Genomic DNA, 72089 nt, shown 5'->3' with positions numbered 1-72089 from the left:
ACTTCCCTTCCTCTCCAAGACTCTCAAGCGGGCGGTCCACCGTCAGCTCTCGGACTTTCTGTCCCAACACTCACTCCTTGACCCTCTGCAATCCGGCTTCCGCACAGCTCACTCCTCTGAGACGGCTCTCCTGGCTTTCACTGACTCCCTCAGCTATGCTCGGGCGGCCTCCCTCTCCTCAGTCCTCATCCTCCTTGACCTCTCTGCAGCATTTGACACCTTTGATCACTCCATCCTCCTATCCTGCCTCGCTGACCTTGGATCTCTGGGATTGCTCTCACCTGGTTCTCCTCCTACCTCAGCGACAGGTCCTACCAAGTGACATGGCGAGGCTCCTCATCCACCCCCCAACCTCTCCTCACAGGTGTTCCCCAAGGCTCCATCCTGGGCCCGCTCCTGTTCTCTCTCTACACTCGCTCCCTGGGCCCCCTCATTGCTTCCCATGGTTTCTCCTACCACTTCTACGCTGATGATGCCCAGATCTTCCTGTCTTTTCCCTCTTCTGACCCTCTCATCCCCTCTCGCATCTCTTCCTGCTTGTCTGCTATTTCTGCCTGGATGCACTTGCACCACCTCAAGCTCAACCTCTCCAAATCAGATCTCCTCTTTTTCCCTCACCTTCTGCTGACCTCCCCATCTCGATCCCCTTGGAATCCACCACAATCTCTCCTTCTTCTTTCGCTAAAAATCTAGGAGTCACCCTCGATCCTGCGCTCTCCTACTCCCAGCACATCACCACGCTGATGCACACCTGCAGATTCTTCCTGAGCAACATACGCTGGATCCGTCCCTTCCTCACCGACTACTCAACTCAGCTCCTCATCCAGTCACTGGTCCTCTCCCGCCTGGACTACTGCAACTCCCTCCTGGCCGGCCTGCCTGCATCCACTACCCGCCCACTCCAGCTCATCCGGAACTCTGCGGCTCGTCTGTTATTCTCTCTGCCACGATTCGCACACGCTACTCCACTGCTCCGCTCCCTCCACTGGCTCCCGATAGCAGCACGCATTCAGTTCAAGACTTTGACCCTCACCTACCGCTGTCTTGACCACACTGCACCAAGCTACCTTCAGTCACTCGTCTCTCCATACATCCCCTCCAGACCACTGCGCTCCTCCAGTGCCAGAAGGCTAACTCTGCCTCCTCTCCACTCTCCTTCCTCCAGAGCCCGCTCCTTCTCATCCCTGGCCCCTAAGTGGTGGAACGACCTGCCTATCGAAGTCAAAACAGCAGAGTCCTTGACCTCATTCCGGTGCTTACTCAAGACGCATCTCTTCCGACAGCACTTGTAATATTAGTCCTCTATCCCTGCTAGATAGCACTTCAGCTTATTATGCTCCTCGCGTTCTTGATTGTTTTCCTCCTTGCTCCCTTTCCCGTAGCCCTCGTCTGTAACCCTACATCTTGACAGCACTTAGCTTTCACTGTCCAGGATGTAGGAAGTCTCTTACTGTACTTGTTTAAATTGTAAACTGGAATTTGTAAATTGTATTATTTTGAATTGCTATGTTTTAGCTAAGTTGAATTTGTAATGATTGATGCCTTGTACTTCTCTGTATTTTTGCACTTATGTTGTAAGTCGCCCTGGATAAGAAATAAAAATAATAATAATAATAAGAAGAAGAAACACAGCTGTGAACCTGATGTTGTGGGTTAGATTCTAATACAGTGGTGGTGTTATTTCTTATGTATAGACTTTTTTCAATATAAGTAATAATTATTATATATAAAAATGAATATCAAATGTTGTCTGTACTACTATATGAGTTTTAGATGAACTTGGTTGTGGTGAAGAAAGACATTTGCTGTATGTACCAAAAGGAATGTGTGAAAACTGTAAATGCATACTCAGACCAACTAGCCAGGAAATAAATACATTTACCAGCTGAATTTCCATATAGTCTACAGACTTATCTGATCAAATGCAGATCACCAAACTGCAGTTGCGTGTGAATTATATAGTTGTTGGCAATGATACAAGTAGAATAAAAACAGAATCGGACTACATAGGCTAACACTACACACAACAAAAATACAACATTATCCAGAAGACTAGTTCACTTTGTAATCTAAATAACAGAAATAAGACATCACTCCATAAACTTATATGAATATCATGTATTGCAAATCACAAAGTGGAGATGTTTATATTTTCATATAAATACATTTGACAAGTGTAAAACTATATTATTATTATTTCTGTCATTTAGCTGACACTCTTATCCAGGACAACTTACATTTGTACCCATTTATACAGCTGGGCGTTTTACTAGAGCAATTTAAGTGAAATACATTGCTTAAGGGTACAACAGCACTACCTCACCCAGGATTTGAACCCACAACCTTCCAGTCACAAATCCAGAGCCCTAACCAATACTTCACAGTGCTGCCTGTAACCAATGAGGACAGTGCACACCTGTGTTGTGTTGAATCACACAAGGCTGGTCAGGATGGCCCTCCCTCCCACGCAGGACTGCTAATAGCACAATTACTGGCCGCTTAATATCTGAATACAGACAAAGACAGTGCCATGATGAAACGCATAGGCTGCTTTAACACATTTTAATGAACATCACTGTTATCACTGTTTGAATGTGTTGTTGTTTTTTTAGGATAAATGGAACAACAAATGAAGTTGTTGATCTGAAAACAAGAAGCTTTTATAATGGTATGGAAAAAAAACAGTTATATTGATGCCATACTATTGGAAGCATGAGGATTAACACAGTGACTTAATACCATATGTACATATTAATTTACACTTTACATCTCATTAGATAACTGATACAACTTGTGATAAGAAATTACACAACATATTATAAAACATATACTTACCTTTAATTTAAATTTGAGTTTACACAAAATACAATTTTGATGGACATTTGCCTTACAGTAGGTTAATGCACTACAGCCATTTCTTCTTAAAGTTAAAACTTCTTAAGAGTTAAAACTAATAGTTTTATGTAAGATTTTCCTTACCATTTGTTGATGATTTTCTGGCTCCTATGTCATTGACTGTTAACAGGGAATTAATAGTAGATCCAGGAAGTTGCTCCTCCTGACATACACACACCACACACATACTGTGAACATCATAGTGCACTGTTATTGCATTTTACACTTCAAGGGAGAGTTTGTACATGTCAAAAAAATACATGTGTTGTGTATTTCTGAGCATTGTCAAATGTATATTATAATCAAATTAGCCAAGGGAGTTGTTTGTATGTGTTATTGATCTAAATACACAAGCTAGTGCTCACCAATATGCAAATTCCTTGGATACTAATAATATGATTGTAGTTCTCTTGTCAGCGACAGGATGGTTGTAATGGTAACTGCACAATCCCATGGGGGAGAACTTGCTTTGTCCCCTGGAAAGGTGCAGAAACTCGGGTGGTATGGTTGATTGATTTTGATACGGACATTTATTTGGTATCAATTCATGTGAAGGTTGTACTTAATGATAATTTATGAATATGATATTAATATTTCATAGATGCTTTAGAAATTCTTTAGCTATCCACTGATGATGTTACAGATAAGCCTGCCTATTTTCAACATTTATCTCTGCTGTCACTAACTGCCTTTAGAACTGTAATTAGCATTAAGTTTCAGGAAGTGGCAACAGAAATTAATGTTAAGTAGTTCGTCCTAGTTACAGGAGAATTCCTGATAGGTTGTCACACAACAATATCAATATCAATTTTTTAGAAACACATATTTTGTTGGGACTATCTATTGACAATGTCCTATTATTAATGAATACTGTAAGTATTACAAGTATGTTTGAAACATTCATATTCCTCTACTAACTACCTCTTAAATATAAAATGTTGCTTTCATTTCACAGGTGAAGAACTGAGGAATTACTTCCCAGTAAAACTACACCCAACCCATTTTTTTCAAGGGCAATGCACTGGAACCCTGGCTCTGTTTAACAGGGCTCTGCACTCTTAAATGACCCAAGGTAATCTGGGCCTTGTCAGAAAAACACAGCCTCTTACAGCTCCAGTGTTATTTGTCTGAATTCTGGTGCCTTGGTATAGTTGTCTTGGTCCAGGGAACGCAGTGCCACCAATTCCCCCACCAACACCACTTTCTGGAACATCCTGAGTTTTCCGAGTTCTCTTTCAAAAGCTTTTAACTTAAGAAACATATGACACCTCATTTTTTAATTTAAATATATATGATTATCCGTTCATTTTCCAAAAACACTTAATTGAGTACAGGACCATAGCAAGCCGGATCCTTAACTTGGTCGCATCCTATAGGATCATTCCACCTTAAATTAAATTTTAGCTCTTGAAAAAGAAAATACTTATTAGTCTATTATGAATTTGACTATCAGTTTCATTTTAAAAAATGCAAATGTATTACACTGCAACTAGCAACCTACACTCCCTCCAGACCTCTGTGCTCCTCCTGTGCCAGAAGACTAACTTTGACCCCTCTGTGCTCCCCTTCCTCCAACCCTGGCCCCTAAGTGGTGGAAAGACCTTACACCTGAGGTCAGGACAGCACAGTCCCTGAGCACTTTCAGGTGATTACTCAGGACACACCTGTTCACAGTGTACCTGTAATTTAGCCACTTATTCTCCTGTGTTCTTCAGCACTCCTGTAATGTTGCACTTTATGTAACTATGCTTCATGATGCTCCTGCTTACTTATACATTGTTAGATCTTTTTTTAGGTTTTCCTGTTTTCCTTTTAGTATATACCTAGGAATTCACTGAATCTTGTCTGCACTTCTTATCTCTTTGATAATAATAAAAATAATACAGATAAGATAGGTCATAGATGACTGTCACGGTCTCCCCTGTTTCTACCTTAGTTCACCACCAGAGGTCTCCCTCTCCCGAATACTAGTTTAGTGCTTCTCCTTTACTTTATCCAGTCAAACCAGTCTTTCCACATTCTTCCCTACCAGGTGCACCTGTTCTGTCCTCCTCTCCTATCATTGGTCAATCCTTCATTCACCTCGTTCAATCCCTCTCTCCTTCACAGTACTTAAACCCCTCTGTTTCCTAGATTCATCGTGAAGTCTTGCATTCTCTCCTGGATCATTTCTAAGCCTTGTTTCTTGAGTGCCTTCCTGTGTACTTTTGACCTCTTGCATCCTTCTCTTGTTTACCCCTTTCAGATCTCCCTACTAGCTTGATCGTTTGACCTGGACTGTCCCTGTTTATGCTCTCTAATTTTGCCCTTATTGGATTATCTGCTTCAACTCTAAAAGCCTGCACTTGGATCCTTTCCTTTGGTCCTAGAGGACATCACAATGACGATAACAGTATCCTGTGTTTCTGTTTTCAACAGTATACTATATTGCAACTTCACCAGTTTATATGGATTCAAATTAGCGCCATAAGTATCGCATTCAAAAAAAATTATATTGTAAACAAAAGAAAACTTGATGTTGAGATCAAAAATTAAAAAATCAAATGCAAAATGTATAGAATTGTAAACAAAAAAAATGTATCGAAAGGGAAAAATAACAACTTGAAAACAAAAAATGTTAAATCGAGAGCAAAACTCGCCTGAAGTTCCTGTCTTTGCTTGCGATGCTGCAATTTTTGCTTTCGCCGAGAGTTTCTCTGCTTTCGTTTTTTTTTTTTTTTCATTTACGAGTTTTGGCACTGTTTTGCTGTGAGGGTGAGATTTACAGGGAGGCGTGGATCATGGGTGTCCCTTGGTCCAGCAGGTTTGAGTGACAGTTCTTCCTAACCCAATCAGTGAGCAGGTGGGCTGGTCTGACAGTCAGCACTGACTGACCCATAGACTGAGTGGTGCAACTACATGGCCTCGGAATTTAATTATAAACAAAGCATGCTCACTGATTGGGTTAGGAAGGAAGAACCGTCACTCAAACCTGCTGTTTGTGATCATATTGTGATCACAATATGGTTAGGTTTGAGGCATTCTTTTAAAAAACAAGGCCCAAGTCTAAAACAATGGTCTACAATTTCAGAAAAGCAAAACGTGAAGGTATGAGGCAGCACTTAGAAGAGGTAGACTGGAGCACACTGGATACAAATTCAGTTGAAAATGGATGGTTATATTTTAAGAATATACTACATGAGGCTCAGGAGAAATCTGTACCAAAACTTAGCAAATTGAGGACCAAAAAACACTGGCCAAAATGGTTTAATAGAGGTATGCAAAAAAATATCAAGAGGAAGAAAATGTTGTATAGTGCATACAAAAGGGATGGAGATGAAACAAAATACATAGAATATGTTGAGCTGCAAAGAGATCTTAAGAAAGGGATCAGGAAAGCAAAGAGGGAAATACAAAGAAAAATTGCTCTTGGAGCTAAAACTAATGCAAAAAGCTTTTTTTCAATATTACAACAGCAAGAGGACAATAAGGGAGGAAGTGAAACAGATAAAGGGCACAAATTGAAGTATCTTGGAAAACGAACAAGATGTAGCAAATGTTCTAAATGAGTATTTCACAGAGGTTTTTACAAAAGAAAAGACAGATAACATGCCACAGGTTAACAGTCAGTCCAGTCAAATCCTAAGGGAGATCAGGATAAATGCGGAGGAGGTACTAAAGGGACTAGCAGAATTAAAAACAAACAAATCACCTGGGACAGATGGGATATTTCCAACAGTACTTAAAGAAATGAGGGAAATTATTTAAAGGCCGCTAAGTCAAATATTCCAAATGACACTTAGAACAGGGGATGTGCCGACTGACTGGAAGACCGCAAATGTCATACCAATCCACAAGAAAGGGGACAAAACTGAGCCAGGAAATTACAGACCAATCAGTCTCACCTGCATCACCTGTAAAATGTTGGAAAAAATGATTAGACAGAAAATAGAGGAACATCTTAATGAAAACCATATTCTTGGAGATAATCAAAATGGGTCTAGATGAGGCAGATCATGTCTTACTAATTTATTAGAATTTTTTAACTGCAGCTGTAGATCATGTGAAAGCATATGATATGATATACTTAGATTTTCAGAAAGCTTTTGATAAGGTTCCACACCAAAGACTGATCCTCAAATTGGAAGCTGTAGGCATTCAGGGTAATGTAAGTAGATGGATTATGAAATGGTTGAAGTATATGAAACAGAGGGTGTCGATTAGAGGAGTTGCTTCTAACTGGAGTGAGGTTGTTAGTGGAGTTCCACAGGGATCAGTACTAGGGCCTTTGCTTTTTCTAATCTATATTAATGATCTGGATAGTAAGCAAACTTGTAAAATTTGCAGATGATACTAAAATAGGTGGCTCAGCAGATACAATCTCGGCAGCACAGGCTATTCAAAGGGACTTAGATAACATTCAGTTGTGGGCTGACACCTGGCAGATGAAATTCAATGTGGACAAGTGCAAGGTAATACATGCAGGTAACAAAAATGTCCACTGTAATACACTATGGGAGGAATAGAACTGGAAGAGGTAATTCATGAGAAAGACCTAGGAGCCATTTAAATAATGTGGGAAAGCAATACAAAAGGCTAACAAAATGCAAAAAGAGAATACTATGTGGGAACTTGTGTACAGTTCTGGCTCCACACGTCAAGAAAGATATTGCTGCTCTAGAGGCAGTTCTGAGGAGAGCAACCAGACTTATTCCAGGTTGGAAGGGAATGTACTACTTGGAGAGACTGAGAGAACTGAACATTTTCACCCTGGAACAGAGGAGACTACGTGGGGGCTTGATTCAAGTCTTCAAAATCATGAAAGGCATTGACCACATCAAACCAGAGGAGCTTTTCCAGATCTGCAGGGACACACGGACCCAGGGACACAAATGGAAATTGGGCTTGAAGGCATTCAAGACAGAAAACAGGAGACACTTCTTTACCCAAAGAGTTGCCACAATCTGGAACAAACTCCCCAGCAATGTGGTTGAAGCGACAATTTGGGAACATTAAAAAATAGACTGGATAGGGAGAACTGCCAGTGTCTTCCACCCAAGATTGCGGCTTAGTTTGAGAGCTCCCACACTCATTGCCCGATTTATTAAAAATATGCTTATTATTTCAGTGAAGGGCATGTTTTGCTACCAACAATGGAGACACCAGAGAAAAGGGATTCATCAGCCATGGACTTGAATACACCTTCCCCAACTATGAAAGCCAAGAGTAAAAAAGCCAGAAAACAGCTACTTACCTTTGAGTTCCCAGCACAGAATGTGACTGAGCCCAGCTGGAAGGATCCACGGGATCAGACGCTGCCAGTGTCCCAGCTTCATTCGCTGAGAGATTTTATTGTGGAATGCATCATGGAGTGTTTAAAAAGCAAAATCATTGCTGAGATTAAAACTATGATGGATCTAGTGCTCACAGAGATAGGCCTCACACCTTCATTTTTAAATTACTTCGCTACACTGATCGGCAGCTCATTCTTAGGGCTACCAGAAATGTAGCTACACCACCCCGGATAGACGGAAGCTCTCTACTTTTTATTCCTGATTACTCCGCCTTTACTGCCCAGCGAAGAAAATGTTTCGCCCCAGTTCAGAAATCTCTCAGGCAGCTTGGAGTCCAGAACTTCTTGTTATACCAGGCAAAACTGAAGATCATTCACAACGGCCAACACAATATGTTTGACTCAGCAAAGGAAGCGAAAAGATTCGTTTTGGGATTATCTAATACTTAATCTATGGACTAAATCTGCTGCATAATCTGCTGCTACACCAGAAATGTGTGTTTTTTTGTTTTGTTTTTTTCTCGCATTTGGAAAACACTACTGCTCTAATATGGTTAACTGAACCCTATAGCATGGGATCTGCTTAATCGGGACTGTATGTAAGTTACATCCACATGGTAGTATATGTATACAGTATACAGTACATCCATATATTGGGATGGGATTAGTTATGCACTATCATTTAATGTAATTGTTTTGCAATACAGACATCCTGTTTCTCTTTTCTACATTGTATTATCATTTTATATATTTCTACCTTCCTGAAGTGCATTATGTTTTGGGTTTTTGGGTGTGGGTTTTGCATCTATCTAATATTTTTTGTTTTTGTTCTGGCAATGAGGGTCACAGCGTCGCTTATGAGCTGCTGCTTCTCTGAGCTAGTCAGTTTTGTTACAATAGTTCTGTGTTTATTTTTGTATATCAGATTACATTTATTAGGCAATCGCTTGGGAGCACATTGTTATACCAGTGTAGGGCTATTTAAAACATTTTTTATTTTAGTTTTATTTGATCTGGCTGATGCTAATTCCAGGATATGTTTACTTCTTTCATTGCTGTCTTTTAACTATGCAATCTCTGTTACACACACTCAGTACACATGGGAGGAGTGGCCCCGTAGTGCCTATTTTAAACCTCCATAATGGCTAACTATAATTGTATGTCATGGAACATGCGTGGTCTTAACTCACCCATTAAAAGAGCAAAATGTTTAGATTTTTTACATCATAAAAACGTTACAATTGCATTAATTCAGGTGACACATCTCAAATCTGCTGATGTTAATAGATTTCAAAATAAACACTATAAAGTAATTGCTCACTCCTGAGTCTTGAATGAAACAAAAGGGGTTAACAGAAAGTTAAATATTACCATTAACAGTTCAAAAAATGATAGTGTTTCTGTCAAGTAATAGCAACACTTAACAGTGTGAAACTGTGCTTAGCACCCTGAGAACATCAGGGTTAAGCTATCAGCAATCCCAGATTGTGCACTTATTGTTGGGGGCACTGCCAGGTCTCTTACCTCTGCCTCGAAATACTATCAAAACTTTGCACAAGATTTAAATGTACATGATGCTTGGAGTCTGAGAAACAATGGTGTTAAAGATTTCACATTCTTTTCGCATAGACACAAAATATACTCTCGCATCGACTACATTTTTATCTCCCCATTTATTATGCATAATATTATTCCACAGATATATTGCCATTCTTATTTCTGATCATGCTCTGGTTTTGTATTCATTTGACTTGGTCCCAGGAATTAAGCTTGCTAAACGCTGGCATTTTAACTCATTTTTACTTCAGAATGAAGCTCTATAACAGCTCACAGAGAGTTTGAGAGATTTCCTAGAAATCAACCGTAATACTGCAACCAACCCACTTTCATTATGGGAGGTGAACAGGCGGAGCACTTGGATGCTCCTTTAATGTTGCAAGAATTAGAGGCAGCAGCTCAATCCATGCAGAAGCGAATATCACCTGGGTTGGATGGCATTATTCAATTATTATTGCTGGCAATATGGGATCAAGTTGGTTCATTAATACTCCATTCTATAATTTTTTCACTGCAAACTGTCTCTTTCCATAGAGATCAGAAATCGGCTTTGATTTCATTACTTGTTAAGAAAGGAAAAGACCCTTTAGACTGTGCCAGCTACAGGCCCCTTTCACTTTTAAATTCAGATCTAAATTGTTTGCTATAGTTTTTTCTAGGTGGTTGGAAAAATATGTGTGTAACCTAATACATCATGATCAGACCGGGTTTTTAAAGAGCCGCCTTGCTTCAGACAACGTATGGCGTCTTTTTCATATTATAGACCAAGCCCCCCCATCAACCCGACTCTTGTGCTGTATTTTCTCTGGATGCTGAGAAGGCAGTTGATCGCCTGGCATGAAACTATCTGTTGGCAGTTCTAGGATGCTTTGGCTTTGGCCATTCTTTTATAAATATGATCCGCACTTTATACAGCAATCCTACTGCATTTGTGCAGACTGGGTCAATGTTCCCCTCAGTTTGCACTCAGCAGAGGTACCTGGGCTGCCCATTGTCACCATTATTATTTGTCCTGTCCTTAGAACCATTGGTGCATGCTATTGGACGAAGTAACAATATAGCTCCCATTACTGTACAGAGCTCCAAACACCATATACCACTTTATGCTGATGACATTTTATTGTTTCTATCTGATATCTCTGATTCAGTCCCTAACACACTGCATTTAATTGATCATTTTGGTAAACTCTAGGGATACAAAATAAACTGGTTTAAGTCTGTTTATATGCCTTTGAATCATATTGCCACAACAACCCCTCTTCCACTTCAAAAATAAATATAATCATTGTTTTAAAAAGGTGCCGATTAGCCCATGTATACATTTTGAATCCCTTATTTACCATTAGCACCCTTAGCACTTAGCAACATACATATATTTTACAAACCATATTTTGGGTACAGTCAAAAAAGGTTAGCCATCCCTGTCCTAGAACTCATGTTGTGCAACAATAACTTGACATTGCCTTTGGAAAACATGGAATAGACACATTTCACTAACACGTTTATAATTAATAATGAAAAATATGGATGATTCATATTGAACATTTAATTAATAATATAGTCGTCTACCCATAAACATAATATCTACATTCTCTACAAAATGTAGAATGGTGTCCCCTGAAAGTAAAAGCAAAACTGTAGAAGCAACATGTTTCATTCTACATTTTCTAGCAAAATGTAGACTGGTGTCCCCTCCACTTTAGTGTCCAACAATAGCTGTGATGCAGCTCGATGCTGGTATTAGGGGCTGATGTGTGAACGTGTGTGCGTCGGTGGGTCGGGGGCAGTGGAGTATTGGTAGGCCAGTTGTGGTGGGCCTGTCTGGGTCAAAGTCCAGGGTCTTATGTTAGTCCCTGGTTCTGATATATAGAATAGACATGTACACACACTGTCCCAAACATGTTTTTTTCAAGAATACAAGACTATTGCTCCATCTAGTGGCCAAAAAACTATTTATTGAAACCCTTTAACAATAATAATAGTCATTGTATAAGTAATATACTATAGTATTTATATTTTAAGATATATATACACTTCCGGTCAAAAGTTTTCAATTTTTCAATTTTCATTTTTTGATGTTCTATCGGAAAGGCTGTGTACTTAGTGCGGTTTTAACGGATCCAATGTGTAATAATAATAATAATAATAATAATAATAATAATAATAATAATAATATTATTATTATTATTATTATTATTATTATTATTATTATTATTATTAATAATAATAATAATAATAATAATAATAATAATAATAATAAGTGAAATGTCATTGACGGACACCTTTTCGGATATTAGACTATAAATGACGTGTCGGATCCAGTGCCACTGCCTGTACCAGCTGATTGTCTTCCTCCTCTGTCATCACGGCTCCGTGTGTTTTCTCTTCAGGTGCTCATGCGTCATTGTCGCGCTCCCGCGCCATGTGAGTTCAGCTTTGCACATGTTGCAGCAAACTGTCTTCTTTGCAGTATTCAGTGTTTAGAAGACTTTAGAATACTTTCACGACTTTTCACGGGTGTAGTTGCAGCTGGCGCCGTCTTTAAATTATAATTTTTTATAGTAGTTGTGCCGGTAGACCCAACTAATCGACAATGAAATTCGTTGCCAGCGATTTATTTATAATGGATGTAATCGATTTCATCGTAAATGCGGGGGGTATAATGCGGGGGGGTTTCACATTAGAGAATGCTTCACATCGTTGAAGAGAGTGTCAGCTTTCATGATATACCAAACACTTGGCAGACAACACAACAGTGAAGAGTACACGTGGGATTAAAGAGAAGCACACGGATTTGGTGCCCTTTTAAGGGTACCAGAGGAGTTTGTTACCTTAAAGGGTTAAATTCTGTTAAACAAAGTAATTCCATGATTTCTTTTTTATCTCCAATTGTTTATTTGTTCTATGCTTTAATTTCAGAGTACATTGAGACATTAAACTGTGTAAATTTCAATACAATCTGGAAAAATGTAGGTGTTCTAAACCTTTTGACTATACATACACACATACATACATATATGCATACAGTATGTAGAAAGTGTAATCTTCTTGAGAGGCTTTCATTCAACAGTGGTTTAATATGGGCTGTTACTGCTGATATAAACACAATACCTATGAAAAATATCAAAGGGTACAATGGTTTTTGAAACCTCAAATACCAAAGCAAACATATAGACAACATCAGTTAACTACATTATGATTTAATACTGTCATATGTCTGTTGCGTTGACAGTTGATTTAGAACCATAGAACTGAAGTACATTTTCAGGTTATACGCAGCTGAGCTTCTGTATTGCATAGCTGTAACCTTAAGTGTTGTACATTTCTCAGTCTCCAGCTCTTAATGAGTGGCAATTAAAAACAAATGCAGAAAAACATACTTTGGGTATACCAGAATAATGCACTCTACCTTCCACCTCCTTTATAAATTAAATCAAAAAGTCACTGTACATACTGAAAGACCTGCCATATCTCCTAAACACTGGACATAAAATAAATAAATAACCAAAGGACATCATTATCATTGTTCAACTTGTGCACTTTCAAAAATAACATCCACAATTACACATTGTTGAGGCATACATTTTACTTGTAAACTACTTGGAACATTTTGTATAATACTCACAATCAGAATTTGCTTCTTTAGTCAATGGAATTGGTTTTGAGCTCTACTTACCTTACACTATTTGACACTATCCATAGTTTCTGTTGATGAAAGGAACATTACATTTATTCAATAAGACTGGAAGTGGTGAGTGTCAAATGCTGAATTAATCCGTCAACTGCAGTTTAGCACTTTCTAGCAGGCTTTTTTTTTCTCATTTGTGAATTTTGGAGCTCACTGCCATTGTTACATATCATGTTACTTATTAGCCTACTTCAGCATGTTTTGAAACATGTTGAAATAGATTCTGTTTTGGGGAAACTTTGCCAGCAGTTTGAACATTATTAGCTCAATCACAAAACTACAGGTTCAAATAAAAACAAGTAGGCCTAAAGGAAATGTCTCAATAATTTGTTAAATTGGTGTCCCCCAGTTTTTATTTGCTCTGAGGTTCACAACCCCATCATGCATGCACAAGAATCCCATAGTCCAGTCACACCACTTGTGGCACTATCAGTCCACATTTCGAGATGATGAGTACCTTGTCAGTGTGCACCACAGAACATCAGGCTGTTGTGAGATTTGTTGTGGGCAGCAGGTACAAAAAAGTACATCACTGGCATTGTCATCAGTGGTCTGTGTCCTGGGAGGTCCTGATTGCGTTTGATCACTATCGCTTGTTCAGCTGTTTAAACACGTTTAAACAAAATAATGATGAAATTGAAAAAGCATCTATTTCTCAGTGTGTAGATTCCTATTGTGAACCATGTGTGCATTGCTGAGCTTCTCTGTGATGTAGTACCTTTCTGGAAATTAACTTCTTACCAAAGCTGTAAAGAAAGAAATAGAATACTGAAGATTGAATATAGCAATATGCAACTAAATAAATTTTACATGCACACAATTATTTGTTGATCATGCATCCCCAACTTGTAATGTAAATCGCCACATTAACTAATGTCTACTGAGCTGCATTAATTATGCCTACTGCTTCTTTTGTCCAACAAATCCACTTGCAGTAATGTTTGGTTTTCAGCAACAACATATTGCACTCTTATCTTAAGGAAATGCCTTAAAATTTGAGCCCTGAGTTTCTCTCCTTCCCATTGAAAGAATAGTTCAAGTAGTGCAGGTAAGTGATGACTACTCTACTTACAATACTAGTCTAGTGTCTACAACAAAAATGTAGATACAATAAAACAGGGTTTCCCAACCATGTTTGTGGGGACTCCATGTCTTGCTGGGTTTTTTGTGGGGTTTTTTTTGGTTGTTGTTCAAAATGATCTATTGATAATGATTGAATTGATCTTGCAACTAAGGATTCAATTAAGCAACTTACCTCTGCTGATACATGCCAGATTTGTGGAGTGCTCGGGATATTGTTGTCACATGTACACTTTGACCAGTTTTGGCCATAAAAGCCTGTAGCTCCTGCAAAGTTGCAATTGGCCTTTTGGTAGCCTCTCTGACCAGTCTCCTTTTTCCTCGGTCATCCAGTTTGGAGGGTCGACCTGATCTAGGCAGGGTCTTGGTGGTGCCATTCACCTTCCACTTCTTAATAATTGATTTGACCGTGCTCCAAGGGATATCCAAGGCCTTTGATATATTTTTATAACCATGCCCTGATCTGTGCCTTTCAACAACTTTGTCCCGGAGTTCTTCTGAAAGCTCTCTGGTCTTCAGTTTAGTTTTTGCTCGGTCATCCACTTTGGAGGGACGGCCTGACCTAGGCAAGGTGTTGGTGGTGCCATACACCTTCCACTTCTTAATAATCACTTCGACTGTGCTCCAAGGGATATCCAAGGCCTTTGATATTTTTTTATACCCAGCCCCTGATCTGTGCCTTTCAACAACTTTGTCCCGGAGTTCTGTAGAAAGCTCCCTGGTTCTCATGGTTGAGTTTTTGCTTTGAAATGCACCCAGCAGAGGGAACCTACAGAAGCTGATGAATTTATCCTGAAATCTTGTGAATCACTACAATTTAACATAGGTGGAGGCCATTTAACTTGGTGTGTGATTTTGAATTTGATTGTTTACACCTGAGCTAGGGTGGCGGACACTTACCCAACCCAGTTATTTCAGTTTTTATTTTTATTTTATTTTTTCTACAAATTTTTTGAATATTTTTTTCACTTGGAAGTTGTGGGATACGATGTGTAGATAAGTGAAAAAATATTTGAATGCATTTTAATTCCAGACTATAAGGCAACAAAAGGTGAATATTTTGAAAGGGAGAGGCATTGTCTCCCAAGTTCACAAATCCTGTAATTCATTGCAACTATCCAACCATCCAACATCAGGCATTCATTTCCATAGGTCCCTGGATCGTCCACTACCCCTCAGCATACACTGAACAAACCCAGTTTGGAGTCATCTGAAAAAAAAAACACAAGCACAATATTATATATATATATATATATATATAGATGTTAATAGTAGGGCCAGACAGATATATCAGAGCACTGATATTATCGGCCGATAATTACTTACCCAACCCAACCCAACCCAACCCTTTCACAGAAATATCGGTATTGTCACACATTCCACCACTAATCAGTGGCGATTCTAGAGTATGTGGGGGCCCCAGGCAAAATAATTCCTGACGGTGTTGGTATTTTCTCCCGTGAGAACGGGGAGGGGAAGGGGCGGACGGAGTTTTCTCCCGTGAGAGCGGGGGGGGGGGATGTTTTCCCATTTGGGCACCCCCCCAGCCCGGGGCCCCAGGCAATTGCCTGGGATGCCTTGCGACGCCCGTGCCAATAATGTACCGATACATTTTCTCAAACTATTGTCTAAATATTGTTTTTTAAATATTACCATAAAATCCTTTGTCAGACTTCAGACAATAAATACATAAATACATGTTTATTTTGTTTTACAGCTTTTATTATAATTTACAATTGTTTTTAACATAGTTATGGTGCTTTAGTTTTCTGTTGGAAGCTTCTAACTACAGTGATTCTCAGCACAGCAGCGCTGCACGCACACTACTGAGCGCCGTGGTGAAACAAAAACACACCCATTGAAAACATAAGGCTTATATGGTGTGGGGGATGTTTTCTTGGCACACTTTAGGCCCCTTAGTGCCAATTGGGCATCGTTTAAATGCCACGGCCTACCTGAGCATTGTTTCTGACCATGTCCATCCCTTTATGACCACCATGTACCCATCCTCTGATGGCTACTTCCAGCAGGATAATGCACCATGTCACAAAGGTCGAATCATTTCAAATTGGTTTCTTGAACATGACAATGAGTTCACTGTACTAAACTGGCCCCCACAGTCACCAGATCTCAACCCAATAGAGCATCTTTGGGATGTGGTGGAACGGGAGCTTCGTGCCCTGGATGTGCATCCCACAAATCTCCATCAACTGCAAGATGCTATCCTATCAATATGGGCCAACATTTCTAAAGAATGCTTTCAGCACCTTGTTGAATCAATGCCACGTAGAATTAAGGCAGTTCTGAAGGCGAAAGGGGGTCAAACACAGTATTAGTATGGTGTTCCTAATAATCCTTTAGGTGAGTGTGTATATATATATATATATATATATATATATATATATAGTCTATCCATCGGTTCAATATTTTTGTTGAAAAAAAACTGGGGAATTGACATCCCTTCTCAAATGTCTATCTTCGGTTTTGCAAGTCTAAAAATGTTTTCACCCGAAAGCGAAGCACATTTATTAGGACATCTACATTAAATCACAACAATTCAAATGCATTACTTATCAATAGCCTATTGAGATTTATAATCTGAAAATGTGTATTACATACACACACACATACAGTACATATATTACAATAGTAATACTTCAAAAGTGTCTGTCTCTTCGGTGCTGTTTGCTGCAGGTCAATCTGTCCCATGCAATCCAAGCTGCTACTCAGCAGTTCCTCGGAAAAACGTGAAACCTTTTCTCTGTACTCCACTGCGTTTGTTGTCATTTTTAAAGTCTGATCTTTGCATTTTTATTTTCCTTTTAACTTTGTGATTGATATCACTCGAAAGAAGCCTTCTGTGATCGCTTCTATGGTTATATCCTCATAGACAGCAGTGCTCATACATTCCATCCACATTGTAAACAGTGCTTTAATTTCTGCATCATCCCAGTTGTTAACTCCAAAGGGGGAGTCACCAAATTTTCCAGTGTCTGTAAGAAACTGTGCCCCTTGGAAAAAATGGTGACCCCTTCCTTATTGAGAGCAAATACACACCAGAGTCACAAACATGGTTGTGTATGCAGGTTGGAGGGGGACACACTAGCAGTAAAAGTTTGGGCATTTTTGAAGAACTCCTGCTTGATTTACAGGACGGTCACCAAATTTTCCATTGACTGTAAGAAACTGTGCCCCTTGGAAAAAATGGTGACCTCTTCCTTATTGAGAGCAAATACACACTAGTCACAAAAGTGTGAATGTGCATTCAGATGGCAAATAATTGACCATTATAATCTCCTTTCAAGTTCTAAATTTCTGTTATTGCTTCACCTGTGTGTGTGATCATTGTGAAAAGCTGTCAGGAAGTGCAACTTTAACTATGTATATAAAGTTCGATAACCTACAGTAAGAGTACATATACTTACATCGTATAGCAAGTGTAACTAATGTATACACATCTCAATAAACAATCTGTATAGCTGCTGTTGTTTTTAAACAATCCATTCAACATGTACAATTGCACAGAGATATGCGCTGTGCGCTATGGACAATGACGCGCTTTGCGCCGCGAGCGTGTGATCGTGCGCTCCCGTAGGCAGACAACGGGGATTGCATCCACCTGGTCACAAGAATCCTAGTGGTCACTGAATTCGTCGTAACTCCTGTTTCTGTAATTGTACTGCACAGCTCAATATAATTGCATTTCGGATTGCATAGTAAACAGCTGGTCTCATTTTAAAATGCATTGATTTGAATTGAAACCTTCTTCGGTTAAATTTATATCATTTTAATGCAAAATTCGAATAAAAGTGAATAAAGTTACCTGGTCCCGTTCACAATTTCACAATGCATTTTACACCTGAAAATTGCATACTGTTAAATTTCACACTTCAGTCATACTTAGTAGAAGAAGAAAAAACAATAGCAAGTTTACCAGCTACACCTACTTGACACCTTTCATTGACCGAGTAGTTTTAACTGTTTACATTATAACTCATTACTTAGCCTATACTTTTTATATATATATATATATATATATATATATATATATATATATATATATATATATATATATATATATAAAGATGTGAGCTCGCGAAATGTATCCGTACATGTAAGGCTATAGATCGTATAGAGAAAATACTGTTTTGGTGCCTGTATTTACTTGTGCAAGAAGCGGCGTCTCCTCTGAATCAGACACGCGAGTATCTGGGGGCGTGGTTTGAGTTGCGTCATGCACTGACGCTTTCCATCCGGCCCAGGGCCCGGAACGTTCATATTCACATTTAGGTGGCCTTTAACCTGGGTCAAAACAGTTAGGCCAGGTCAAAAAGCTGGACTAGTTTTCACCAGGCCCAGGGCCTGGCCTAAATCTCATATGTGAACAGGGTCTTATTTACCCAAAAAATGTTATGAAAATTAGTAATATATCAAATAATAGATAATACAAATGTTTTAGAGTTATATACAGCATAATATGCATTTAACATTTGTGGAATAATCCACTTTAAGTTTAACAATGAAGTTAACATCTGTTAAACGTCTAAATCCGGATATTTTAAATATGTAAATAACATGAATGAATACAGAAATAATACATTCAAAAACACTAAATATGTTATACATCCAATGTTGGTAAGTATAACAGCCCCACATACAGACTCAAGTTCAGTAATATCTTGTCATTCCTGGCGAAGATGACGCTGCTGGGCTCTGCTGCTCAGATGACCAGTGAGATCAGATGAGACTCAATGCGATTCACAGACGTCCCTGTAGTTTCCGTGTGGAGAGGAGACGTCTACTACTACAGCAGGCCTATGGACAGGTCGAAAGTGAAGTAACATGATAATGTATCAATTTCTATATTTAATTAAATGATGAATTATTATTTAAACCTCACTATATAAATTACAGTCCCCCTGAGACACAATACCAAAACACATTTTAACGCACTGGGGGCGTCACTGAGGACTGGCTTATAATAATAATCTTCTACATCTAATATATCTAATATACGGAAGAGCCCTGGGGCCATGTCAAAGAAAAAACAAAACAAGAATTTATCATGTTAAACCCGAATTTTAGAAATTACAATTTGAAATTTCGAGTTTTAAATTCGAAATTCTGAGGGGTTTTGTTTCACATGGTCCCAGCTCTAATGTACTAATACGGCAATTAATTACTTTTGTTACAATTTTAAAATTAAGTCAAACAGAACACAAACTAAGGATTAAAATAAATGAATGATACTCACCTCCCGTAATTTAGTGGCCACAGAACACGTTTTGTAAAAAGTTCAAACACTCAGCGCTGTCCTCATGTAAAGGGTATGTGGAAGGCGACTCGTTGAAATACATTTCGCAGAGGATTATGGTTATAAATAAATAACACACTTCGATTGTATTAGAAGAAAGACCGTACCCTGCACATATTGTGTAGAAAACAACACAAAATGTGTCATAGTACTATCAACACATTTTTTATTTAGAATTTCAACACTTTACTTTTAAGAGTGTATAGAACTCTCGTGTGTTTCAGTTTTGTAACATTTGTAAACGGTCATAAATACACTGTCATATTAGATGGATACAGTTTTTTTACGCAAATAACAAAAATGCCAGGTTTAAAATTGATAGGTTTAATTATCCATTATCCTGTGACATTTTGAAAATCGGAAATACATTGGTCTAAAGCATTTCATTTGTTTATAATATGATAGTAGAAATTGTGCCCTGATAATTGTGCCACTAGTATTAACACTTATCAATATGTTTATTCATATCTCTGAGGACGTCATTTGAACTGACAGGATTAGAATACATCTGAAAACATATATTTCATATGCATGTGTCAATATTAGCGAGTTGTCTCTAATTGCTCTGAATATGAGAGACGGTGCAGCAGCTTCGCAGGCAGGAAACGGCCACTCACTGACACGATAAAGACCAACAACAAAGATCAAAACAAACACACAGAGCAAAGACAGCTATGTGAGATGCCCTGGTCTAGCAGATCAACATACAAGACAGCTATAGTGAGATGCCCTTGTAAAGCAGATTAACATGAACACAAAGACAGCTATAGTGAGATGTCCTGGTCTATGATATCAACATAAAGTCAGCTATAGTGAGATGCCCATCCAGATCAACATAAAGACAGCTAATGAGATGCCCTGGTCTAGCAGATCAACAGTGTGATCACGGGCTTTCTTCAGGACAAAAGAGTAACGCACCCTTCTCCTCGCTAATGTACAACATACAACACTAAAGTACAGGATCGTGGAATAAGGCGCAAACTGTAAATAATATTCAATGGACAGTATCTGTTTTTTCCATCGCAATATAGCAAATGCATGCATCCTGCCGTGCGTAACAATATGAACCTTCACTGTTGTTTTTATTTTCTTTAAATAAAATTAATAAAAAACGAGGAAGATTACATAGCATTTTCAAAGTAAATTATTCATATATATATATACATATATGACAGTGACTCTTATTCATTGCTATCATGTACTATTCGTGACTCGAATCTCTGGTTTCCTTCAGTAACACCGCATCAGCGCGCTTACAATTCATTACATTTCCAATTTTTCATTAAGAAACGTGGAAAATACATACCACTCACAGTAAGAAAAAGAAGAACAGTACTTGCACAGGTGGAGGATACAATAGTTCAATAGCGAGAAGCTAGCAACATTCATGACTATGAACATTCATGACTAGACGGAAGTGGAAGTGGTTTGGGAACATCCCCGGATGTACAGTTCTATATCTAAAATGGCTTCTTCGTACACTGAATGGTATGTAGTTCCCACCGTTCCTGAATCAAAAGTTAGAAATGTAGTTTTACACTTTGGTAAGTGTTCAGAAATGTGCATATATCGACTGATAAACATCTTAATAATTTGTCCGGGCAATTGTTGTGATTTATGAATGGAGTTAAATAAAACCACACTGCTCTTCCGTCAGTCAGCATGGGAAGCCCACTGATCCGGTGTTACTGAAGAAAACCAACGGGTTCGAGTCACGAATAGTAATTGATAAACAGTGAATACTTATCAGTGAAGTCACTTATATATTATTCTGGCGGTTCGTATTGTTACGCACTCCAGGATGCATGCATTTAATATATTGTGATGGAAAAAAATAACAAATACTGTCCATTATTGAATATAATTTACACTTTGCTCCTTATTCGACGATCCTGTATTTTTGTGTTTTATGTTGCACATTAGCGAGGGGAAGGGTGCGATACTCTTGTTTTTGCGACTTTCAGTGTGTACATGGGATATTTTGGTGTGTGGATGAGAAACCGTGTGCTTCGCCTGTAAACGCATTGGCTATTCTTGAAGAAAGAGGCAGTGATTACAGTGTTGTTCTACTAGACCAGGGCATCTCACTATAGCTGTCTTTGTGGCCGGTCACCAGCTCTTGACTTTTTTCCATCCAAAACTGTATTAACATAAGGAAAAAGCAAATGCACATTTAAATCCCTGTAATTTATTTATTTAGGTCCCACCATTTTTTCCTCGTAATCTTTGCAGACTTAATACAAAAATTAAAATCTCAATAAAATAATGAAAAAAACAACTGCAAGTAAGTCTAAATGTCCATTCTTTAATAAACATACATAGACAAAGTATAAATCCCATAGTATGTGTGAACATTAGTGATGTGCATGACATTTTGACTTTATAATACCACAGCTGTTGGTCTATGGTGGTCTATGGTGGCTGACATCTGCACAAAGAATGATTTTGCAAAACACAGGTGAGCTCAGCTGCAGCACTTTTGTTCATGCCAAAGTTGTGTTTGTTCTTTGAACAATTAGCCTAAGTTTAATAGTGTTTGCATCTTGAGGACAGGCACATTCACACTGCCATTTCTGTAGCATTTGATCAGGATCAGTAATGGCAGTGTAAATACTTGGCAATCGGATCAAAGGTGCCACTCAGGAAGATGGTACAGATCTGGATCAAATGTATGGGTAGCATTTGATCCTGGCAGTGTAAACGCTCGACTGGCTCAAGTTCCAGCATGCACTGCGGCAGCGTTTGTTCTAGAGACGGGGGCAGACAAACACCTTCACATCATTGGAACAGACTGAACACTTCCCTATCACCTCCCTACCTATTGTTAAATATATTGTTAAATCTACCACTAAATGGCTTGTTATTTTGTGTTAGTAAAAATATAGAACATGTTATAATAATTTGTAATGAGATAAACACAATTTTCAATACAGCCCTGTGTCATAAAACTAATTTAATATATACATATAATTAAGTTTGGTCTGACATGCTAATGCAGTGGTGTTTTAAAGGCAGGTCATGGTGACAGACATCAGTGGAGCAGATCCCAACTTCCCTTATTACAAATAAAATATTCTTAAAATTATCACTAAATGGCTTGTTACTTTATCTTAGCAAAAAATATAGAATTATATTCTCATTTAAAATGCTTCAGCTGTGAAATTTAACTTTATTTTGTTTGCAAAAAATGCAAAAATGTTTCAGAAAAATATGCAAGTGCATTGGTTTTACTTATTAGAATAATTTGCAACGAGATAAAATTACATTTTGATATAGCTGTGTTATAAATGAATAATTTAATATAGGCCCTTATGCATATGATGCAGTTTGCACTCGTGTGCTAGTGCATAGGTGACACCCCCTGTGTGATCCTGATCAAATGACAGTGTAAACGCAACACCACTGATCATGATAAAATGTTCTGATGCATTTGATACGGATCTGAAATGTGCCTAGTGTGTTAACAGTGTTGAGTTTCAGTGATTAGAGTTTGGTATATTGAATGGCAGTGCTTTCCACATAAACACATGAGGTGTCACTGGTGTCACTGGTGAAGGATGTGAAGGATTATATAGAGAACTGTATGCTGGGTTTAACAAAAACAGTTTAATGAATCTGACATTTTTTGAATAATGCTGATAGTTTTGTTGAAATCATCTGTTGAAATTCTGTGTTCACAGAATCAATTTCAGTGTGTAAATGATTGTGATAAACTGTAAGCTGCTCTTTCTAACTGTTAAACACACACAGTAAAATAAGTTTCCCAAATTACATTACCTGCAGTATGAACATAAAATTTGACATGTTAAGTTTTGGCACTGGCACTATTAATTATATAATGTGTATTGATCAAAATTGATTTTTTATATAGCCTACATACATGTATATATTTAGAAAACCAAGCCATCACCATCAGCCTCGGATTTTGTATTTCAGTCTTTCTGGAGCTCCAATGAACTGCAAAACTGAAAATAACAATCTTACCAAATGCTGAGTTTGCTGTGATAGTGTTTATTTTCAGTTGTAGAATGTCCAACAAACCTATTTGCTAACCCAAACACAACAATGGTCTCAAACTAGTTTCAGGAGGCACAGTTTCGTACATTGTACAAGCTGAGTCCCACACTGGTCAGGGGCATGTATGTCCTTTACATAGAAGGAAACGTGAAATAGAAACTGCATTTTGAAATTTTAAATACAGTAAAGGCGACCACTCTCAATGTGAGAGATGCGGTAGAAACTTTTCACGAGAAGGAATCAATTCAATCAATCAATTTTTATTTGTATAGCGCCCTTCGCAGGGCAGCCACAGAGCGCTTTACAGATTGGTAAACATACAACAAATATACATAAAAATAAAATAATACAATAAAGTAAAATAAATATAGACCTGTAAACCGTTTATATGATCTAAAATAAAGTAAGTGAACATTTAAATAAATAAACCATTTAGGCACGGAGGAGAGAAAAACAATAAACTCCTATGGATGGCATGTAGGAGAAAATGAATCTCTGGGGGTCCACGGCTTAGGGCCTAGGCCTAATGGTTGCCTCCCCTCCAGGCAGTATAGTTATTACAGAAAAAAGGAGATCAGAAAGTTCTTGATCCGTGCTGCTAGCTGTGGTCCTCCCTCTGGAGGAGGCCTTTTGCCGGCCATCGGGGGTGAGGGGGTTGGGCCATCAACAGCCTTTGGGTGGTGATGGCTTGTCAGACCTTGGGAGTGGATGCCCCGTTGGCCCTCCGTGGTGGGGTGCCCCGGAGGATGGTTGTGCCACGTTAGACTTCCATGGTGGGGGATGAGGTGCCTCATCGGACTCTCAGAAGGGGCTGTTCCAGGAAGACAAGAAGTCAGTTGTGCTCAGATACTGGTCATGCAATGCAGGACATTTCCAAAGACAGTTGTGTACCATGTCCATGGTACACTTGGCGGCACTATGGGCTAGAAAAACAGATACTAAACAGATGAGTCTTCAACCATGATTTAAAGGCTAAGACAGATTCCACAGTTTCGGGGCCCTATAACTGAATGCTCTACCACCTGCGGTTTTCTTGTTTATTTTAGAAAGGGCTATGTAACTGGCTTCCTGGGATCTCAATGGCCGACCTGGAGTGTATTCAATAAGGAGATCATTTAAGTAGGGAGGTGCCAGTCCCTTTAGTGCTTTAAATGTTAATAAGATAACTTTAAGTCTATCCTGTAGCGCACGGGCAGCCAGTGAAGAGAAGCCAATACTGAAGTGATGTGTTCATGTTTTTTGATTTAGTTAATTCTTGCAGCAGCATTTTGGACTAACTGAAGTGCAGAAACAGCTCCGTTTGTGCTACCTGACAGAATGGCATTACAGTAATCCAATCTAGATGTAACAAATGCATGTGTCAATTTCTCAGTGTGATGTAACGAGAGGAATTGTCTTGGTCTAGCAATGTTTCTAAGCTGGAGGAAGGAAGATCTCGACACATTCTGAATGTGTGATTCAAAGGATAGATTATGATCACAGATGACACCCAGGTTTCGTGCCATCTCCTTAGGGAAAATTTTAAGTTATCATTACTCAGTTTTGTCACTGCATCATGAACAGTTAGATTTTTGTCTCCAAAAATTAGGACTTCTGTTTTGTCAGAATTAAGCATAAGACATTTTTTTGTCATCCATGTTTTAATCTCAGACAGACAGCAGATTCGTTTTTCTAGGTCAATGGTATTTTTAGGATTTACTGACAGATATAATTGTTTGTAGTCTGCGCAACTTTGAAAGTTAATATTATGTCTTCTAATGATATCACTTAAAGGGAGCATGTACAATGAAAAAAGTATAGGTCTGAGGACAGTCCTGTGGGACTCCGTACTTAACCTCAGTTACATTTGAGTGGTTTTCGTTAATCTGTACATATTGGAGTCTGTTTGACAGATTTGATTTAAACCATGACAAAACATTGTGATACAGGCCAACAAGGTTTTCTAAGTGGTGTATAAAGATTTTGTGGTCGATTGTGTCAAAAGCTGCACTGAAGTCTAATCAAATAATAACAGTGGCGTGCCCTAAGTCGGAGGACTGAAACACGTCATTTAATACTTTTAACAGGGCCATTTAAAGAGACATTAATGATATTGTGTATTATGTGAATAATTAATGGCAGAGATTGTTTTAGCAGTTTAGTGGGTATAGGGTCTAGTGCGCAGATTTTAGTTTTCATTTTAGTAATTAAGGAGACCAATTCCTGGTGATTTACTGCATTAAACGAGTCCAAGCTAGGCAGGGGCTGTGAAGGACTGCATGCGTCGGCTATAGTATTTGTGTATTTTTTTCAGTTCTATCTGTTTTCTAATGCCGTTAACTTTGCTATTGAAATGATCCATTAAGTAATTGCAGGTGATATTGGGGGGGATAACCTCTGAAGGCTTTACCTGCTGATTAGTAAGTGTCGCTATTGTATTATAAAGAAAATGTGGGTTATTCTTATGAGTCTCTATTAAATTCGAGTAGTAGGCAGACCTAGCAGAGGAGAGGGCCTGCTTGTATTTTTTTTATACTGTCATTCCATACCATATGGAACACCTCTAGCTCTTCATTTACGTTCATATGTACGACATTCTGTTTTAAGTGAGCAAGGTTGTTGGTTAAACCATGGTGAGTGTTTCATTGGTTTAATTTGTCGTGTCCTTAATGGAGCTACTGTATCTAAAGCTGTGCTTAGTGTATTGTTGAAATGATTTACTAATTAATCTACAGATCCTGTTTTGATAAAGCTAAGGGTGATATTATTAGGTTGTGGATCTGTACCCCACGGGTAATAACTAGACCTATTTTGTGATTGTGACGATGTGTGGGTCCTGACATATGCTGAGTGAAACCTACAGACTCCAATAGGGACAAGAAATTAACAGTGAGGGGGTCATCTATAATGTCAATATGTATGTTAAAGTCCCCCAAAATAATGAGTTTATCATAGTGTAAGTCACATAAGAGATCGCTATATTCGGTCATAAAAAAATAATAGGGGCCTGGTGGCCTATAAACAGCTATAAACTGAAGCGGTGGATTAAGCCTAAATTCTACCTGGTGAATTTCAAAAGATGTGAAGCTGTCTAATGGCTTAGTACAGTGGTTCTCAAACTGTGGTACGCGGATCACCCCCAGGTGGTACGCCAGACTACCCTGTAATTTGTTGTGTGCACAGAAAAAAATGTAATTAAAATAATAATAATAATAAAATCTATGTAAATTCTATATTTTTAATGTTTTGAATTTGTTTAACAAAGATTGAGAAGGTTTTTTATATTTTATATTTTAATAAAAATTGTTTATTACGTCTATTAAGTTCCTGTTCGCTACGTCGGTACTGCGCGTGCTAATAAATGAGTGTATACACGAGCTCTCAGAGAGACAGTGTAGCGCCACATCCGCCAATAGAGCAATCGACAATTAATACCTCACAAAAATCAACTGCTTTATCATGGCTGAAAGGACAAGACTCCAAGAGGACTGAACCCAGCTCCGATAGATCAGACACATGTTGACAAGGAGAAGAATAATAAATGGACACTGGCTCTGATGCTGAACCCGATACATACAGCACAAGCGTCGGAAAACGGCAATAAGGCGGTACAATCCAAAATTATCTAAGTTTGGGATTTACTTACATCGGGAAGGAGGACGAGCCAAGACCACAGTGTGTTGTGTGCTGAGATGCTCAGCAATGAGAGCATGAAGCCAGCGCATCTGAGGTGGCACTTCACCATGAAACATGCCATCTTGAAGGATATGCCTGTTGATTTTTTCAGAGGAAACTTAAAAGATCTGAAGCAGCACAAGTCCGCCATAAGGAACAGTGCTACTCCAGTTTCCAAAGCCCAAAAAGCATCTTACCATGCCTAGTCTGCGGATTGCTAAAGCAGATAAGTCCACACTATTGGTGACGAACTTTGTTTACCATTGGCAAAAGAGCTGATGCATTATGTGTGGAGAAAAAGCTGCTCAACAGCTCAACCTGATGCCCCTTTCACTCTCAAAATTATTGATATGGTACATGATGCCAGAAGTACACTGATAGAGTGGATTAAGATGAGCAGATGCTTTTCACTACAATTAGATGAGTCTACTGATGTCACTGATTTGGCCAATTTGCACGTTTATGTTAGATAAGAGTTTGAGGGCATGTGCCATGAAGACTTTCTGTTCTGTAAGCCACTACCAACAAGAACTATACAGGGGAGCATATTTCTCTTCTGAATTAATTAATTTATCGAAGAGAATGGCATCGACTGGAATAAATGTATTGGAGTTTGTACAGACGGTGCCAGAGCGATGACAGGCCGGCACAGTGGTATAGTTGCACAGATTAGAGAGGTCGGTCTGGATGTGAAGTGGATGCATTGCAGCGTCCACCGCGGCGAGGCACTGGCAGTCAAGAACATGCCTGATGATTTCAAATCTGTGCTAGACTCTGCTGTCAAAGTAGAGTTTAAAAGTTTATCAAAGCCCAACCAATGAATTCAGGTCTGTTCAGTATGCTTAGTAATGAAATGGGCAGTTAACATGTGCAGCTTTTGCTACATACTGAAGTGAGATGGTTATCAAGGGGCAGAGGCTCACGGGGCTCTTTGAACTGCACTCTGAGGTACAGATGTTTCTGCATGACCAGAAATCTCCTTTGGCAAGTCTATTGGATGATCCAGTATGGCTGGTACAATTTGCCTACCTGGCTGATATATTCTCACGTTTGAATGAGCTGAATATGAGACTGCAGGGGATTTCTTTAACAATTTTGGATGTGTCTGACAAGATCTGACAAGCTATGAAGAAAAAGCTGCAGCTTTTTGTTAATAAAATCAAGTCAGGCAATGTCTCTACTTTCCCAACTCTGAAGAACCATCTGCACACATATGGTGTGGGACTTGATGCTGCAGTTTGTGATGTGATTGTTGTGCAACTTTTGTCATTGGAAGAACAGTTCTCACAGTATTTTCCAGTAGAGACCACACCACAGTGGATCAGGAACCCCTTTATTGTTGATGTCACGGGCATACCCGAGGATCTGTCCTATGCAGGAGAAGTTGCTTGAGTTAACATCTGATGATACTTTGATGTCAGAATTTAAACAACTGTCACTGTTGAACTTCTGGATCCAAAGACAGAGGGACTACCCAGCCCTCATAAAAGGCTGTGCGGTTTTTGATGCCTTTTGCTACTACCTATCTTTGCGAGAAAGATTTATCTGATCTCACTGCAATCAAGACAAAGTATCGCAACTAAATTAATGCTGAGCCAGATCTGCATTTGAAGCTCACTGTCCTCGTCCCTGACATTGCAAGGCTTTCCTCGTCTAAACAGGCTCACCCCTCTCACTAAAATGGTAAGTGCTCAGTGCTCTTTTCATTATTTGTGCATTTGCGTGCATGCGCTCATGTTGGTCATTGAGATGTTCTGTGGTTCCTATGAGGTGACTTGAAGGTGGTACTTGGATGCTTTGGTTTGATCAAGGGTGGTACTTGGTTATAAAAGTTTGAGAACCACTGGCTTAGTAGATAGGCGCAGGTCTGTGTGGTAGATGGTGGCCCTGTTGTACGGGCCTTCTGTCAGTAAGACAGTCTTAACCAGGTCTCAGTCAAGGTGAGCACATCTATGTGTGTGTCAGTTATGGTGTCATTTATTAAGGCTGCTTTGCTAGGTAGTGAGCGGATGTTTAAGACAGCAAGCTTATACAAGTAGTGTGAGCAGGTAATTTCTGTTGTGTAGTTTTAACTTTTACTAGATTGTTAAAGCGAGGGCCCCGAGATGAAGGAATATATCCAAGCCTATGAAAAATTACTGTTTTAATAGGATAACTATTCATTTTGTTTGTATAAGATTTAATTTCAGGACTATGTACTTTATTGGATGCCCCCAGGCAGGGATCTAGGATCGGGGTCAGGCTATGCTGGGAGCTACAGGCAGACTGCAGTGTAGGACTGCGAGCCTGCAGCCTGACCGGTGCTCTGAAGAGTCACGTTTTATTATTTGATATTTGATGGAATATGTGTATTTACCTTGGGAAGACGATTAAATGTGAGCAGTTATTAATGTACAATGGAAAGTGCCACACAGGATTAAATGCCTGGAGCAAAAAGACATTTAAAAGTGTTTGAAAAGATTGCGAAAATCCTGCTGGAGAAAGGACTGCATCGGACTGAAATACAGTGTGCCATGATGAAATACATTGACTTCTTTTGTTATTAATACATGCAAACTTGAAAGACTATTATGACCATACGTCCTGGATTGATTGTCTGATTGATTGGTGTCTTGTCAGTTCTCTCAAAATGACACGGTTTTTAGCTTTCCCTTGTTTATACAGGCATGTTTTTATGTGATCAATTCCATGAAGAAGCGAATATTTTAATTATTATTGTAAACTCTCATTACCGGTAACTATGTGTACTAGCATAATGGTTGATGCCACACACAGTGTTATTTATGTGTGGTTCATTGATTTAAAGACTGATAAGCTTATGTATGTTATACAGGAAACAAAAATTAATACCGAATTTGTGAAAAACTGTTAGAGTAAGTTATGGATCCCAGAGTGTCATAGCTGTAATTATACACTCACCTAAAGGATTATTAGGAACACCATACTAAGACTGTGTTTGACCCCCTTTCGCCTTCAGAACTGCCTTAATTCTACGTGGCATTGATTCAACAAGGTGCTGAAAGCATTCTTTAGAAATGTTGGCCCATATTGATAGGATAGCATCTTGCAGTTGATGGAGATTTGTGGGATGCACATCCAGGGCACGAAGCTCCCGTTCCACCACATCCCAAAGATGCTCTATTGGGTTGAGATCTGGTGACTGTGGGGGCCAGTTTAGTACAGTGAACTCATTGTCATGTTCAAGAAACCAATTTGAAATGATTCGACCTTTGTGACATGGTCCATTATCCTGCTGGAAGTAGCCATCAGAGGATGGGTACATGGTGGTCATAAAGGGATGGACATGGTCAGAAACAATGCTCAGGTAGGCTGTGGCATTTAAAAGATGCCCAATTGGCACTAAGGGGCCTAAAGTGTGCCAAGAAAACATCCCCCACACCATTACACCACCACCACCAGCCTGCACAGTGGTAACAAGGCATGATGGATCCATGTTCTCATTCTGTTTACGCCAAATTCTGACTCTACCGTCTGAATGTCTCAACAGAAATCGAGACTCATCAGACCAGGCAACATTTTTCCAGTCTTCAACTGTCCAATTTTGATGAGCTTGTGGAAATTGTAGCCTCTTTTTCCTATTTGTAGTGGAGATGAGTGGTACCCGGTGGGGTCTTCTGCTGTTATAGCCCATCCGCCTCAAGGTTGTACGTGTGGTGGCTTCACAAATGCTTTGCTGCATACCTCGGTTGTAACGAGTGGTTATTTCAGTCAAAGTTGCTCTTCTATCAGCTTGAATCAGTCGGCCCATTCTCCTCTGACCTCTAGCATCAACAAGGCATTTTCGCCCACAGGACTGCCGCATACTGGATGTTTTTCCCTTTTCACACCATTCTTTGTAAACCCTAGAAATGGTTGTGCGTGAAAATCCCAGTAACTGAGCAGATTGTGAAATACTCAGACCGGCCCGTCTGGCACCAACAACCATGCCACGCTCAAAATTGCTTAAATCACCTTTCTTTCCCATTCAGACATTCAGTTTGGAGTTCAGGAGATTGTCTTGACCAGGACCACACCCCTAAATGCATTGAAGCAACTGCCATGTGATTGGTTGGTTAGATAATTGCATTAATGAGAAATTGAACAGGTGTTCCTAATAATCCTTTAGGTGAGTGTATATACATTTATTTGTTTTTCTTAAGAAATTACATATATAGGCTGTGACTCAGGGTTCGTACAGGTGCTTGAAATCCTTGAAAATGCTTGAATTTTAAGGTGGTATTTTCCAGGTTGTGAAAGTGATTGAATTTTGAATGAAGTGCATGAAAGTCCTGGAATTTTGTGAATATATATATTTTTAATTTGCTAATCACTGTCATAATAAATCGGCAATCTGATTAAATGAATTAACTTCGGGATATAACTACAGTGGTTGGAGAGCCAGTTGATTGCTTAATGCTGCGGCCAATACGACTCCTGTTTGATCTGCCGGTGTGTTTGATGCGCTGCGAGTGTGAGCTGCTGAGACAGCGCGGCATCAGCACCCAGTGTGGAAAATATGCCGGAATGCTGCTGTTTTAAAGAGAGGTGGCTCGATAAAATTGAATATAAACTATGGTTAAAACAAGGTCCACATTTGCAGACAGCATTGTAAGGTTGACAAGAAAAAGATTCAAGTTTTCACTATGGGAGTCTGCGCTGTTGAGTTATGCCAAAGGTAAACGGCAGGGAATTTTCCATAATTTCTAGACGTGAATGGCCACTGTAGGCATGTATTTGATGGTATGCTGACAATTTATCTTTCTGTGCGCAGTCATGTATCTGCATAGCAGTGTCGTGTGTGCGCCTATGCTGTCGAACGTGAGTTTAGAATTTTTCTTAAGTTGCTTAACTTTTCTTTGTGTATTATTAAGACTTAAAAAATAGTGTATAGGTTTTCTACAAGTATTTAATTTAATAATTGTGCTTATGTGTATTTAAATAATCAATGTAAATTAGACAAAATAAACATATTTACTAGAATACGACAGAATAAGCCTTTATTTTTCAGACATGCACAGCAGTAAGCACAACCGCAACCAAGAGACAGAATAATAATAACTGTTGCATATGTGTATTCAATTGATCATTGATCACTAAACCATCAACATGTCCAGCTGGACATGTTGATGGTTTAGTATTCGTATTTAATTATTATAATGTGTAATTCCATTTAAAAAAAATGAAAAAGCAGAGACCAGCAGATACTACTGCGAAGTATTTATAGCTGAGGGCAGGGGATAAAATTAACTTTTTTGGCCACTAGCCACTGTGTCTGGTAGAAGGAAAAAAATTTCCAGCCACTTGGTATTTTTACCAGCCAAAGGCAGACATCACCAGAAATACATGAGGGTGTATAAATGTGTCGTGAACATGTTAAAACATGACATTTATTCAGGTAATTAATCAATCACAATAACAAAAGCTAATCCCACACCTGTATAGACTCTTAGACAGGTGCGTATGAGGGAAAGGATCTGCATAGAAAAAACATGCTCCCACATACTGTTTCTACTTGCAAGTGTTATAAGGTCTTTGACCAAAACATTGCATTCTATTGAATTATAACACTTGCTAGTAGAGACAGTGTGCAGGAGCATCGTTTTCAAATTAATCAATCACATATGAAATAACATGGCAGCTAATGGGGATCTGTATAAACACACCAAACTAAGAGAAGGGGTGTTATATGGTGACACATTGTCGCTTGACTCCTCTTCAGTGCTACTCCCTTCTCTGGGTTTCCGCGTGTCATTAAATTTCATTACATTTCAAAGTATTTTCTTAAGGCCCTTAAAAGTCATTAAAATGAATGTTGTCATTAAAAGTCATTGTTTATAAGCTACAATGTAAAAGTCTGTTTCTCTCTCTTATCTGCACTCTGACCACTGCTCTCGCAGCAGCGCATAACCTGACACCTGCTTTATCAACTGAGAGCGCCAGGGCTGAGAGAGGTTCTGTGGATTGGGTAAAAAATACAATCTCTAGGGATAATGACGGACAGTGACGTCCTTTCATTGGTCAATACCGCACTCCAGCAAAGACGCAATGCAAACAAACCGCACATTTCTCTTCAGCAGAATCTCCGCTACACAGCAAAAAATGCATGTCTCTATCGCAAATTATTTCAACACAAATTAATACGTCGTATTTGATGAATACTTATCTGACACAACAACTTTGTTAAATATCTATGTAAAAATGCATTATTAGAAGACTTATGGAAATAGCATAATAACAGCAGATCTGTCAACTCTCGTATTATTATTGTTGCCGACATTATCACAACTTTTTATTGTCGCAATTTCAAATTAACTATAAAGGTTGTGACTATTTGTTTATAAAATAATATTTTGCCATTACATCTGTAACTGACCAACCAATATGTTTTTCTTTTTCAATTTTTATACATTTTCATTCAATTGTCAGTTTAGCAATGTGAGCTGCAATGAAAATGCATTAACATTAGCGTCCTTGTGGCAATGTTTTCCGGTAACAACAGTGAAATACAAAATGTGTAAGACCTATCTATCTAGCTAATTTATACAATCTACTTGACTAAACGATTGGCTTTTCCTCTCCACACCACACTCACACTGCCGCTCTGCGTTCAGAAACACAATTGTGCGCTCGAGTTACTGTGTGTGTATTCATGTGTTTGTTGCTCCTCTTTCCTTTTCTGTCATTGCTAGTGTTGCAGAAGGGTGTTTGGCTTTTAGGTTGGTTAACATACCAGCTGTAGATTTGTAGTAGTTTAATTGCACTGCACATATTATTCACGTATGTGCTCCGTAAGGAAGCCATGGGATGCGTTGTAGCGCAGATTTCCTCAGACCTGCAGAATTCCACCGATTGTGCGTGTATGAACTTTGTCAATGCAACAATTATAATTCGAAGAGACTTTGATCCAAATCAACTAAGATACCAACACTACAACATCAACAAATTAATTCGTATTTTGAAACATATCGACCAATCGAACAAGATGAGTTCCCGTATACTTGTTGGTTACCCGCCAAAATGGCTGGTAAGATTGACAGATTTACCCGCATTTGGTGGGTGGCGGGTGTTAATTTTATTCCCTGGCTGAGGGAGATTCCATAACATAAAGACCGTCACCGTTTTCTAGGTTAAGGTTATAGGAACTTATACTTGGTTGTTTGGAAGAGAATAAACATGATGATCATTTGACAGTAAGTGAGCATTCTAAATATACATGAATTGACTCATGTTATGCTCTATTATACATTTGTTCATTGAATGTACATTGAAGTTCAATTTTTTATGTTTTGCATGTTTAAAACAATTGTCACTAAAACTTTAATTCAAACTGTGTACTGTGTACTTGTGTTCACTAATTTTGACTGATTAGAAGATTGATTTATAATGATTTAATATCAACCTGATTTAAACCAGGTAACAACACAATGCCAAGTCTACATGAAGGCTCTCATGAAACGTTTTTGGTGTTACAGCATAATAACATCTAATAGTGTGGTGAAATGATAATTTCATTTGCTTAGTTCAGTGCAGAAAAGTGTGCATTTTAGATGAGAAGGTTTAGTTTACCAAGGCTGCGAGGTGTTGGAAAAGCTTTGACTGTGCACCTTGAAAGTACCTGGTGACTGAATATTTCATGATATTCTAAGTGGCTACACGGGACTGATAGAAACATCACAAATGTGCACTGTATTTAATAATGCAACACAGTTAATTCTCTCACAGATAAATAATAAGGGAACCGATCTAGGATACTTAAGTTAAGCTATACAGGGTTTCCACTCATTTTTACCAATTAAATTCCAAAACTTTTCCATAACATCTTACCAAATTTCCATGATAATATACATGCATTTATAGGTAGTCACAACTACTGTACTGTAAACTTTAGATGTTTGTGGGATTTGGTGAATAAATGTGGACTACAACTTGAAAAATGACAAATGTATCTGATAGAGTAAAATCAATCATTAACATTTATGTCAGGACATTTGTACCAAAAAAAGACGACAACAATCAAAACAAGAAAAAAGTCTTTGGTTGCTTAACAGAGAACTTTAATTCAAGATACATTCTTGCATAACAGCTGTACTTCACGACAATGAGTGGAAACATTGGCAGCAAAGTTTAGGTGTACAGTTACAGTAGGGAGGTCATAACAGTGTTTATCACAGAGTGTAGAAGCTCTCAGTGAAGAGGTTACAAGCATTTACGTGTGCCATTTTCAAATTAGTATTAAGACAAATTAAAAAAAACATCCAATCCAAATACTACATAGATTAGTAATACAAAACCTATCAGATACAGTAAACACAAAACTGTGTATCAAAACTAAAGGCTTTTTTCTCTGCACACCGATTTGAAAAGCCTGCCTCTCCTACTGAGTGACAGGGAGCAGCGCCTTCAGGGCGTAGCAGCATCAAGATTTTCGGTCCCACCCCTTCTCTAAAAGCTCAAGCCGAAATGGTGGTTTCACGCACACCCCTAATGAAGGTGTCATTTGATAGGTTACATCTCCACCAATTGCATATTAAGAGCCTTTTTGTACCCGAAGTCAGGAAGTTAGAAAAAAAAACTGTTACTTTTACATGTGTGCTGCTAGTCTGAACATAAAGCACCTGTGTCGCCACTGATATGAGAGGTGTCTGAGTCAAAGGAGACTCCGCTTCTGGCCAACGCAGAATAAATGCAGGCACCAAAAAAGCTTACACGACTGCACAAGGCAAACAGTATTTTCTCTATATTGTTTGAATGTCATATTGATCTATAGCCTTAAATGTACAAATACATTTCGCAAGCTTTCGGGTGAATTGTGAAGTGAACAGCACTATTAGACTTGCAGAACCGAAGATAGACATTTGAAAAGGGAAATATATTAATTCCATCTACCATTGAACCAGCACATTTTTTAATTATATTAGAAAGCTTCAGCTGCAAAGGGTTAAGATTACTTTCAAAGAAAATATAGAACCAACCAATAGCCTATGTATATCAGTATTATTAACTTGTGATTATAAATACATCGCATACACCTGTAAGCAGACCTAATGTCATGTGTAACTGGTTTGTTTGAGCAGATTTGTTTAATTCCCGGCATGCATTTAATTTAGGCCTCCTTTTCGCCCGCATATGTGAACGCACTTAGGCCTCCTAAAACCGTAAATGTGAATGGGGTCTCTAAAAAAATAAAAAAAAATAAAAAAAAAAGTAGGACTAAATTTGAGGCTGCCCAGGGCCGGCCTAATAAGTGTGAACGGGGTCTTAAATGAAGAGGTGCTGTTCTAGCAGGGTGAGTATGAAGAAGTGAAGGTAGAGTTGGGCAAGTTCTTAGAGAACACGACACTAGGGTTGTAAAATATTAAACGGTTAAATGTTTAAATGATAAGTATTTACCTTACTGTTAAGTATGTGCATTACCATTAATCTGTTAATATATTTTAGTTGCTATCTTTAAACTTGGCCGTATTAATTTTGATGTGGCTGCGAAACTACAGAAACATAGCTTTCAAATGGTGTCTTATTTGTTTATTTTCATGTTTCGTAGCCTTAGCAATAGCCTTCCGCATCTCAAATAATGTCTCATCTTTCAGGGCGCAGTTGGATAGGCTGCTTTACATGTCCATCACTCACTCAAAATATATATATATCGTAATTGCGATATTTGGCAAATCCTTTTCCAGAACAGTACGGACACCCATAGTTTGAAGATGGAGCGATTTTAAAAGAAGTAATGCCTGGAATCATTTCACAAAAATAACACCTGTAACAGTTAAATGTAAACTGTGTAATACAGAGCTGAAGGTATACAAGCAGCACTGGAGCAATGCTGAACCATTTGAAGCTGAAACATCCCTCTGTTTCACGTGAAGAAGACAAAAATCACACAACATGCCGAAAAACTAACCGAGTTGCTGTGTACCATGTACCACTACAGATATGTTGCCTGTAAGTTTCGTTGAGGGTACAGAATTTCGTGCATTGATGAGTTCTGTAGAACCTGAATACCGTGTTGCTGTGAGACAGTCTGTAACCTTGCGACTAGAAAAGTGTTATGAAGACCTTGTGAAATTGCTCTGTGAAAAATTGGAAACTGCTGTTAATGTAGCTGTCACCACAGACTGCTGGACAGCATTAACTACAGAAAGCTACATGACTGTCACTTGCCATTATATTGAAAATTGGGAGCTTCGATCTGCAGTTCTACAAACCGAAAATATGCCAGAATGACATACAGCAGCAAACCTTGCTGAAAAATTAAACACAACAGTGGAAACATGCGGCCTGGCAGGACGTGTCTTGGCGTGCGTGCACGATAATGCAAGCAACATTGTGCTCGCCAACACACCAAGGTATGTTACATGGGAATCTGTCAGTTGGTTTGCCCATACTTTGCCATAAATTATGTTTTTTCTTCAAGTGGTGTGGATCGTGTTGCTGCAGTTAGAAGTAGACTAGTCGCACACTTCCACCACAGCACTTAGAAAGAAAACAAACGCAACTTCATGTGGCGCAACACCACCTCTTCCAGTCTTGTAAAACTCGCTGGTATTTGGTATATGGCATGTTTGAAAGACTGAGTGAGCAAAGGTGGGCAATAACAGCTGTGCTTTCAGATAACAAAACAATCTGATCCCTGAACGTTTCTGCTGCAAGATGAGCACTGGCAATTAATAGAGGATATCTTACCACTACTTTCCATTTTAAAATGCGCTACAACTGCCATGTCTGTTGAACAGTCAGTTTCAATTTCAAATGGTTATCCCATTTGCAACAGTCTTCTCCAAACTCACCTCAGTGACAAAGCTCCAGTCGAAAATGGAAAAGTCGCTGATCTCAAGGCTGTGGTTCGTCGCTCTCTGGAGCATCGCATGAAACCCAACCCATTCAGGCACAACCTGCACTTATTGCCTCTTTGTTAGATCCAAGGCATAAACACATGCGGTTTCTTTCACCTGCTGTCCAGCTGCTAAATCAAGGCTTATGCAACTTGCATCGATGTTAGAATTAGAAGAACCTGATGAGCCAATAGAAAAATGTGTGAAACTCAGAAGAGTGCTATAGTGATGCTTTTTGGTGACAATTATACAGAGAATAGAGAGAATAAGGATAATACAGTAGAAAACGAACTGCATAATTACTTCTGGGAGCCTTGTCCTTCATTGGAATGCAGCCCATTGGAGTGGTGGAAGGTTAATGCACAGCGTTTTCCAAGGCTTGAAAAACTGGCAAAGTGTTACCTTTGCATTCCAGCATTGTCCATGCCTTCAGAACGTGTTTTCTCCAATGCTGGCCTTACTGACACCAGAGCATGTAAACATGTTAATTTAAAGAATTTAAATGCAGGAGTTCTAAATTTTGATTCAAGTGAACTGGACTTTTTTGGAATTTTTTTGGTTCTAAATCAGACTTTTTTGTGTTTTTGGACATCTGGGATATTATGTAAAAAGTTGCTACAGTTGTACAGTTGGTTGTTGCTGTAGATTTATCCATTGTATTTTCATCTTTGGTGAGTATAATCTAAACTATATATAAAGCTGATACATATATAAATGTCGGTATTTTCTGGGGCTCACAATACCACCGTGACACATGGTACCTCTTTACCAGATTTGCCTTTATTTAAATCCTATAACTATACAAATTAATTCTCCAGTTACTTTTTATTAGTTAGCAAAGTGGCAAATGTTTCATGTGACTTATCTAGTGGTATTGTTAGTATTGAGAATCATAATACTAAAATTGGTATCGGCATCGTGGGGCAAAATTCTGGTATCGCCCACCAGATTTACTGGTTAAAAGTTTTAACGTTATAATTTGAATAGTTTAAACAGTATTTTTTTTAAACAATATTTACATCCCTAACCGAAACATATGTGGAAAATAGATACATGGATGAAGTGTATATGACTTAGTTGCTAATATGGGAGTTAGCACACATAAGGCATGTCAACTTGTTAGATACCACTTTTCCACCGACAAGGAGCCAGTGGTAGTTTGGAGCCGGTGCCTAATTTGGAACCGTTCCTTGCTTTTTCACCTCAAAAGAACTGCCTCTGGCCCGGCACGGAGCCACTTTTTCTAGCGCCAAAGAACCAGTGACATTAAGGGCAGGGGGCGGGGTAAAGACTTTTCCACCAAAAGTTATTTGCTGGAGTTCAGTCGCCATGTTTAAAATGCCAGCTGAGAAGCGAGCAGTGAGGAGAGTTTTGATTAAAAATGAGCGAAATCAGCAGTGAACAGTGGTCTATCGAGGAGAGAGACACTTTAGTAACAATATGGTCTCACCAGGTCCACTAACTAGTTAGGAGTTGGCAAATGGCAGCAATGAAAGATGACTTGGCGCACCTTCATTGAAAGGAAAGACATGTTACAGCGATATGATGATGGAGGGTTAATGTGACGATATAGATTGGACAGAAATTTTGTTTGTTAATTAACTGGTCATTAACTGGTCCGGTGTTACGCCGCATCCAGTGCCCCTACGAGTCATGTGTCCCGGGTTGGTTTGCGCATGATTAATAATTTATGAATAAATTAATTTTCTTAGCACAGGGCGAATTACACAAAACATACATATTCTACAGTAAGAGAAGATCAAATACACAGTAAGATCTGTTACAGTGATGCGCTTTGCGAGCGATCACACGCCAGCAGTGCTGACAATGTATTATTATTATTATTATTGTGTATTTGTTAGCAGACGCTCTTATCCAGAGAGACTTTCAGAACATAATAGCATTACTGCGGTGTGTGGCAACAGGGACAATGCAACACTGATTTGGGACCATCATCACAGCCTTCATCAATAAGCACAATTTCCCATCAAACCATTAACATCACCTGAGATCTTCCGACACTTTATTGATCTGGCTCCGGTTCCAGCACCGGCTCCTTGTCGGTGGAAAAGCGCTAAGAGTAGTTTTTTATTAACTGGGTGGTACACAGATAGAAAGACTACAGCAGTGGTTCTCAACCTGCGTCCCATTATGCATGGAAGTGCATTTCCTTGCACTGCCAGAAACAAGCGCTGTAAGCCACAAAATGACACCCACATTTAACACTAGAAGCGGTGTGCCACGTTTAGCTGCATAAACGCGAAAATAAATAAGTTATAAACACATTTACCTAGAATAGCCGAAATCGGGTTATTTTGACCGGTCATTTAAATACATAATAAATCAAGTATAACGCATAATCCTGCTTTCCCTTTACAATATTTACAGTCAGCCTGGCGCTCAAGTGGCAATTTCTACCTGTCTACAGTATTACATGTGCTTGAAAAACACACATTGTACAGCATTACAGGTGTTTTCTTACAGCTGTAGTCAGATTGAGTGGATACAGTGATTGCCCACAAATAAACATGTATTTGAAATGGAGATTGAAGAGAGCTCGTTTTGGAAATGCTGTGTATGTGAACATGACTGATTCAGGGGCATCGGCGATACTGGGAATGACAGTGGTGATTCGTGGAAACATTGCTAGTGAAACGACAGGTCCAAATGGCACCGAGTGCTTTTACTGTACTGATCAATACGCAATTGCTACCACACATAGTACACAGTGCAATAGCGCAGGCACATCTCACGCAAAATAATGATTCACGGACATTATCAGTGGAGAAGCTTTTATTGTAATGCTATATTTTCGTGGAGTAAAAGTGTTCACCTGGAGAGGGCTGTCAAAATGCAGTGTGAGGTACGAGCTCATGCAGGGAAAGTGCAGAAACGTCCTGTGTGGACTGTCCTGAGCTGTCAGGTATGCAGGCTAAATATATAGTAAATAGTTCATTGAAATATAAAGCTACAGTGAATAAAAGCAGTGTATGTTGAAAACAAAGTTTTTTTTGGGGTACACAAAACCATAGGAGAAAGCGGGACAATTAGATTGATCAGAATTGTATGCAAGGCAGTGCAGGAAAGAGGCTGTGAAAAAAGTGGAAAACCAGTGCACTTCAAGACATTTCTGTTAAGTAAGGATAAATCTGAATTTGTGCCACTGGTACCATTCAAAGGTATCAGAATGAACGTTACGTTTTCAATACAGCTGGTCATATAGGTCACGGGGGGGGAATGGCAGGGGAAAGAAAATGGGCACCCCTGCCCCCCCTCTGCACGTCCCTGTATAAATACACACACACAGCAGCGCCGTTGCAAAATCAAAACAAAACGTTTTCCATTAGTTTTTTTGTTTATGATATATATTAAATTCAATGTGTATGGCACTTGTTTGATCATATAGTATAATGCACCACGGCTGTACAACACACTTACACAGGCTCTGAGGAGTGCCCTACACATTTAAAGAAATGTCTTAAAAATCACTTTTTGGAAAAAGGTTTTTAAGGATCTCTGTTAGTTACAAGTTTTAAATGAATCTTTGCAGACTTTGTATTGCTTGCTCTCCTTTATTGGCTAACCTGTTTGTTTTCTTGCTTATTTTGCTGTGTCTGTGTGTACTACACTGCTGTATTGCATCTCTGTACTGTGCCTGTTCTGACTGTTGCTTGAGTGTACCACCTGGGTATAATAAAATGTATAATAATAATGTAGTTTAGGAGGTAAAAAAACAGGCATAGCTTGCGAGATGCACACGAGTTCAAGTAACGTGAAAGGCTGAGTACTTTAAATGGATCCAATGTGTCGCCCTTGATGGACAACTTTTCAGGTCCAGAGGCAGCAGCCTGCAGCAGCTGAGCGTCTCCATCCTGTCATCGTGGCTCCAGTGCTCTGCGTCATTGTCATGATTGCGCCATGTGAGGTCAGCTTTGCACATGTTGCAAATTCTTTAGTGTAAATTCAATATGAAGTGCTCCTATACTTTCCACGGGTGTAGCTGCTGCCTCCGCCATCTCTCAAGGTTTTGTTTTAGTAGCTGCGCCCCAGGTAGACCCAACTAATCGACAATTCATTACATTTTAAGATTATAGATTTCCCACATTTGCTACCGTAATAATGATTAGTGTAAAATATCGTTATTATCATAATCATGTCAATGTAGTCTTTCCTTGTAGAGTTCAAATATTGTATTCGCACTGTGCGCCCAAATTGTATTTCACACCCGCACAACATTATTTTTACTCACAAATGCGAGTAAAGCGCTTGCACTGTAGAGCCCTGCCTCACAGAAATGTATAGGAAATAAAAAGGTATGATTTGGGACATATTAGTTTTCATTGGTGGGTAATTTTCTGCTGCGGCCCGTCATCCCATGCAACCTCTGGAAATTGTCCCTCCATCACCAGACATTGGGAACCCCTGACCTAGAGCATGGGCGGTATGCTGAGGTATCAGCAGAGCTGCACAGTAAGCTGCAGTCTGCTCCAAAAACCAATGCTAGTTGTGACAGGGATTTGGGGATTTTTGACCGGTTGTTCAGAGAGAAGACGAGAGTGACAGGAAATGCTATTCCTTATTTTATAATTTGCCAAAAAGTGCTCAAATTACATGAAGGTAGAGCTACATTAAGTTTCCATGGTTGATTTTTATTTTCTGGGAAGAATTCCCTGCTGTTTTTAATGTATGTATTTGTGTTTAATATTATTTTCTGAACTGTTTGCAATTACATTGTAAGCTATTTACAATCAATGTGGTATTTATAAAACATTGATATAATTGTTTTGTTAGTGGCTTATGAAAACAGCCTTTCATTGTGCCTGCAGTTATTTTTCTTGGTACTTGATCACGTTACAGTAATGTGCTGCAAACATATTGCAATTCTCCTGTCAATAGATACGCAGTTTTAATAGGACATGATGATGACCAATAGTAAAAGATGTATTGATCAGTTCAAAAAAAGAACTTGTGTTGCAGTTCACACTACTTAACAGAAAATAAATATGCACTGAATATAATATTACATATTATATTTTACTTTATCTTCTAATTGAATTACTATAATGTTGGAAGGTTTTATTGTGTTGTATAAATCAGTATTTGTGTTGCTATACTAACAACACTGCAAATCAGTGTTAAAGTCCATGCTTGCAGCGGCATGGTGCCGATGCACACACAGCGCACAGCCACAGCGCACAGCCAAAGCTCAGCGCTGCTCAGTCTGTGTGAATGGCGGTGGGCGGCTCTGGCAGTGGAATGTGGAGGATCAGTGTGTCCGCTCTGCTGCGACATTCCAATCTGAACACTTGGAGTGGCTACGCGGAGCTGTGTTTTGGTGCCGTTTCTCGGCAAATGCTAGACCTGCACCGTTTGAGAATGTTTTGGGGTGTAGTTCACACAAATCGATAAAAATGTTAGACTAGGGTCTTGTGCTATGATAAATGTGGTGGTTATTAATATTTTTACTTTTATGAAGTTTTAAAACATCGTTGTAATGATGCTAGGTAAAGAAAATCCAAGATGGCGGATTCAAGTTTTTGGTGCGTTAAAGTCACAAAGTCACAATATAGTTTTTTTGGTATTGCACATATCTAAGTTAAGGCATAATCTAACCATTTAAATGTATAACAGCTTTAATTGATGATTTAAAAAAATTGATCGACCACCCTAGTTACAGCCCAGCCACGTGGAGGTGCACCTAAATGTGATTAGAAGAAATGGGGCATCAGATACAAGAAGTACCATGAAGCTTCCTCTACCCAGCCCCTAGCACATTAAGAATGTAGTTTTACTGTTTTCATATCAGTATAGTTTTCCATGCAGGCTGCCTTTGTCCCTCACATTAGATTCCTATCTTTGGATTGAAGTTTTAGTATAGTAAATGTTTTAAACCCATGAAACTCTGTAAATGTATTGAACATGCTACTTTTAAAGAGAGAAAACGGAAAAGTGGAGTACTATTAACATCTACCTACATATCTAATAATGTTGTGCTTGTGTTTGTTTTCAGATGACTCCAGACTGTGATTGGTTCACCTGGGTTCATTGAGTGTATGCTGAGGGTTCTTGGGCAGAAGGCAGTGGATGATCCAGGGACCTACGGAAATGAATGCCTGATGTTGGATGGTATGACCATTAGAAAACAGATATGATGATGGATTGTTGCAACGAATGACAGGATTTGGGAGACAACATGGAGACTTGCAGTGCCTATAGAAAGTCTAATCACCCTTTCAAATTGTTCACCTTTGTTGCCTTATAGTCAGAAATTAAAATGCATTGAAATATTATGTATATACCCCACAACTTTGAAAAAAAAGATAACAGAAATACATCAAAAATCTTACATAAAAACTGAAATAGCTGGGTTGGGAAAGTGTCCACCACCCTTGTAATATCGAGGGTGTAAGCAAGGGTGTATCTATTTCACGTGTAAGCAATCACATTCAAAATCACACACCAAGTTAAAGGGCCTCCACCTGTGTTAAATTGTAGTGATTCACAAGGTTTCAGGATAAATTCATCAGCTTCTGTAGGTTCCCTCTGCTGGGAAGTGCATTTCAAAGCAAAGACTCAACCATGAGCACCAGGGAGCTTTCTAAAGAACTCCGGGACAAAGTTGTTGAAAGGCACAGATCAGGGGCTGGGTATAAAAGAATATCGAAGGCCTTGGATATCCCTTGGAGCACAGTCAAGACAATTATTAAGAAGTGGAAGGTGTATGGCACCACCAACACCTTGCCTAGGTCAGACCGTCCCTCCAAACTGGATGACCAAGCAAAAAGGAGACTGAGCACAAGGGAGCTTTCAGAAGATCTCCGGGACAAAGTTGTTGAAAGGCACAGATCAGGGGCTGGGTATAAAAATATATCAAAGGCCTTGAATATACCTTTGAGTACTGTTAAAACAATTATTAAGAAGTGGAAGGTGTATGGCACCACCAAGACCTTGCCTAGATCAGGCCGTCCTGCCAAACTGGATGACCGAGCAAGAAGGAGACTGTTCAGAGAGGCTACCAAAAGGCCAATGGCAACTTTGCAGGATCTACAGGCTTTTATGGCCAAGACTGGTCAAAGTGTACATGTGACAACAATATCCCGAGCACTCCACAAATCTGGCATGTATCAGCAGAGGTGTCATTTGCTTAATTGAATCCTTAATTGCACTAACAATTCAATGTAAGATCATTAACAGCTCAATTGGACCAAACAAAAAGTCCTCACATGGTTTATTGTATATAAACATTTATTGTAGATACTAGACTATTGAAAGTAGTGCCCAGAGTTTTTCACCACCTGCCATTATTATTCCTATGGGAAATAGTGGGAAAACTCAGAGCCCAAATTATAAGTGCTGTCTTAAACATGTTGTGAAGCATGTTGAAAGAAAACAAATTCTGTTTCTGGGAAACTATGCCAGCAGTTTGAACAGTATTAGCTCAATCACAAAAATACATGTTCAAGAAACGGCCTCAAGAAAATGTCTCAGTACTTTGTTAAATTGGTGTCTGCTAGTTTTTATTTGCTCTGAGGTTCACAACCCCATCATGCATGCACAAGAATCCCATAGTCCAGTCACACACCACGTGTGGCACCATCAGTCCACTTGTCAGTGTGCATCACAGAACAGCAGGCTGTAAAAAAGTTCACAGACAAATCTCAGCTCTGTACAGTGACAGCTGTACATAACTGGCATTGTCATCAGTGCTCTGTGTCCTGGGAGGTCCTGATTGCCTTTAATCACTCTCACTTGTTCAACTGTTTAAACACGTTTCAACAAAATAAAGATGAAAATGAACAAAACATCTATTTCTCATAGTGTAGTTTCCTTTTGCGTGCATTGCTGAGCTTCTCTGTGATTGTGATTCTCTGTGACCTTTATGGAAACTGACTTCTTACCACAACTGTAAAGAAAGAAATAGAATACTCAAGACTGAATATAGCAATATGCAACTAAAGAAATATTATATGCACACAATTGTTTGTTGATCATGCATCCCCAACTTGTAACGTAAATCGCCACATTTATTGTGCTATATTAACTACTGTGTCTATTGTCCAGTAAATCAATTTACATTAAAATTTGGATTTCAGCAACAACATAGTACAGTTAGAGTCCTGATTATCAGACCTAAACAGGACCGATAAGTGGTCGGATGACCAAGAATGTTGGATAATGCAGAAATGGGAGGCAGGGGGGGTGGGTGGTGAAGCAAATCGCAAATTAGAGTGGCTGTCAAAAGTATTCACGGTTTTCCACATTTCATTGTGATACAACATGAAATCAGAATGGATTTAATCAGGAGTTTTTGCCACTGATCAATACAGAAAATATCAAACTGAAAAATGTACTCTGCAAATTGTTCTAAATTAATTACAAATGCAAAACAGAAAATAATTGAATGCATAAATAATCACCCCTTCAGTCAATATTTAATAGAGGCACCTTTGGCGACACGTCCAGCCATGAGTTTATGTGGATAAGTCTCTAACAATGTTTGTCCATTCTTCATTGCAAAATTTTCAACTCTTTCCAAATATTCTCAATTGGGGCTTTGACTGGGCCACTCAAGGACATTGACCTTTCTGTTTTTAAGCCACTCCAATGTGGCTTTGGCTGTATGTTTGGGGTCATTGTCCTGCTGAAAGATTAATCTTCTCCCAAGTCCCAGGTCTCTTGCAGACTTCAGCAGGTTTTCTTCCAGGATTTCTCTGTACATTGCTGCATCCATTTTGCCCTCTATCTTTACAAGATGTCCAGGTTCTGACTCAGAGAATCATCCTCATAGCATGATACTGCCACCACCATGCTTCACGGTAGGGATGGTGTTTTCAGGATGATGTGCGATGTTAGGCTCGCGCCAAATTCGGAGCTTAGTGTTGGGGCCAAAAAGTTATATTTTTGACTCATCAGACCATAGAATCTTCCTCCACTTGATCTCAGTCTTCCACATGCCTTCTGGACATTTTCTTTGTTGATCAGTGGCAAAAGCTCCTGATTAAATTCATTCTGAATTAATGTTGGAACACAATTAAATGTGGACAAGTCCAAGGGGGATGAATACTTTTGAGAGCCACTGTAAATGGAAGTGCAGTATAAGTATGAAATCAGGTTTATTAATCATTATTCTACAGTACAACTAACATAATATGGTAAATAACTATTATTTGAATAAATACATTTCAAGCAAGGAAACTGAACAATGGATTTCAAATTGATTAAATGTAACATTTAGTATACAGTATGGCAAAATGCACCACTTTTCTAACTGACTTATTTTATTCTTGTAAATTGTATGTATTCGCCTTTGTCTTGTTTATTTAAGGCTTCAAGTTTTCGTTCAATTGAAATAACCATGCCATGCCATGTTTCATGTTTCACATGCCATGTTCCTTAAACAAAACATTGAAATGGATAAATGTTCACATGTTCACACAGACACACAGAAAAAGAAATGCAGCTCTTCAGATGCATCCAGTGTGCATGTAAATGTAAATATTGTGCTACTATGCATACTCATACTCAGTTTTGAGGGAGTATGCAATTGGCATGCTGACTACAGGAATGTCCACCACAGCTGCAGTCAGGTCAAGATCCTGGGTAGGACAATGAGCCATAGATGAGCTTCCCTGACAGTTTGTGAAGAAATTATTCGGTAGTGCAAACCCACAGTTTCATCAGCTGTGCGGGTGGCTGGTCTCAGATGATCCCGCAGGTGAATCCGAATGTGGAGGTCCTGGACTGGATTGGTGATACGTGGTCTGTAGTTGTGAGGCTGGTTGGACGTACTGCAAAATTCTCTAAAACAACATTGGAGGTGACTTATGCTAGAAAAATGTAATTATCTGGCAAAAGCTCTGGTGGACATTCCTGCTGTCAGCATGCTAATCACATGGTCCCTCAAAACTCAAGACATCTGTGACATTGTGTTGTCTGATAAAACTGCAAATTTTAAAGTGGCGTTTTATTGTCCCCAGCACAAGGTGCACCCGTGTAATGATCAGGCATGTGTTCGGTGCGGGGGGAAAGAACGATGGGCCCTGCCCCTTTCATTTCAGCGTATGAAACATAGGGCCCACCCTTTACATGTTGTGTTTATATTTTTGTTTAGTATAGTAATAATAAATACGTAAATGTGACCTAAAACCTACAGAATGGAATGTTGAGTGCTCTTGTTTTCATGTAATATATCACAAATTTACCTGCCTTAAAATATGGCATAAAATAATTTGAGATGTTACATAGAACAGTCTCTTATATTGATATACCAGGGATGGCAAAACTTTTTTGGCTGGAGTACACAAAATCTAATTTGTTTAATTATATACACTCACCTAAAGGATTATTAGGAACACCTGTTCAATTTCTCATTAATGCAATTATCTAACCAACCAATCACATGGCAGTTGCTTCAATGCATTTAGGGGTGTGGTCCTGGTTAAGACAATCTCCTGAACTCCAAACTGAATGTCTGAATGGGAAAGAAAGGTGATTTAAGCAATTTTGAACGTGGCATGGTTGTTGGTGCGAGACGGGCCGGTCTGAGTATTTCACAATCTGCTCAGTTACTGGGATTTTCACGCACAACCATTTCTAGGGTTTACAAAGAATGGTGTGAAAAGGGAAAAACATCCAGTATGCGGCAGTCCTGTGGGCGAAAATGCCTTGTTGATGCTAGAGGTCAGAGGAGAATGGGCCGACTGATTCAAGCTGATAGAAGAGCAACTTTGACTGAAATAACCACTCGTTACAACCGAGGTACGCAGCAAAGCATTTGTGAAGCCACAACATGTACAACCTTGAGGCGGATGGGCTACAACAGCAGAAGACCCCACCGGGTACCACTCATCTCCACTACAATGTTAAAATGTTACCTGGTCTGATGAGTCTCGATTTCTGTTGAGACATTCAGATGGTAGAGTCAGAATTTGGCGTAAACAGAATGAGAACATGGATCCATCATGCCTTGTTACCACTGTGCAGGCTGGTGGTGGTGGTGTAATGGTGTGGGGGATGTTTTCTTGGCACACTTTAGGCCCCTTAGTGCCAATTGGGCATCTTTTAAATGCCACGGCCTACCTGAGCATTGTTTCTGACCATGTCCATCCCTTTATGACCACCATGTACCCATCCTCTGATGGCTACTTCCAGCAGGATAATGCACCATGTCACAAAGGTCGAATCATTTCAAATTGGTTTCTTGAACATGACAATGAGTTCACTGTACTAAACTGGCCCCCACAGTCACCAGATCTCAACCCAATAGAGCATCTTTGGGATGTGGTGGAACGGGAGCTTCGTGCCCTGGATGTGCATCCCACAAATCTCCATCAACTGCAAGATGCTATCCTATCAATATGGGCCAACATTTCTAAAGAATGCTTTCAGCACCTTGTTGAATCAATGCCACGTAGAATTAAGGCAGTTCTGAAGGCGAAAGGGGGTCAAACACAGTATTAGTATGGTGTTCCTAATAATCCTTTAGGTGAGTGTATATGCAGGGGTGGAAAGTAACAAATTACAACTACTCTCATTCCTGTAATTGAATAGCTTATAATAAATGGATAAATGGATGAACAATACATTCAAATGTCAAGCATTCCTCCCACAACATTCAACAGGCCAATTTAATTGTGTTAATTGATGGTTACAGTTGGTCAGTCAATTAATCAAAGATTGAAGTCAGTCATCCAGTCCAGCAGCAGTAAGTTAACTACCTATCTAGCCACGAGTATTAGTGACTAGGAGTGTATATTTTTTAATTGAAATCGAAGATCGATAAAAACAAGCGTTTCATTTCTACCATCAAATGTAAAGACGGGGTCGCGATTTATTTATTTATTTGGCATCGCCAAACCAAAATTACTTTGTGTCAGAAAAAACACACAATAAATATCTCTGCGTATGTGAATTTCTCCCGACTTTTTCAACCACGGATCCTGCAGTTTATGCAGTAGGATATACTGAATACAATATAGGTGACAATCTGGGCTTTGTAATAAAAAATTGTCATTGTGAAAGAGTTATGATCATGTTCATTCCTGAAATGTGATTTTCTACAAATCATATATTCATATATTATTGTCATTAATACTTTGTTAGCATATTTGCACCTCATATAGCTCTCATCTGCCTGCCCTGTGATCGGCTCAGCAAGCTTCTATCTTTCCTTTGGAATTCAATCTCGATCACGTTGCAGCAGGACCGGCCCTGGATGTTCTGTCGCCCTAGGCAAGACAAAAACATGCCGCCCCCCCTCCACACACACACATATATTTCTCAAAGTGTCTTTGTTTGAAAATAATTATATCATAGACATCCTCTTTAACATTCCCCTCTTTATCCTGATGTGGCCCAGCCTGCACTAACATATCGCGTGAAGATCCATTCATATATTTTGGCCACTCACCGGGATCTTTTATGTTTTTTGTCTGGGAGTTGGATTTAGCAGCAGCACCACCATTGTCATCGGGGACAGGGAGTCATTCTTCTCCACACCAGCTGATGAACATTGCTGCATGCTGATACATTTCAGCAGCGACTTTCTTTGGTTTAGAGATTGTGCCTCTTTCCTCATTTGTTTTTTTATATTCACTTCCTGATAGTTTTTGTCTCTTAGACATGGTAGCAAATGGTTTCAAATCTCTATAGCTTACTTTTAGCAAAAATTATATCCACTAGTAGTAGCTAGCTAATATTAGCAGGCTAGGTTAGGCTACTGCCTTGATTATTATTATTTTTTTATTATTATTTTTATTTCTTGGCAGACACCCTTATCCAGGGCGACTTACAACATAAGTCGTTGATCACTAATCGTCTTCGTCACACACAAACATAAAAAACGAAACAATCATTTAATTGGCAGATTCATTTTTATTAATGTTTCACAATTGGATAATCCCATATAAACACAAACATCACCATAGCTACCAAGGATAGGGGGGTGAACTACGGGAGAAGCAGGAATGGGGTGAGGGCAGGAACTGCAGTAATGCTATGAGCTCGTGGCTGGGGTGCCGCCGATCAGGGGCACCGGAGGAAGCCAATTGTCAAAATTCTGTCTCAAATTCAAGTGCCGCCATAGGCGGCTGCCTAATCTTGCCCAATGGGAGGGGCGGCCCTGCATTGCAGACCCAGGTCTCTGGATCAATGCTTTGATCAGTCACCTGTTTGATCAAGAATGCTAATTATTTTATATTATAGGGCACTGTATTGTTGAAAAGTGCATTTACTGCATTGATGTACACAGGCAGAGCCATTTCAAAGTGCACAATGCTATAGGCTATGTAATAGTTCAGTTTCATGCAAATTTTATAACTGGTTCTTTGTTTTATAATTGTATATGTCTGCTAAGATATGTGCATACCAATTTATTATTATTATTGTTTATGTATATGTGCACGTTTTGATACACAGTTGAAGAATGGCAGGTGATATTTCCCATCAGCCTGTCCTCTGATTGGCTCAGCAAGTTTCTAACGTTCCTTGGGATTCAATCAAGACAACTCCAGAACCGTTCATGCAAATCTAGAACTACAAAAAGTCCATTAAAGTGTGTTTCATAAGCCCTTACTGTTAATACACTGTTATTGTTGGTTTCCTGGATGGCAGTGTTCAAATAATTGATAGATTTTTGTCAAAAAAGGTGATTAATTTGGAGACAAGTGTGTGAAGAAAAATAACAAATAAAATTGAAAATTGCAGAATCGTTACACCCCTATTAGTGAGCAAACATTTAAAGAGCTTTGTGGCAAAATGTGATAAAAGCCAATTCCACACATAATTCAAGTTATTGATATGGGTATATCTCCTAGAGGGTACTCTTTTCACGTAATTATATGTCTTGTAATCCCAATGCTAAAAACTGTTTTTTTCTTCCAAAACACAACATTTTGACATTCTTGATTTATATCAATATGCAATATATCAATTTTAGCCAATCAGCATCACGCTCATTTTCAAAATATCACTGATCTCTGAAACGGTAAACATTCATGATCACAATGGATACATCATTCGGCAGTGCTGACAAAATATCAGACGATATCACAAATTACAAACCCGTACTTAATAGCAATTTGCTTTTTGGAAAAAGATGTTTCTGTGAAATACAGGGGACAGACTAAAACAAATAACCAAACGGAATGCCTATTGAGTATAAGGCAAGTGGAATGCCCATAGACTACAATGGGAAAAACAGAAAGACGGCCTATATCTCCAAATCCCACACAGGAATCCTAAAATCCTGAATACGTGTTCTTTAAAATAACCTCAAATTAAAAAATAAATAAAACAAGTCAATGACAAAGGAAAAACCAACATAAAGTGTCTCAGAAAGGTGTTGGGCACCACGAGCCACCAGAACAGCTTCAGTGCTCTTGGCACAGATTCTGTGAGTCTCTGGAACTCTACTGGAGGGATGAAACAGCATTCTTCCAAAAGTTATTCCCTCATTTTGTGGTTTGATGATGGCGGTGGAGAGTGCTGTCTGACACGTCGGTCCAAAATCTCCCATAGGTGTTCAATTGGGTTGAGATCTGGTGACTGCGAAGGCCAAAGCATCGGGATAAATGAGGAGGAGGTACTAAAGGGACTAACAGAATTAAAAACAAACAAATCACCTGGTCCAGATGGTATATTTCTAAAAGTACTTAAAGAAATATGTTTAGGCCGCTAACTCAAATATTCCAAAAGACACTTAGAACAGGGGATGTGCCAACTGACTGGAAGACAGCAAATACCTACCAATCAGTCATACCAATCCACAAGAAAGGGGACAAAACTGAGCCAGGAAATTACAGACTAATTAGTCTCACCTGCATTACTTGTAAAATGTTGGAAAGAATGATTAGACAAAATATAGGAGCATCTGAATGAAATCCATATTCTTGGAGATAGTCAACATGGGTTTAGACGAGGCAAATCATGCACATTTTTTGGAGTTTGTTGAACATGCAACTGCAGCTGTAGATCATGTGAAGGCATATTATATGATATACTTAGATTTTCAAAAAGCTTTTGATAAGGTTCCACACCAAAGACTGATCCTCAAATTGGAAGCTGTAGGCATTCAGGGTAATGTAAGTAGATGGATTATGAACTTGTTGATGTATAGGAAACAGAGGGTGTTAATTAGAGGAGTTGCTTCTAACTGGAGTGAGGTTGTTAGTGGAGTTCCACAGAGATCAGTACTAGGGCCTTTGCTGTTTCTAATCTATATTAATGATCTGGACTGTGGGATAGTTGGCAAACTTGTCAAATTTGCAGATGACACTAAAATAGGTGGCTCAGCAGATACATTCTCGGCAGCACAGGTTATTCAAAGGGATGTAGCGTTATGTTGGGTGTATTTTGATAAGAGCATTTGGGCTCTGAGCTGAAGCACTGATCTAAAGAAGACCTCTCCCCCCCCCAAAGTTATCAGATTTCCTTAGCTCATCAGCTTGGAACTGGTTTGCATCAAAGTGACAGTTTTGGGGAGGATGGCACCGAGAAGAGGCCAAATAGCTTGGAATCCTGCTATGAAATGTCTGGAGAAAGGGGCCTGTAGGTGATAAAAACTCTTTGAAGTGGACGAGAGCCGAAATCCCGACATAGAGCTACGAACCCAGGCCAACCGGCATTTCCAAAAGATGGCATGGATTGACATCAGTCATAAATCAAGCCCCCCTCCAATAGGACACTGGGGGCTGAAACCGAAATCCAATCTCAAGAACTCAAGAACCAATCACCTATTGATCTGACAGACTATAAGGAACAGCGCACAGTCTCTCTCTCTCTCTCTCTCTCACCTGAACCAGTAACTCGCTGCCACAGCTCAACCTGTAGCTCTGTTGCCAGAACCGGAACCAGAAACCAACTAAGTCTTTGCCCGCAACAGAAGAGTTAAACTGGGAGAAGGAGATTGAGCCGTACGAAGAATTCTTTTAAAGGACTTTATTAAATAAAGAACTTTACAGACTGCGCATGCCCGCCTGTGCCCACCTGATCAGTGGAGTTTTACAGCTGGACAATTGACTAAATCGACTGTATACGAAAGTGTCAGTCATTTAAATAGCTATTTGAGTCTTAAGAAACTTGACCCTTGGAACGAACAGGGCCCTGCTTTCCTCAAAGACTTTGTCTTCAAGTAACTACGGTGGAACCCTGCTTACAAAGAAGATTTTGTGCACAACCTTGGAGCCTTCAAACCAGTGGAAAATCTGTTTGGAAAAGACTCTACTTTCGCGAAACCCCAACTTCCAGGTGCATCGACTGAGTGGAAGTTCTTGGACAAAGCCGAACCGGACTGCCTTTGTTCCAACCACACGGACCTCGTGCCGTGTGCTGTTATCTGAGCCCAAAGCCAGAGAGGCCTCTCTGCGACGAAGTTCAGATAAGTTTAACAGTTTGGAGTTCATGATTCATGACATTTGAGAAATCAATTAGAAATGTTAATCTGTGATTCATAACTCTAGAATGTGTAATATCATTTAGTTTTCTTAAATATAAATGTGTGTTGCATTAAACTGTTTTGTTGATAATTTTAGAAATAAAATCTGTCAACGCCGAGAAATATCTTCTCATTCCTGTTTAACTGTTTAGTCTGAAATTGACACAAGTTAATAGACATTAGATTATTGGTGGCCCTGCCTATCCTTAATCATTGAATAATAATCAGTTAAGGGAAATTGTGGTAACAAGGAATGATAGGATCTTTCTCGGCACCTAAACCTAAATGAGACTGATATATATATAACGAGAAGTTACCTGACATAAATAATAACCTGCGTAGTTATTTAATGTCTGACTAACAATACTAACGAGAGACTCACCTTCGTCTTACTAACCGGTGTTGTAGTCAATGTGTTTATAACCTTTTTTGTTTAACGATTTGTGTGTTATCATATGCGATCCCATGGTCTTTGATTTGGTCATGGAAGTGATTTGTCTTTGATTTGTTGATCTAGAGTTGAATTTTAATTAGTTTTTCCCTTTTGTATAATTAGTGTAGTGCTACATTTAGTCTTTGTTTTTGAATAAATTTGACAATTTATATCTTTGGAATTGGTGTCTGCGTCTAATTATTACAGAAATTGAGTTCTACAAGATTCCAGGATTCGTGATAAGGTGATACTATAAATTCACTTCTTTAATTGAATTTTATAAGTGTACCTTACGCTACAGGGACTAGATAATATTCAGTTGTGGGCCGACACCTGGCAGATAAAATTCATTGTGGACAGGTGCAAGGTATTACATGTAGGTAACAAAATTGTCTACTATAATTACACTATGGGAGGAATAGAACTAGATGAAGTAATGCATGAGGCAGACCTAGGAGTCTACGTGGACTCTTCACTTTCTCCATCCAAACAATGTGGGGAAGCAATAAAAAAAGGCAAACAGAATGTTAGGGTATATTGTCAAAAGTGTAGAATGTACTGAACCCTGGACTGGCTATTGGAATATGAGACTTGCGCTTTATAAGGCATAAATTACAGACATTGACCCTGGTAACCCAGAAACCACTTTCAACAGTCGATATCACTCCTGCTCAAGAGTGTGCAAGAAGCACCTGAGGGAGCCTCTTTGTCACATATGGTGGAGAATGCGGGCAGTTTGATCCCGCTGAACTGAGTGTTTTGTTTATAAGGATTACAATGGAGAACATTGTCAAAGCCTTACTCTGTGCCACTGCTCAACAACATGAGGCAACACGAGTACAACAGGAAGCGAACAGGGTGCAGCAAGACACCAACTAAATTCTTTGAGAAGAGCAATGTAGAATAAATCGAGAGGTCAAACAGAGTATCCAGTACTTGACTGAACAGGTAGAGGTGACGGCCCGAACATCAACTCCAATTATATCCTAGGACCAATTATTACCTGCAAGAAATGACAAAGCAGGATGATGAAGAAGCCTATTTAACCACATTTGAGAGAACAGCAGAAAGAGAAGAATGGCCACGTGATCAGTGGGCTGGACTGATTGCTCCCTACTTAATGAGAGATGCCCAAAAAGCCTATTTTGACCTGGAGCCCGAAGAGGCCAAAGACTATGATCTACTTAAAGCCGAGATTCTGGCAAGGCTCGGCGTTACCAGTGTAGTACGAGCCCTTTGGTTTCATCAGTGGACCTATCGCCCTGGACAACCTCCTCGGTCCCAAATGTATGACCTGATTCACCTAGCAAGGAAGTGGCTGTGCCTGGAGATAAACACACCTGCTGATATCGTCAAAGCTGTCGTTTTGGATAATTTCAGAAGAAGTTTTCCTACAGATGTCTGTCAATGGGTTGGTCAAAATGAGGTCCTAAGTGCCAATCAGTTGGTAGGCCTGGTATAGAGATACTTCACTGCCGAAGAAGGAACCAGATCATCGTCCACCCGCACATCTCGAGAGACAAGCTGCCCTGAGAGAGTACAGTTCCCCAGGTCTTGGTGAACCAGCGGACACGGTAAGACTGTTCCTGAACATATAGGTGGTGAAGACCACCCAGCGGCTGAAAAGAAACCTGGGGACTTGGGGGGGGATGAAATGGAACCCATCTAACCCTGATGAACTGGGACAATTGAAGAGAAGGTCGCCTAATCGACCATTGATTTGTTATTCATGTAACAGACCGGGACATATTGCGGCTCATTGTCCTTTGAGAGAAGAACCCATGCAATGTAACTTGGATGTTGACCACTGTAATGAGATGTTCTATTCATGTCCTGTGATTTCAGACATGTTTGTAGCAGAACAAAGGGTCAATAAGCATGTGTATTATGTTACAATAGAAGGACATGTGGTGGAGGCGTTGTTAGATTCAGGTAGTATGCTTACCTTAGTTGCCGAGAAGTTGGTCCTGCCACAAAACTTGGAATATTACCTGTATTCATGGGGACACGCGTCACTATCCTACTGCAGTAGTTCATATCCAGACTACAGCGGGTTCACTTCATTATCAGGTGGGGGTAGTACCATCTATGCCTTATGATGTAATATTGGGCTGTTATTTCCCAAACTTCTTACAGTTGAGACCCCCAGAGGGGACAGTGCAGCCACCCATGGTGACTCGTGTAGGTAACAAGACACCCCTAGACAATGGACAGGCCACTTCATTTCCTGAAGTGAGTGAAAAAAAAAAGCCTGGAAGAGGTAGATATTGAAAAGGATCCTAGAGGGCCTGAAGGGGGGGTTCTAATTGGTGAAGAGGAAGTCCCCGGTCCTAGTACACAGGGTGGAACTGTAGCTGAGAAATGACTTATATCGGGCAGACAAAATCTGTATAGAGTTGGTGGAACAATTACTGGTGCCTGCAACCTTTAAAAGAGCTGTTCTTGAATTAGCACACGGACATGTCTTAGGAGGGAAGGAAAAGAGTGTTAAGAAGGTTTTATTGGCCAGGAGTGTATGCTGATATAGCCAGTTACTGTACATCCTGTCCTGAATGTCAGCAAACTGCCCCTAAACCAGCATTCCGCAGCCCCCTTGTACCATTACCTATTATAGAGACTCCATTTGAACGAATCGCAATGGATATAGTAGGACCCTTACCAAAATCTGCTAGAGGTCACCTGTATATTTTGGTAATCTTGGACTATGCAACCAGATATCCAGAGGCAGTGCCTTTACGCAATACATCATCCAAGAATATTGCTAAAGAGCTCATGATGGTGTTTAGTCGAGTAGGAATCCCTAAAGAGATTCTAACTGATCAGGGAACACCATTTATGTCTAAAGTGACTGCTGAATTATGTAAATTGCTAAAGATTAAACATTTAAGAACCTCTATATACCACCCTCAGACTGACAGACTTGTTGAGAGGTTTAATTGAACATTGAAGTCTATGTTATGCAAAGTCATAGACAAAGATGGGAAAAATTGTGATTTCATGTTGCCATATTTAATGTTTGCGGTACTAGAAGTACCCCAGGCTTCCCTGGGGTTTTCACTGTTTGAGCTGCTATATGGACGTCACCCCAGGGGAATTTTAGATATTGCAAAGGAGACGTGGGAACAGGAGGCTACGCCCTACCGCAGTGTGATTGAACATATATCCCACATGTAAGACAGAATTGCAGCAGTCACCCCAATAGTTCGTGAACATTTACGGCAGGTGCAGGAAAGTCAACAATATGCATATAATAGGCAGGCAACGGTGAGGGTATTTCAGCCTGGGGACCGTGTGTTAGTGTTGATCCCAACAGTTGAGTGTAAGCTTCTGGCAAGTTGGAAAGGACCATACGAAGTGATAGAGAGAGTTGGGGAAGTTAACTATAGAATACGACAACCAGGAAGACGAAAACCCGAGCAGATCTATCATGTTAATCTCTTGAAGGCCTGGAAGGACAGGGAAGTACTGGTAGCGCTGGAAACTTACCCGACTCCTCCACTGGTAACTCCAGAAGTAAATATTTCAGACACCCTTTCTGTTACGCAGAAACAAGAAGTAAGGGAATTTATTGCAAAGAACAGGGAAGTGTTTTCAGGTATACCAGGTAGAACACAGCTGGTGTCTCATGACATCATTACTCAGCCAGGGAAAAGAGTAAAGATCAAGCCATATAGAGTGCCAGAGGCTCACAGAGAAGCTATCAAGGAAGAGGTACAGAAGATGCTGAAGTTACAAGTAATCGAGGAATCTTGTAGTGAGTGGTCTAGTCCCATAGTGTTAGTGCCAAAGCCAGACGGGTCCTGGCGGTTCTGTAATGATTTTCAGAAACTGAATGAGGTGTCCAAATTTGATGTCTATCCAATGCTCCGCATAGATGATCTTCTAGACCGGTTGGGCTCAGCCCGATTCATGACGACACTAGATCTGACTAAGGGATATTGGCAGGTGCCTCTAACCACAAGAGCCAAGGAGTGAACAGCTTTTGCAGCTCCAGATGGGTTACTTCAGTATACAGTCATGCCCTTGGGCTTGCATGGTGCTCCGGCCACTTTTCAGCGGTTAATGGATTGTGTTCTGTGTCCACATCAGGCATTTGCAGCAGCATATTTAGACGATGTGGTTATCCACAGACCGGACTGGGAGTCCCACCTACCCAGAGTTCAGGCTGTATTAGATTCAATTAAAGACGCAGGTTTGACTGCCAATCCAGCCAAATGTAGAATCGGTTTGGGGAGGTTAAATACTTGGGGTACACGGTAGGGAGGGGTGTGCCGAAACCCCAATTTTTCAAAGTCGAGGCTATCAGAAACTGCCCAAGACTGGTCAATAAAAATCAAATAAAGGCATTCTTGGGCTTGACTGGGTATTATAGACGTTTCATTCCCAATTTTTGCCACTATTGTCGCTCCATTGACAGATATGACCAGGGCTGGTGGACCGCACATGGTCACATGGACTCCAGCAGCTGAGGCTGCTTTTTCTGCTCTATGAGATGCCCTCTGTTGTGCTCCTGTATTAGTGGTTCCAGACTTTACTAAACAATTCATTGTTCAGACCGATGCCTCCGAGGTCGGGTTGGGGGCTGTCTTGTCCCAACTAGTGGATGGGGTGGAACACCCTGTGCTGTTCCTAAATAGAAAACTTGAACCTAGGGAAAATAATTATGCAGTTGTGGAGAAGGAAGGTTTAGCCATCAAGTGGGCCCTAGAAGCCCTTTTGTATTATCTTTTAGGCAGGACCTTCACTCTGGTTAGCAATCACGCTCCACTGACCTGGATGCACAGGTCTAAGGACTGGACTTGCAAGGATCATGCGCTGGTTCCTCAGTTTGCAGCCCTTTCATTTTCAGCTGATACATAGGCCTGGTTCTGCTATGGGGAATGCTGATGGCTTGTCTAGGGTTCATAGCCTCCTGGTGTCTGTCGCTCCTCCCTCTGGCTCGGAGCTGGGGGGGAGGATGTGTGGCAAAGTGCATGGCCATGTAGTGGATGGGTGCTATTATAGGAACTACAAACTACAAAATGGCTGCTGCTAAAAAAAACTACATTCCCCAAAAAGCATCCAGGTCCTTTGTTTCCAAGGGGCAGCAGACTCACCTGTCAGGCATTAAGGGCTAATGCAATGCCTATATAAAGTGATCTCTTTTGGTGTACTGAACCCTGGACTGGCTATTGGGATACGAGACTTGCGCTTTATAAGTTTCTTTATAAATGTGGTGTAGGCCTGGAAACTCGCCTAATCCCTCAAATGCAGTTTTGTAGTGACTGAGTAGTTCTTTTGTGCTTGGTGCTGGTTTTGACAATTAATCTATTTTTCTTATGAGGTCCAGTGCAACACATGCTTGTCTGCTCAGTAGAGCTGTTGTGGATGCACTGGTCAGGAAAAAACTGCAGACTAGCCTGTTTGTGCTGAGTTGCCACCTTTAATGTGACTTCTCCTTCTGGCTTAAGCTTAGTTCCACCATAGGTAAGTAAGACCGTGTCTGTGTGCAGAGGCGGAGCATAAGGACAGGCAAGGCAGACAACTGCCTGGGGCCCCCAAGACTCTAGGGGGCCTCCGAGGGGCAACCAAATCGAATCCGCAGCATTGACAGCAACGTCTAAATAAAAATCGCTGGATTCCCCGCCCCCTCCTACTGTTGCAAGTGCAAGGACCGCATCTCGCAAACCTCCCTAAAGGGGCCCCATGATTGTCGTGCAAGTTTGTTTTGAAGCTAACACCCCACTGTTAATTTACTTTCTTTGGCAGTGGTGGTGTTTTTGTTTTCTTTTTAATGGATGTAGCTAGCTAATGTACCCCAATGTTAGCTGCTAGCTCAGTAGCGTGACCCCATCATTGGCACTGTACTAGCAACGCTAAAGTTAATAAAATAGTTTGCTAACTTAGCTTAGCTAGATTGCTAGAAAATTGTTCTACAGGCAGTTATCCAAATTGACTATTGTTTTTGGTTGTTGGAGCAAAAGTTATTTTGCTTGAAAAGGTGTCTATTGTAAAGTCTCATTTGTATTTAAAAATCTAAAAATGTTATATAGGCCTTGACATTTTGGTCTAAATTGAGATTAATACAAATACAGGCCTAATCCCCTCTGCATTTAAACAAGCTGCTGTCATCCCACTCCTCAAGAAACCAACCCTTGACACCACATCTCCTCAGAACTACCGCCCTGTCTTCCTACTCCCCTTCCTCTCAAAGACTCTCGAGCGGGCGGTCCACCGTCAGCTCTCTGACTTTCTGTCCCAACACTCACTCCTTGATCCTCTGCAATCCAGCTTCTGCACAGCTCACTCCACTGAGACTGCTCTGCTGCTGAATCTGTCCCTTCCTCACAGACTACTCGACTTAGCTGCTCGTCCAGTCACTGGTCCTCTCCCGCCTGGACTACTGCAACTCCCTCCTGGCCGGCCTGCCTGCAACTACTACCCGCCCGTTCCAGCTCATCCAGAACTCTGCGGCTCGTCTGGTATGCTCTCTGCCCCGATTCGCACATGCTACTCCACTGCTCCGCTCCCTCCACTGGCTCCCAATACCGGCACGCATTCAATTAAAGACATTGACCCTCACCTACCGCTGTGTCGACCACACTGCACCGAGTTACCTTCAGTCACTCGTCTCTCCATACATCCCCTCCAGACCACTGTGCTCTTCCGGTGCCAGAAGACTAACTCTGTCTCCTTTCCACTCTCCTTCCTCCAGAGCCCACTCCTTCTCATCCCTGGCCCCTAAATGGTGGAACGACCTTCCCACCAAAGTCAAAACAGCAGAGTCCTTGACCTCCTTCTGGCGCTTACTCAAGACACATCTTTTCAGACAGTACTTGTAATATTAGTCCTTTTAATACCCGTTAGATAGCACTTCATAGCATTTTATCATGCTTCTTGCGTTATTGATTGATTTCCTCCTTGCTCCCTTTCCCATCACCCTGTGACCTTACATCTTGATGGCACTTAGCTTTACTTTCCAGGATGTATGTCCGCACTTACTGTACTTAACTGTATAAATTGGAAGTTATAAAATGTAAAATCTTACAAACAATACAATACAAACTACCTCTACATGCACTACTAGCAGCAGCACATCACAAGGATGAATCCCCATCAGGACCACAAACTGTCGAAGAGACCATACCACCCTCAGCACTACCCCCACCTACCAGCAGTGCCACCACAAGAAAAGGTACTATTAGGATATTCATCACATTGCAAGATCCTGCACAATGACCAAATATCTTAGGTGAAAATTAGGGCTGTCAAAGTTAACATGTTAACGCATGCGTTTAATTTAAAATGTTTAACGCTGTAAAAAACAAAATCGCCGTTAACGCATTATTCTTTTTGAACCTCTGAACTATCCACAGAGCAAATTCAACTCCACATGCTTGCGCTTGTTGGTCAATGCCAAACCATTGCTCTTGATGAGGTAAAGTTAAATGATGGAGAAAGCTACTAAGGGGCTTTTAGATGGTCTGTTTCATTACAAAATAAGTATGGATGGGTCTTTAGATAAAAGCAAAGTTATTTGCACCTACTGTAAGGCCGAATTTGTGTATCAAGTACATCAAGTCTGAAGTATCATTTACAAGCAAAACACATAGCTGAGGCGAGCCACGGTGGTGAGAGGGCTCGAAGTGCAGTACAGCAACCTACTCTTTTAGAGTTTGTGCGCAGGAGGCAAATGGACAAGTCAACGAGCAGCAAGCTAATGAACGTGTGAACGCCAGACACAAAGGGGAGTGAGAGTTCTGGTAGTGTCCAGGCTGTATTAACATTCAGGTCCGTTCAGGGGACACAGACAAACGAGAAAAACAAAAGCAAAACAAAGACACGAACGTCCACAAAACAGGGTGCTCCGGGCAGTCAGGGGTTGTACAACGTTGTGTGTTAGCAGGGAAGTCACATTGGATGACTCTGATAAATGTTTACACCCAAATATTTTTTTCTTCTTCTTTACTATGAGAATAAAAAACATAATATACAGTGAGGGGAAAAAAGTATTTGATCCCCTGCTGATTTTGTACGTTTGCCCACTGACAAAGAAATGATCAGTCTATAATTTTAATGGTAGGTGTATTTTAACAGTGAGAGACAGAATAACAACAAAAAATCCAGAAAAACGCATTTAAAAAAAGTTATAAATTGATTTTCATGTTAATGAGTGAAATAAGTATTTGATCCCCTATCATTCAGCAAGATTTCTGGCTCCCAGGTGTCTTTTATACAGGTAACGAGCTGAGATTAGGAGCACTCCCCTTTAAGAGTGCTCCTAATCTCAGCTCGTTACCTATATAAAAGACACCTGTCCACAGAAGCAATCAATCAATCAATCAATCAGATTCCAAACTCTCCACCATGGCCAAGACCAAAGAGCTGTCCAAGGATGTCAGGGACAAGATTATAGACCTACACAAGGCTGGAATGGGCTACAAGACCATCGCCAAGCAGCTTGGTGAGAAGGTGACAACAGTTGTTGCGATTATTCGCAAATGGAAGAAACACAAAATAACTGTCAGTCTCCCTTGGTCTGGGGCTCCACCTCGTGGAGTTTCAATGATCATGAGAACGGTGAGGAATCAGCCCAGAACTACACGGGAGGATCTTGTTAATGATCTCAAGGCAGCTGGGACCATAGTCAGCAAGAAAACAATTGGTAACACACTACGCCGTGAAGGACTGAAATCCTGCAGCGCCCGCAAGGTCCCCCTGCTCAAGAAAGCACATGTACAGGCCCGTCTGAAGTTTGCCAATGAACATCTGAATGATTCAGAGGAGAACTGGGTAGAAGTGTTGTGGTCAGATGAGACCAAAATAGAGCTCTTTGGCATCAACTCAACTCGTGTTTGGAGGAGGAGTTATGCTGTCTATGACCCCAAGAACACCATCCCCACCGTCAAACATGGAGGTGGAAACATTATGCTTTGGGGGTGTTTTTCTGCTAAGGGGACAGGACAACTGCACCGCATCAAAGGTACGATGGACGGGGCCATGTACCATCAAATCTTGAGTGAGAACCTCCTTCCCTCAGCCAGGGCATTGAAAATGGGTCGTGGATGGGTATTCCAGCATGACAGTGACCCAAAACACACAGCCAAGGCAACAAAGGAGTGGCTCAAGAAGAAGCACATTAAGGTCCTGGAGTGGCCTAGCCAGTCTCCAGACCTTAATCCCATAGAAAATCTGTGGAGGGAGCGGAAGGTTCGAGTTGCCAAACATCAGCCTCGCAACCTTAATGACTTGGAGAGGATCTGCAAAGAGGAGTGGGACAAAATCCCTCCTGAGATGCGTGCAAACCTGGTAGCCAAATACAAGAAACGTCTGACCTCTGTGATTGCCAACAAGGGTTTTTCCACCAAGTACTAAGTCGAAGGGGTCAAATACTTATTTCACTCATTAACATGCAAATCAATTTATAACTTTTTTGAAATGTGTTTTTCTGGATTTTTTTGTTGTTATTCTGTCTCTCACTGTTAAAATACACCTACCATTAAAATTATAGATTGATCATTTCTTTGTCAGTGGGCAAACATACAAAATTAGCAGGGAATCAAATACTTTTTCCCCTCACTGTATCTTACATTAATATATTACAAGAAAGTGTTTACATCTCAGAAAGGTATGCTAACAGCTTCTCAAGAACAATTCAATAATAGACATTTCCCATCAGTAGGCTTTTAACTGTGTTTTAATTTGATCATTTAGTACGCATACTATTATCTATGTATTCATTGGATCTGTTTTATTATAAAAGCTCTGATTGGCCTAAATTGTGTACACGTAGTTAAAAATAGAATGTGTAGTTTAAAATAGGACAGGTACTACTACATTTTTGACATGGATGGCTTCGGGAGTGGGATGGGGTATGTGTGTGATTGAGGGTAATGAGGGAGGGGACCACGGTGTGTGTGTGTGTGTGTGCGAGAGAGAGAGAGAGAGAGAGAGAGAGCATGAGCATGAGTATTTGTGTGCGGTTTTGTGTTTGTCGCAATTTACATTACCCAAGTGTTTTATTCATCTTCCATTGCAGGTATGTGACTGAACTCCTAGGTGGAGAGAAGTATATTTCCTGCTCAGTGGTGCTGCCAGCTTTGTGCCACCTTTCTCGGGTAATGGCGAGCTCAGATGATGACCCTGCCTAAATGGTAAGATTCAAGACTACAGTTACCACAGATCTGGAGAAACGCAAGGAAAATACTAACATCATATGGCTGAAGATAGCCATAGCACTCGACCCAAGGTTCAAGGACCTAAGGTGCCTTCCAAGAACTGAGAGGGGTGAGGTGTGGGCATTGGTCACCAACCTGCTAAAGGAAGAGAAGACTGCACAGCAACCCATTGAAGCAACAGAGTCACAGCCACCAAAGAAGAAAGCTGCCCTCTTTTTGTGTTCAGAGTCTGAGTCCGATGAAGATGAGGAGTCCATTGAAGAAATGTGTTGAGCATTACAAAGCAGAGCCCTGCATCAACATGGAAGACTGTCCACTGCAGTGGTGGTCAGAGCATGCAGGGGCACATGACAGGCTGGCCCACATTGCACGCAGGTACCTGGCAATGCATGCTCTCTGGGCATATTGTTCAGAAGAAGAGACCAGCTTTATCAGGTGAAAATGTTAACAGACTAGTATGTCTCAGCAGCTGGCTCAGAGGAAAGGAATAGGAGAATAAAAGTGACTGGTGGCTTATGTTTAAGTTTGATGTTAGATTTTTTTTAATTGAAAGGAAGCTTTGTTTTTGGTATTCATACAGCCATATACTGTACATCAAGGACTTGTGTTTTGTCCCGATAAATGCTTTCAAAACATTCTGAAAGTGATTATTTTTGTGTTTTTATTTTCCGTAAGATAAAACATAGGATTGTTTTTAACATACTGTACTGTTTCTTAAATGGAAAATGGTTTATTTAGGGCCAAATTTAATCACATTCCAAAATTGCGATTAATCACGATTAGCTGCAGAATATTATGTGATTAATCGCATTTAATTTTTTTAATTGTTTGACAGCCCTAGTGAAAATGAACGCTGTGAATTAGTCAAAAAAGGGCCTGTGCAAGAGAAATATTTAGTTTTTCCTCAAAATTCTGACCAAAATCAAAGAATATTCACAAAGGAGAGACTCTGGAGAGACTTTCTGGACTGGCTCTTATCTCAGTTGAATGTGATGTATGAAGGTATTTAGATCTGGAGGACATAGTGACTGCATTCGCACACACCAAGGCTCGTAAACAACGTTTCTAAAATCAATACTTATTGATGAGCCTCATTGCTACTAAATATAGAAATATTGTGCAAATGAAAATGTTTACATGTCATGTTATGTATTTACATGTTCAAGTTCATGTTTTTGGTTGTTTACTGTCTATTTTTGTATTTTGTTATGCATGTATACTTTTTGAAAGGACCAAGATCACTAAATGTGTATATAGATTTTATAGTTATTGACACTTATGTTATTCTCCTATTTGTATTAACTTTTTTGATCACCAGCCAATGTGGCTGGTAACTTTTCAAAGTTACCAGCCAATCAGAATTTCCACTAGCCAAATTTATTCCCAGTGAAAATAAAGAGAAATTATGAGTGCCACTGAATGCATTTGATCATTTTATTAACATTGTTGGCATGAAAAACACAACAAAATATACACAGAAAGTGCAAACATTTCATTTCAAGTTTGGGATATATCTATCATTTAAATCACATGTCTTCAGAGCTCTTCTTCTTCAGAGGTGCCATCAGAATCTGAGCCACCCTCTGTTCCTTTTGTTCCATGTTTGCGCACAAAGTCAGGCCTGCGTGTGCACAAACTGTCAGCATGCCAGATGTCAATGGCTTTGGTTGGATCAAAGTTTTTGATGTCAGTAACTACACCATTGTTTACTCCTGTCATTACAGATGCTCCATCTGTGGTGATTGCCACTAGCTTGTTCTTCCAATCAGTGCTGACACCACTTTCCATTATACTGCACACTGTTTCAGCTATATTTGTAGCATCTGGCATTGAGACAGCTTTTACCCCGACAAAATCAACTTTGACATTCCCCTCACTGGCACTGCTGACGTAGACCATTTCTTCTTCCATCACTGCACTGTCAAGGGATCCATCTGACATGACCGAGATGAACTTGCCATCTGATAATCTTGCCCTCATCTTTCTTCTCTCATCCTCTGCTATGTAGTGTATGAACTCTTTTGCCTGGTAGTCATTTGTGTATGTCTCTCCTATCTTCAAGACTTTCTTCCTGTCCACCCTGAAATTCATTTTTGTGTAAATGAAGCCACTGTTAGAGGCTACAACATAGTACATTTCAGTGAGATTTTTTTTTTTTTTAAACCCCCAAACGTAAAGTTTCATCTGTTTCTATGGAAGCACCCTGAATCGTATTAAATGCACGGTTTCTAAAACATGTAAATAGTAACGTTAATTCACTGACCTTTGACCTTTAAACTCCCCTTAGTGGTCAATCAATGCCTAAAACTGCTTATATTTCCCTAAAGACTGTAGATATGCTAATGATTGCTACAGAACCCAGACAGGAACTCATATGTGGTCTGTTTGAAAATGTCCTCCATTGTGACCTTTGACCTCTCCTTAAGGTCAAACTGAGAATTGCTCTCATAAATCCTTCCACAGAAGAGCTATCAAGCTGCTTTAAAGCTACATTTAAAAAAAAATATATTTAACATGCTGAACTGCTTATATTCATCAGATACTCCTTTAAATGTAAAAATAAACTTGACCATTGAAAACGAACAGGGCCCTGCTTTCCTCAAAGACTTTGTCTTCAAGTAACTACGGTGGAAAACCCTGCTTACAAAGAAGACATCCTGTTCACAACCTTGGAGCCTTCAAACCAGTGGAAAATCTGTTTGGAAAAGACTCTGCTTTCGCGAAACCCCAACTTCCAGGTGCATTGACTGAAGTGGAAGTTATTGGACAAAGCCGAACTGGACTGCCTTTGTTCCAAACCACACGGACCTCGTGCCGTGTGTTTTTTTTATTTGAGAGGCCTCTCTGCGACGAAGTTCAGATAAGTTTAACAGTTTGGAGTTTATTATTCATGACATTTGAGAAATCAATTAGAAATGTTATTCTGTGAGTCATAAACTTTAGAATGTGTAATATCATTTAGTATTTTCTTAAATATCAATGAGTGCTGCATTAAACTGTTTTGTTTGACAATTTTAGAAATAAAATCCGTCAACACCGAGAAATATCTTCTCATTCCTGTTTAGTCTGAAATTGACACACGTTAATAGACACTAGATTATAGGTGGCCCTGCCTATCCTTAATCATTGAACAGTAATCAATTAGGAAGAATTGTGATAACAAAAAATGATAGGATCTTTCTCGGCACCCAAACGTAAATGAGACTGATATATATAACGAGAAGTTATTTGACTTAAATACTAACCTGCATTAGTTATTTAATGTCCAACTAACAATACAAATGAGAGACTCACCTTCGTCTTACTAACCGGTATTGTAGTCAATGTGTTTGTAATTTTGTGTAACGTTTTGTGTGTTATCATATTCGATTCCATGGTCTTTGATTTGGTCACGGAAGTGATTTGTCTTTGATTTGTTGATCTTGAGTGAATTTTAATTAGTTTTTCCCTTTTTGTATAACTAGTGTGGTGCTACATTTTATCTTTGTTTTTAATACATTTGAGAATTTATATCTTTGGAATTGGTGTCTGTGTCCAATTATTGCAGAAATTGAGTTCTACAAGATTCTAGGATTCTTGATAAGGTGATACTTAAATTCACTTCTTTGAACTGAAATTTATCAGTGTACCTTACGCTACATCTGTACGTTTGTGAGCACAGACGCTCGGGACTGGGACAAGTTATTGCCGCCCCTGCCGTTTGCTGTATGTGAGGTTCCCCAGGCATCCACCGGCTTCTCTCCTTTCGAGCTGTTATACGGGAGGCAGCCAAGTGGAATCCTCGATTTAATAAAGGAGGAATAGGAGGCTACTGCCACCTCCCAGACCTCTATGGTACAGCGTGTCCTGGACCTGAGAGATCGACTATCGGCACTGGGGAAAATTGTAAAACGGGAGCCCGGTTGCGATCGTTCACACCTGGGGACAAGGTATTGGTGTTACTCCCAATTTCAACATCTGCTGGCTAAGTGGCAGGGACCCTTTATAGTCACACGCTGCTTAGGGGATGTCGATTATGAGGTGTGTTGCCTGGACCGTCGGAGAGAAAAGCAGATATACCATCTGAACATGCTGAAGATGTGGTGAGAGGAGGAAGCATTATGTGCTTCTATTTCCTCCCAAAATAAAGAGTCTGAACCCACTGTTTCTGAGGTTCGCATTGATCCCAATTTAACACACCCAGAAACAGCAGGTTCGCTCTTTATTATGCCGCTTCCAGCATGTCTTTTCTCACCAACCCGGGCTCACACCTCTCATTGAACACCATATCCATACGGCACCGGACACCTGTGTGCGTGTGAAACCCTACTGCACCCCCTATTACAAAAAGCAGGCTGTCAAGTGCAGAAGATGTTGGAGCTGGGAGTCATTGAGAAGTCACAATCGGAGTGGTGTAGTCCTATAGTCTTAGTGCCAAAGCCTGACGGCAGCACTAGATTCTGCATTGATTATAGGGAGCTCAACGCAGTGTCTAGGTTCGATGCCTATCCGATGCCCTGTGTGGACGAGTTGCTGGACCGGCTGGGTGCTGCTCACTTTTTTACAACACTGGACTGGCAGATCCCCCTCAGTCCAGCATCCCGAGAGAAAACCGCTTTCTCCACTCCTTGGGGTTTGTACCAGTTCCGCACTATGCCTTTCGGGCTGCATGGAGCCCCGGCCACTTTCCAAAGGCTGATGGACTGTGCTCCGGCCCCACCAACCATATGCCTCTGCTTACCTGGACGATGTAGTGATTTTCAGCAAGGTCTCCCTCCTCCCAACTGTGCACTTGCCCGGGTTTGCCGTGAGCCCCACCTGCTGAAGGGACCGGAGCACAGCTGCTACATGGACGATGTGGTGATTTTCAGCAAGGACTGGAATAGCCACTTCGTCCACGTAGCAGCTGTGCTCTGGTCCCTTCAGCAGGTGGGGCTCACTGCAAACCCGGGCAAGTGCGCAGTTGGGAGGAGGGAGACCAAGAATCTGGGGTTCCTCTTAGGTGGAGGAAAGGTACGACCAGTCATTGACAAGGTAACCGCTATCGCCTCCTGTCCAAATAAATTCCAAAAAGGAAGTTCGACAGTTTTTGGGGTTTGCTGGCTATTATCGCCGTTTTTTTACTGGACTTTGCCATCCTGGCTTACCCATTAACCGAACTAATGCAGTTCCAGGCTATTAAGGACCACCTCTGCCAACACCCTGTCTTGAAATGCCCTGACTTCTCTATCCCCTTTATCCTACAAACCGACGCCTCGGAAGTTGGAGTGGGCACGGTCCTTTCCCAGGATTTTCGAGGTCAGGAACACCCCGTTGTCTATCTGCGCAAAAAACTATCGCCCCAGGAACGTAAATATAGCACCATTGAGAAGGAGTGTCTCGCCATCAAGTGGGCTGTCGAGACGTTCCGCTATTAACTCCTGGGGCATCCCTTCACCCTGGAAATGGACCACGCTCCCCTGCAGTGGCTGCACCGCATGAAGGACTCCAACCACCGCATCACCCGCTGGTATCTCGCCCTGCAGGACTTCAACTTCCCAGTGCGTCATCGCCCCGCCCCTTAGCACCTCAATGCAGACTTCCTCTCCTGTCCCTTTCCCTCCCCTACCCCTACCCCTGTCCCTTCCTCTTCTTCCTCTTCTTCCTCTCTCTCTCTCTCTCTCTCTCTCTCCTGGCCCGCCTGTTGGGCAGTCCTTTTCTAGGGGGGGGGGGGGTGTGACAGGCTGCTGTCAGTCACGGCAGAGCTGCTGCTGTTGCCCGCTGATGAGGTGCTCATGTGCCGCAGCTGTGTTGTCCACTCCCTCGCAAACAGGCTGCGGACTCACGGCTGCGGGCAATGAGCACCATGGTGACTGTGACATCAGCGGCAGCTGTGCCCCATTTATTTAATTTTGGTGAGCTTGTGCAAATTGTAGCCTCTTTTTCCTATTTGTAGTGGAGATGAGTGGTACCCGGTGGGGTCTTCTGTTGTTGTAGCCCATCCGCCTCAAGGTTGTACATGTTGTGGCTTCACAAATGCTTTGCTGCCTACCTCGGTTGTAACGAGTGGTTAATTCAGTCAAAGTTGCTCTTCTATCAGCTTGAATCAGTCGGCCCATTCTCCTCTGACCTCTAGCATCAACAAGGCACTTTCGCCCACAGGACTGCCGCATACTGGATGTTTTTCCCTTTTCACACCATTCTTTGTAAACCCTAGAAATGGTTGTGCGTGAAAATCCCAGTAACTGAGCAGATTGTGAAATACTCAGACCGGCCCGTCTGGCACCAACAACCATGCCACGCTCAAAATTGCTTAAATCACCTTTCTTTCCCATTCAGACATTAAGTTTGGAGTTCAGGAGATTGTCTTGACCAGGACCACACCCCTAAATGCATTGAAGCAACTGCCATGTGATTGGTTGGTTAGATAATTGCATTAATGAGAAATTGAACAGGTGTTCCTAATAATCCTTTAGGTGAGTGTATGTTCAATCACACTGCGGAACGGCGTAGCCTCCTGTTCCCACGTCTCCTTTGCAATATCTAAAATTCCCCTGGGGTGACGTCCATATAGCAGCTCAAACAGTGAAAACCCCAGGGAAGCCTGGGGTACTTCTCGTACCGCAAACATTAAATATGGCAACATGAAATCACAATTTTTCCCATCTTTGTCTATGATTTTGCATAACATAGACTTCAATGTTCAATTAAACCTCTCAACAAGTCCGTCAGTCTGAGGGTGGTATATAGAGGTTCTTAAATGTTTAATCTTTAGCAATTTACATAATTCAGCAGTCACT

At 40.2% G+C, this 72089-nt stretch overlaps 2 long non-coding RNA genes across 3 annotated transcripts; one reads left to right on the top strand and one right to left on the bottom strand.

Annotated features, from left to right (window-relative positions):
- Nucleotides 1–12011: 12011 nt before the first annotated feature.
- Nucleotides 12012–21218, bottom strand: LOC136718809 (uncharacterized). The gene is made up of 3 exons (XR_010805326.1): nucleotides 21113–21218; nucleotides 14668–15702; nucleotides 12012–14158 (listed from the first exon to the last, which is right to left on the bottom strand). It is a non-coding gene; the product is annotated as an uncharacterized LOC136718809 (long non-coding RNA).
- A 19-nt stretch (nucleotides 21219–21237) lies between these two features.
- Nucleotides 21238–68848, top strand: LOC136718808 (uncharacterized). 2 transcript variants are annotated; one of them, XR_010805325.1, is made up of 3 exons: nucleotides 21238–21294; nucleotides 44320–44435; nucleotides 65193–68848. It is a non-coding gene; the product is annotated as an uncharacterized LOC136718808 (long non-coding RNA). The 2 variants fall into 2 exon arrangements; XR_010805324.1 differs by having other exon boundaries at nucleotides 21271–21350.
- Nucleotides 68849–72089: the final 3241 nt, after the last annotated feature.

Source organism: Amia ocellicauda, chromosome 23, assembly GCF_036373705.1.
Source record: "Amia ocellicauda isolate fAmiCal2 chromosome 23, fAmiCal2.hap1, whole genome shotgun sequence".
NCBI classification, from domain to species: Eukaryota; Metazoa; Chordata; class Actinopteri; order Amiiformes; family Amiidae; genus Amia; species Amia ocellicauda.
This window is presented reverse-complemented; position numbering and strand designations above follow the sequence as displayed.